The sequence below is a fragment of the Littorina saxatilis genome, linkage group LG11 (assembly GCF_037325665.1).
Source record: "Littorina saxatilis isolate snail1 linkage group LG11, US_GU_Lsax_2.0, whole genome shotgun sequence".
In the NCBI taxonomy this organism is placed as follows: domain Eukaryota; kingdom Metazoa; phylum Mollusca; class Gastropoda; order Littorinimorpha; family Littorinidae; genus Littorina; species Littorina saxatilis.
In genome coordinates this window covers 12,740,238-12,812,326 of record NC_090255.1, presented here as the reverse complement: position 1 = coordinate 12,812,326, position 72,089 = coordinate 12,740,238, and the positions used below count along the sequence as shown (strand labels likewise).

Genomic DNA, 72,089 nt, shown 5'->3' with positions numbered 1-72,089 from the left:
ATGGCCAGGATGACCACGCGACGGGAGAACCTGCCGCTGACTCGTACGATGATTACGAGGATTACATCAATCGGTGGATTGAAGAAGGCGTCACGGAGTACAACCCTGGTTCTGTCAAGAGCAATCTCAAGTCTGGGCAGAAAAGTGTCGATGATTACGAAAAAGACATTGATCAACAGGTCGATGGTTGCGCCAAATACAACCCAGGTGCTGTTAAGAGCAAGCTCAAGTCTAGGCGGAAAAGTGTTGACGATTACGAAAAAGACATTGATCAACAGGTCGATGGTTGCGCCGAATACAACCCAGGTGCTAAACGTCCAGAAAACCTATCTTCCTCGGCTGCCAAACACAAGGCTTCCCGGAAAGAATTCAGCCAAAGTCCGGATGACTACAGTGACTTCATCGAGAAGGGAGTGAAAAAAGACTGTGCAGAATATAAACCAGGCTCCAAAAGATCACGCAAAGATGCTAAGGTGTCACAAAGAGAGCAAAGCCCCGACGATTACGGAGATTACATAGATCGTGGGGTGAAGAAGGAATGTACAGAGTATAAACCTAGTGCTCCCAAATCTGAGCGGAAAAATTTATCGCTCGATAAGCTCAAGTCCAGGAAAGACCATAGCCAAAGCCCAGATGATTATAGCCAGTACATTGAAGCAAAAGTGAAGACTGACTGCATTGAATACAACCCCAGCAGTATTAAACAAGAAAAGCAGTATGAAGCGTCAGAAGAAGGAGTTTCTGCGTCGGGCAGAGAAAAGTCTAGAGGCAGAGACTCTGATCACAGAGAAAAACATGGTCACAAACATCACAGCAAAGAAGGAGACGGGCACAGAAGTCGCGACAAATCAAACCATTCCTCTTCCAGGCACAAATCCTCTGAAAGCCACAAACTTGTTGACATGGACATTAAGAAGAGACCCGATGGTAAGCTCTTTCAGGAACCGAGGGAAAGCGCTGAGCTCAAGAGCAAACGTAGCAAGCATGACATGTCTCCAGAGTATTCCGAGAACCGCTCGCCTAGTCCTGCTAGTGACGATTCTGACCGGCAGCAAACGGATACAGTCGTAAAAAGCAGTCAAAAGTCACAGTCTGCGGCTTCATCTGTACATAAAAGTAGCCCCCAACCCTCAGGAGAAAAGTCCCAAAAGTCGAGTTCTTCTACAAAGAAAATTTCCAAACGCCCCGCCTTTATAGACGAAAGAGCCTTGATCGAAGGCAGTCTGTTTGCGACACCTGACGACTATAGCGTCAAAGTCCCCGCGAAGAAAGCCCACAGACCCTCGGAGAGCAGAAAACCTGAGAAACTCTCCTCAGACTCTCACACCTCAACGTCTGGAAGCAGAAAAACTGAGAAAGACTCTTCAAGCTCTCAAAACTCGGGAAGTAAAAACGCTGAGAAGGACTCAAACTCTGGAAGTATAAAAGCTGAGAAGGACTCAAAATCAGAAAGGTCATTAACACCATCATCCAGGGATCACAAATCTTCAGACCGTGGCTCAAGTAAAGAGCGCTCAGAGAGGGAAGGCAGCGCTCACAAATCATCTGACCATCGCTCAAGTAAAGAGTGCTCGGAAAGGGAAGGCAGCGCTCACAAATCATCTGACCATCGCTCAAGTAAAGAGCGCTCGGAGAGGGAAAGCAGCGCTCACAAATCATCTGACCATCGCTCAAGTAGAGAGCGCTCGGAGAGGGAAGGAAGCGCTCACAAATTGTCAGACCATGGCTCAAGTAAAGAGCGCTCGGACGGGGAAGGCAGCGCTCACAGATCCTCACACAAATCTTCCAGCAGCTCCGACAAAGGGGACGCCAGACCCAAAGAGAAGAGCGGAAAACAATCCAAATCTAGTTCAGGTAGTGGTACTGGTAGCCGCAGGCCGCGCGAGCCATCCCCAGACGAGTCGGAGTCCATGGCATCGTTTGAGGACTTTCTGAATTACGATGAGACCAAGGCCGCAAAGAGGAAGAAAGTAGAGAGACCTCTGGTGATATCAGGACCTAGCACGTTTGGAACATCGGCTCCAAAACAGGTGACGTTTTGATTGTTTTGGGGTAAGGGGGGTTGGGGTGTGTGTGTGTGGGGGGGGGGGGGGGGGGGGGGGTGTGTGTGTGTGTGATTTTGTTTCAAGTTAAAACCTAAGCATACCTAAGCATAACAAATATTTGACATTTGATGTGTTCCGATCAACTTGTGTTTGTTCTGAAACTGACAGCTGGTTTTGAGAACCAAGCGTTCTTACTAATATTTGTGTCAGGAATTGTCAGTTTGTCAGTTTCATTGTGATTGATTATCTTTTTTACTTGGCATTTGTTGGCCTCTGATTAATTTCTGAGTGTATCTTTTTGACTCACATGCGAAGCAAAAGTGAGTCTATGTACTCACCCGAGTCGTCCGTCCGTCCGTCCGTCCGTCCGTCCGGAAAACTTTAACGTTGGATATTTCTTGGACACTATTCAGTCTATCAGTACCAAATTTGGCAAGATGGTGTATGATGACAAGGCCCCAAAAAACATACATAGCATCTTGACCTTGCTTCAAGGTCAAGGTCGCAGGGGCCATAAATGTTGCCTAAAAAACAGCTATTTTTCACATTTTTCCCATTTTCTCTGAAGTTTTTGAGATTGAATACCTCACCTATATATGATATATAGGGCAAAGTAAGCCCCATCTTTTGATACCAGTTTGGTTTACCTTGCTTCAAGGTCAAGGTCACAGGAGCTCTTCAAAGTTGGATTGTATACATATTTTGAAGTGACCTTGACCCTGAACTATGGAAGATAACTGTTTCAAACTTAAAAATTATGTGGGGCACATGTTATGCTTTCATCATGAGACACATTTGGTCACATATGATCAAGGTCAAGGTCACTTTGACCCTTATGAAATGTGACCAAAATAAGGTAGTGAACCACTAAAAGTGACCATATCTCATGGTAGAAAGAGCCAATAAGCACCATTGTACTTCCTATGTCTTGAATTAACAGCTTTGTGTTGCATGACCTTGGATGACCTTGACCTTGGGTCAAGGTCACATGTATTTTGGTAGGAAAAATGTGTAAAGCATGTGAGTCGTATGGGCTTTGCCCTTCTTGTTTTAATGTGTGTGTGTGTGTGTGTGTGTGTGTGTGTGTGTGTGTGTGTGTGTGTGTGTGTGTGTGTGTGTAACTGCAAGAAAGTCACTAGCCCGCTGGTCCAGTACATAGCAAAGTTGCTGCATCTGACTTGAAACTCGATATTACAACCAAAAGTGTTGCATTTGACCAACATTTTCACTAGTCAGCCGGGCGAGTTGCCGGGCGGTTTCTACTAGCCCGGCGGATGTTTTACTCGCCCCTGGCGATCGGGCAGGCGATTTGGCCACCCCTGACAACTGTGAACTTTTTCCTTGCGTGCAGTTGAAGCTGACGGAGTCGGACATCTTGGCCTCGTTAGGAGACACCAGTGTCAATTACAGACCCAGGCGTTTCCTGCCCATAGAGGAAGGGAGACACACAGAGAAAGGTCGGTACAATGGGCAATTAAATAAACAACAGTTGTAGGTTATTGGAATGCAGGCCTGAAAGTGGCGAGTATTTTACTCGCCATGCCGAGTAGAAACATGTAAATGACGAGTAGAAATGTTAATCAACTCGCCAAATGCGAGTAAAGTTGCTGAAACAAATGGTTGGTTTGGCGAGTATAAAAAATAAAATTTGCTCTCTGGCTCGTAAATTATAAAAAGTACTAGCCAAAGGCCAGTGCCCCATTTCGTGGACTTTCAGCGCTGGAATGTTTCATTTATGACGAAACAAAACGTTACATTTACCTGAAGCAAAAAACAGGGATGGTAGGTTATTACTATTAGAACGATGAACTGGTGACAAAACAAATTGTTACATTTACCAGAATAAAAACAACAGGGATGGTACATTATTTGAACTTTTAATTTATCACAAAACAAAACGTTACATTCACTGTATGTAACTGTATGTACGTGTGTAAGTGAATATAACGTTTTGTTTTGCCTGGACGGACACGGGTCAACTTTATGTGCAGACCCAGAGACGGAAGCCATGTCCCAACCCCATGTCACCACAATGGCACATAAAAGACCTCGGTCATTCTGCCATAAGTGCAGATGGCTGATACCACCTAAACACCCATACACTTGTGAATCTCATCAAAAGCCGTGAGGGCGTAAAACTCGAATTATCATATAACCCATATCTTGTCCTCAAGAGGTGAAATATTCAGCCTGTAGGACAGTAAGCATTCTCTCTCTTCCCCTGGAGCGATGAACTCATTTGTTATGCTTGAGACTTTGCAAGGGTTGACAGGACTGCAGCAGAATGCGGATGTTTTCTTGCCGGTCCCACATGGGCAGGGCTCAGTATGGCCGATGCAGATTTTTGTGTTGAGGTGAAGGTTGACATTGTTAATGTGTCTGTCTGTTTCATCAGGTTTTAGTGTGGACCCCATGAAGATCGGAACAAAGCAGACGACTCGCACTCAGGTGTACTCTGGGCGACGCCACGGCCTGACAGGTGAGAAATGATGGGAAGGCCGATTGGTGTCAAAGTCTCCTCCGAACAAGGAGTATGGCTGCCTTAAGGGTGGGGTAGAAGACAGTCTGTGGCTGTGTTTTATGACATTGACTGCCTTGTCAACAGCTGCATGACGGCTTTGATAAAAAGCTTGGAACCTGCTATAAATGTTGATTTATTAGCTTTTCCACGCAATTTTATACTGTTATTCGTCAGGTAAATGCACACTGTTTTGCTGTTGTCAAAACGCATTTTGTTCTATGAAATCTATCTGAACTACTGTGTGTGATGATTGTATTTGTAGTTTGTGTGTGTGTGTGTGTGTGTGTGTGTGTGTGTGTATGCTTCTATATATATATATATAAATATATATATATTATATATATACGACTTGTGTCTGTCTGTCTGTGTGTGTGTGTGTGTGTGTGTGTGTGTGTGTGTGTGTGTGTGTGTGTGTTTTCGCGATGTACGGCCAAAGTTCTTGATGGATCTGCTTCAAATTTGGTGGGCATATTCAGGTAGACCCTGGACACAACCTGGTCGATGAGAATTTTCAACACGTGCTGTCAGCGCGCAGCGCTGTACCGATTTTGGTTTTTCTGTTCATCTTCCCAGATCCATTCCCAGTAACTCTTCCTTATCTTCTCCAGTGTTTTGCGTTTATCTCCCTTCCTTCGTGTGGCATCAATCCATATTCCCGTTACTATTTTTAGAAGGTCACTGTCCACAACGCTCAATCCATATTCCCGTTACTATTTTTAGAAGTTCTCCTTCGTGTGGCGTCAATCGCGTACGGTGCGCCACTGACCCGGCGAAGCCGGCATACGGTGCGCCACTCACCCGGCGAAGCCGGGTATTCGGCTCTACTTCTTCCCGGCGAAGCTGGCTACCCGGCGAAGCGGGTATTCATCTAGTAGAGTATATGTCAAGTATTCATGATTGATTTGTGTGGATTTTATTTTCAGAGGTGAAGTCCCTGTTTGACCTCTGTACCCAAGTCCTGATCGAACACATTGATGGTGAGTTCTTACAATAGTACACAGGAACATTCATCAAAGTTAAGTGCTGTTCACACGGGAGAATTACAACCAACTTTCCAACAACTTCCAAGTGAGTTTTGTTCAAACCAAGTCGGCTGAAATGTCGCTGCCCATGTGAACAGTGCCAATGCTCACACAAGATTTAAGTCATAGTTCTCAGCTGATTTGCACATTTGAGCACATTTGTTGTTATCTGGCTAGAGCTTTACCAATCAGAAAGCGTAATAATAAATATCTGCTCCAAGTAAAAAAAAAAAAAAATTTTTTTAAATTTTTGTTTTAATTTAAAAACAAAAAATTTGCTCCAAGTAAATTGCTACGGAGTTGAGCAGTGCACAACTGAATTTTCAAGTCGATGCGTAATTGAAACTAAATGGAAACTAAATTGTCTGTACCCTTTCCATGGCAGACTTTTTCGCAGACTTGGTCTCAGTGACTCGAGAGCGACTTCAAATAAAACCCTAACTATTTTCACAGAAAGAACTGTGCCTTTAAAATATGACACAGATATGAGCTTCTGAAATATTGACGCTGGCTGTATGCTTCTGTGGACAGATATCGACTACGTTGGTGGCATTCCCTACGATGTGCTGAGGCCTGTGGTGGACAGAGCCAACCCTTCACAGCTCTACAACCTGGAGGACCACAACCCCGTGAGTGGACAGTCTTGACCCTATGACCCCCAGAGCAGGGACGGCAAATCGTCTGCCTGATCGCTAGGGGCCAGTAAAAATTTTGCTGGACCAGTAACAATTTCGTCGGGCTAGTAGAAACCATCTGGCAGCTCGCCCGGTTCGCCCAGTTGGCCAGTGAAAATTCTGAACACAGCCCGGTTGTCTATCGTATCACCGCTATTTTGTGTTTCAGAGTCTCCATTTTAGTGTGTAGCATGTTCCGGGCTAGTGAAATGTATGGTGGGCCAGTGAATTTCTTGAAGTTATTTGCCCAGCTGGCGAGTTACATTTTTGAGATTTGGCCTTCCCTGCAGAGGGCACTCCAGGATGTCTCCCCAGACAAGATATTTAACTTTTTTAACCTTCACTGGATCACGCTTTGGACTGCACAGTCCTGATGATGTGGACAGAGTACAACCCATACATTCGAAAGAAAGATTCACTGTATATGTAAAAGGAATGGGTTGCACACGACCCACGCCATCCGTACAAGTATAAAGGTTTTACCACCTCTTTGCAGAGTATGGGTTGTAGTGGACCCAAGTCGTATAAAAAGGAATAAACACTGTAAAATTCCTTGTTATATTCTATATATGGGTCGTCCACGACATGATCCGGAATGTGTAGTTTGAACAACATCATTACTTATTTGTTTGTTTTCAAAGATAACCCTTTACAAAGGTCGATGGGAAGGTCCTTACATAAAGTCTCTATCAAAAACTCCCCGTAGTTTCAGAGGTAGAGTGAAAGACCCCCCAATTTAAGACTCCCTCCCTTTTAAGACCCTGTTTTCTCAGACTTTTTGTTCATAACCCCTGTAAGTTTACCCCCATTTTAAGACTCCCTCCTTTTTGACTCACATGCGAAGCAAAAGTGAGTCTATGTACTCACCCGAGTCGTCCGGACGTCCGGAAAACTTTAACGTTGGATATTTCTTGGACACTATTCAGTCTATCAGTACCAAATTTGACAAGATGGTGTATGATGACAAGGCCCCAAAAAACATACATAGCATCTTGACCTTGCTTCAAGGTCAAGGTCGCAGGGGCCATATATGTTGCCTAAAAAACAGCTATTTTTTACATTTTTCCCATTTTCTCTGAAGTTTTTGAGATTGAATACCTCACCTACATATGATATATAGGGCAAAGTAAGCCCCATCTTTTGATACCAGTTTGGTTTACCTTGCTTCAAGGTCAAGGTCACAGGAGCTCTTCAAAGTTGGATTGTATACATATTTTGAAGTGACCTTGACCCTGAACTATGGAAGATAACTGTTTCAAACTTAAAAATTATGTGGGGCACATGTTATGCTTTCATCATGAGACATATTTGGTCACATATGATCAAGGTCAAGGTCACTTTGACCCTTATGAAATGTGACCAAAATAAGGTAGTGAACCAGTAAAAGTGACCATATCTCATGGTAGAAAGAGCCAATAAGCACCATTGTACTTCCTATGTCTTGAATTAACAGCTTTGTGTTGCATGACCTTGGATGACCTTGACCTTGGGTCAAGGTCACATGTATTTTGGTAGGAAAAATGTGTAAAGCAGTTCTTAGTGTATGATGTCATTGCTAGGTTTAGTTACCCTAAAGGTCGAGGTCAAGCATGTGAGTCGTATGGGCTTTGCCCTTCTTGTTAAGACCTGATTTTCTCGAATTTTTGGAGGTCTTAAAAGGGGGGTTCCAATGTACAGAAACTTTTGTGAGGCTCAGGGTTGTCCATGACCTAATAAGCACAGTGAAGGTTCACCTGGTGCCTCCTGGAGAGCACAATATCGTCGTTGTCCTTAAAATGTTATTTTGGCGTAATTCGGTTCTTGATGATTTGGATGTTTTTGTGCTTTAGACTAAGTTAACCGTTCTCAATGAGAAACATTCTCTAGAATATGATGGACAATACATGTTTCAACATTCTCTAGAATACGATGGACAATACATGATTCAACATTCTCTAGAATATGATGGACAATACATGATTTAACATTCTCTAGAATATGATGGACAATACATGATGGACAATACATGATGGACAATACATGATGGACAATACATGATGGACAATACATGATTCAACATTCTTGTATCTTTCTATCCATACCAGGTATATATATATATAAACACTATTTCATAATCAAAATAATCAGTTTTCGCCTTCTGCTGAAAAGCTGTTTGAATTGAGTTACGCCAAATCCCATGACAACGTTGATATCTCCTGCTAGAGAACCCACATGCAGATCCCAAAATGCTGACCATACACTGTGCTACCGACGTTCACTCTTGTTTTTGTATTATCTACAATGCAATCTGATGCATATTTGTTTTGTTTCTACCCGCTTCCTATGAGGTTAAGCATGTTTGCTGTTTTATCAAATCTGCTGTGGTTGCTAATTAAGCGATAATTTTCTTGACTGTTCATAGAGCTACAGCAACGGATTATGTGTTTCTTATTTATGTTACGCATAGCGAGGGTGAGTTGCGTAAGCATTTGCTTTTTTTGTAAGTTTGAAATTGGCGGAGTTACCTCCCATGTCATGGGAATTCTGTGTGAGAGGCAGATAATAATAATAACATTTATATAGCGCTAAATCAAAAACTTTCGTTAAAAAGGCTTGCTCTAAGCGCTTGACATCTAAACTAAAACGTCATTCACACTCTTTGCAATGATGTACAAGAACTTCATGTCACACTCTTTCATTCAGTATAGCACCATTCACACAGTTGTTATTCTGTACAAGGCAGAGTTAAAACATACTTGATCATTTTGAGGACTCTTCAGATTTGAGAAATTACTGATGGCTTTTTTTTCTTCTTTTCTTTAACAGTAGTGTATATACACTGTATATGTACATAAGATGTAACCTACATTATTTCTACAGGGATGGCCAAATCTCAACATTTTAACTGGCCAGCCGGGCGAGTAACTTCAAGAAAGTCACTAGTCTGGCAGACATTTTGCAGGCACTTGATCTGCAGTGTTTATATGGCTTAAAACCCCAATATTACAACCAAAAGGGTCGCATTTGACCAGAATTTTCATTGGCCAGGCGGTTTCTACTAGCCCGGCGGATTTTTTATTCACCCCTGGCGACCGGGGAGACAATTTGGCCATCCCTGTACCAGATAACAGCGTACTTTAGTTTGAACTTTTGCTTTCAAATCTTGTCATTTCTGACCTTGCAGTCTTTTGTTGTTCTGACAGAATTTTCTTGAAGACACTGACCACCTGTGGAAGATCCACTGCCAGAAAGATTTCCGTGGCTGTGATCCCGACGAAATGGAAACGTGGAGAGAACTCTACCTGGTAGGCCTTCACAGTTCTTCTTTCCATCTTTCTCTTGTTGTTTTGTCACCTTGTTGTCACTATAATGTCAGCGTTTTCCCTGCCGTCTTCAGAGGCCGGTCACATACAATGATTTGCCCGGTCACACGGGCCGATCTGTAACAGGTCTGTAACCGGCTTCTCCAAAAATTGTCGGCTCTTGCACAGTGCATTTGCCGTGTGACCGGTTGTAGCTTGCAGTCAGTCAGTGATTGTCTCATAATGAACAAATCCTACGATTGAATCGTTACTTGTTTTCGTCTTTCTGCTTTTTTGTGTGAATCAGTGTTTTGTTTTGATAGAAAATACGGTTATGTCAACTTGCCAATTGGGCCCAGAAGTGTTTTGTGCATGTTAACCGTTTGTCGTTTTGTGAGTTCGTATTTTTTCTTTTTTTCTTGGTGGTGTTGTTGTATTGTTATACATGTACTTAAAAATAATTAAAAACATGTTAAAAGAGAAAAAAAGTGTTGAACAATTGAATTGTTTATTTATTTATTTTATTTAACGTTTCAATACTTTCATTTCTTAACTTATCGTTTGTTTTATCTTGAAGCTTGCTATTGTTTTACCCTTGTTTTTTTCATCGCAGCGTAAATACGATGAGCGCGAGGAGAAGTACCGGAAGCTTCGGGACAACATGACCAAGACTATGACCAAGGGACAGACAGGTCAGTTTGTGTGCTGCAGTGGAACTCCTTTTTATCACCACCGAAAATCTGAAAAAAACACGCCTTGAAGCTGAAGAATACTGATAAAACTATTTGCAACAGGGAATGGCGAAATCTCAAAATTTAAACTCGCCAGCTGGGCGAGTAATTTCAGGAAAGTCACTAGCCCGCCAGAAATTTCGCTTGTCCGGTACATACCACAGTTACTGCATCAGTAGTGTTTATACCACTTTGTAACTAGATAGTTCAACCAGAATTGTTGCATTTGACCAGAATTTTCACTAGCCAGCTGGAAAAGTTACCAGGCAGTTTCTACTAGCCCTGCGGAATTTTTACTCGCCCATGGCGACCGGGGGTACGATTTGGCTATCCCTGTTGCAATGTAATTGGCTTTTAAAAAAAAGGGGGGGGGGGGGGGATGGGGGCCCAAAATGCAGCTCCTGTCCATCTTTGACTGCCCTGTCCCCTGATGTGCATGTGCAGAGCTGCCAACTGCTTTGAGCGTAGCATGCTACATTTAAGAGCGATTGCTACGCCAAACGAAAAATGGCTACGTTTAAACAAATAATCTCGAGCATGCAACAGTTCCCTCTTTTTTTTGTAAGCCCTGGTACTCATTTCTGCTTCCCAGTCCAGGTCACGTGAGTACAGCTATATAAAAAAAAGAAGTGCTTAACGAATATGTCCAGTGATCAGCAAGCCATCGCTGGCGATTTGTGGCTCCGATGTATATATTTTTTTCCGAAAAAAGTGGTATCCTATTTAGCGCAGTTGCTGCATAAAATACAAATCAGACTTAGTTGTTCCTCCCGATCGTAGGATAAATTCGATCGGAAGCGAAGAACATGCTCCACCTCGTTTTGAAAAGCTTGGCCAAGGTACTGGGGCTCTTACTCTACCAGACCGCTGAAAATCCTGACTGAGGTTTTTTTCTGGAAAATGTCTCTGTGAGGTGTGCAAATACTAAGAGCTTACCATAAACACTGACAGATTTTGTATACGCTTCTGAGAGGGGATATTTGGGATTGGCACCTCAGTATATACCATAACAGTTTCCTTTTTTTGTCCCAGGTCGCAAGGTACGCATGGCTTTCATGGACACAGTGGCTAAGCCGCCGCGAGAGGTGAGGCGCCAACAGCAGCGGCACGGAACGGCCGGCATCGTGAGAAGCGGAGTGTCGACCTCATCGTCGTACTCTGCCTCCTCGTCCCTCAAGCACAAAGCCTACATCCCCATGAAGCCGCAGGGAAACTACGAGCCTGTGGAACAGCCCAGCAGACGTGAGTCGTTTGCTTATTTTTCTTGTCTTTTTACATTTAATCAAATTTTTAATGTTTTCAGATATACTGGGAATTTAGACAAGGGTGGTGATGGTGTGTGTGTGTGTGTGTGTGTGTGTGTGTGAGTGTGAGTGTGTGTGTGAGTGTGTGTGTGTGTTTTCATGCTATGATTTACTAGTATTTGTGAAAAAAATGTGGTACATGTACGCTCATTTTCATTCTGTAAGGCCCACATACATTGACATTGTATTAATTTCTCTAAAGGGAGGGGGCTAGGGGGGGATTTGTTGCCTTCAGCAAAAGTAAAGAATGGTTTGTTGATTGCTCTTGAGACGGGCGCAGTGGCATGGTGGTAAGACGTCGGCCTCCTAATCGGGAGGTCGTGAGTTCGAATCCCGGTCGCTGCCGCCTGGTGGGTTGAGAGTGGAGATTTTTCCGATCTCCCAGGTCAACTTATGTGCAGACCTGCTAGTGACCTAACCCCCTTTGTGTGTACACGCAAGCACATGACCAAGTGCGCACGGAAAATATCCTGTAATCCATGTCAGAGTTCGGTGGGTTATAGAAACATGAAAATACCCAGCATGCCTCCCACGAAATCGGCGTATGCTGCCTAAATGGCAGGGTGAAAACGGTCATACACGTAAAAATCCACTCGTGCTAAAAACATGAGTGAACGTGTGAGTCTAAGCCCATGTACGAAGAAGAAGAAGAGATTGGTCTTGCTCTCTATCTCTCACTGTTTGCCTGTATCTCTTTTAATTTCTTTCCATTACTCCAAGTTTACGGTTTCTATTTCTCCAAGTTTACTTGTGACTGTCATTGTAATACTAAACTGAAAGTATGACCAATCTATATCCTCTCCTTTTTTCTCCCCCGAGACAGCGTTCATCCGGCCAGCTCCCTTGATGCAGAAGACACTGAAGATGCTGAAGAAAGTCCGACACTGAAGTCTCACAGCGTACATACCGCTCCTAGCCATGTTGCACGAGTGAGAAGCTATCCTGAAGTGTGGGAACTCTGAGATGATAGGCCAAGTTCCAGAGGTCGTACTGTGGTACATGCAATGTGGGGAACTTTTGATGAGAGGACATCTCCCATGAAAGGACACCTGTAATTGTCCCTTCGCCTATTTTGACTAAAATACAAGTCATAACAGGACACCTGCATTGTGGGGACACTTTTGGCTGGTCCCAAGGGTGTCCTTTCATCACAGGTACCACGTTTGTCTGTGTCAGATGGCACATGATCGGAAAGTTTTTTTAGAGAGATAGACAAGAGTGTCATCTGAGTCAGATTATATATCATCAGAAAGTTTTTCAGAAAGAAAGACGTCAGTGACAGAGAGTTGTCTTCTGAGTCAGACTACATGATCAGGAAGTTTTTTCAGAAAGACAGAGACTATCGTCTGAGTCAGATTACATGATCAGGAAGTTTTTCAGATGATGAGAAAATAGTGCCTGAATACTGATCTCCATTTTTGACTGTGTTTACTGTATCAGATAATGCCATGCATTAGGCCACAGGGCATAGCAGGTAGTGAGTAAGGAAGTAAGTACTGTATCAGATGTCATGCATTAGGCCACAGGGCATAGCAGGTAGTGAGTAAGGAAGTAAGTACTGTATCAGATAATGTCATGCATTAGGCCACAGGGCATACCGGGTAGTGAGTAAGGAAGTAAGTACTGTATCAGATAATGTCATGCATTAGGCCACAGGGCATAGCAGGTAGTGAGTAAGGAAGTAAGTACTGTATCAGATAATGTCATGCATTAGGCCACAGGGCATAGCAGGTAGTGAGTAAGGAAGTAAGTACTGTATCAGATAATGCCATGCATTAGGCCACAGGGCACAGCAGGTAGTGAGTAAGGAAGTAAGTACTGTAAATGCCATGCATTAGGCCACAGGGCATAGCAGGTACTGTTTCAGATAATGCCATGCATTAGGCCACAGGGCATAGCAGGTAGTGAGTAAGGAAGTAAGTACTGTATCAGATAATGCCATGCATTAGGCCACAGGGCATACCGGGTAGTGAGTAAGGAAGTAAGTACTGTATGAATGATAGGACTGGGTCCAGGAAGAAGAAGAAAAGTTCTTTGCTTTTCATGGTGATCGACTGATGCATACAGGGTATGGGTTTTATGAAGGCTAAATCATCAGTACGAGATTGGAATATTTTTAAGTGCCTAGCTTGATGTTTACCATTTTGATGATGATTTTTGTTGGAAGATACTTTTATTGTACTGGCTACAGTGTTTTTTCTATGCTACTAGGAGTACAGAGAGTATATTCTCTGTGCTACTATAATACTAGGAGTTTATTCTCTGTGAGAATTAGCATGATAGGAGGTACGTACAACTGTGGGTTTACAATGTGTGCTGTGAAATGACTTGTACATATTTTATGTTATTGTGTTTAAGCATAAGTGTCAATTGTTTGTGTACAAGGATGACATTGTAGTCTAACTGTGAAAGTTCAAAATGTACACAAATGACAAGCTTCTGAAGCTTTTTGCCATACACAGGGCACACATACTTTTTGCCTTTCCGGTTCTCGTCGGAAATCCGTTTTTTTTAAAACTTTTAAAACCGGAAAATCCGGTTTCTTAAAGTAAAACTTTGTTCTTTGTCCCTACAAGATAATAAATAAAAAAGCCTCAGCTTCTGGGGGGCGCCGCCGTGGACCCTGGCCTTTCAGGTTTTTCACCTTTTGTGTGTGTTAGCCCTGCATACACCCCCCGCGGGTTAGGGGGAAGAATTTACCCAATGCTCCCCAGCATGTCGTAAGAGGCGACTAACGGATTCTGTTTCTCCTTTTACCCTTGTTAAGTGTTTCTTGTATAGAATATAGTCAATGTTTGTAAAGATTTTAGTCAAGCAGTATGTAAGAAATGTTAAGTCCTTTGTACTGGAAACATGCATTCTCCCAGTAAGGTAATACATTGTACTACGTTGCAAGCCCCTGGAGCAAATTTTTGATTAAATTACATATTCTTACTCCGAATCACATAAAAGCATTGACGCAGTCTTAACATGCTAAGGTCTGAAAAGGCTACCCGTCTTAAAGAATTTTAAAGGGAAGCAACCCAACACAAAAAGTGTAAACATAGGCAGGGTAATGACCATCTACCCAGGGAGTTACCTCCCATCTCGGGTTACGTGACGTCACTTCCCCTGTAAACACCACGTGTCTTCATACGACATTTCAGCCTACAACTGGGAAGGTCGTCGAAATTTTTTGGCTCCGTGAGTGACTGCTTGCAGGTGTTCTTTGGGCACCCAACGGTCACCTAACCCGTCTTACTGGCTTGCCACTACGTTTTTGGTGAGCTCTTTCCAATTTTGTCTTGTTTGTGACAGGAATTTCATTGTTATTGACAAATTTTCGTCCTTGTTGGGACTTGTTAAATTTTTTGCTCAGTAACTTTGTGTTGTGTGCTGTGTTTTTTGCGCGTTGGTCATTATGGCTGATAGCGATAAGAAACGCGGTAAGGGAGATGCCAAGGGCCGGATTAAGGCAAAGTCTTCTTCAGATAAACCTCTGCCTAAAAGTTCTCCGCTCGTTTTGGTTTCTGACAAAGATAGAAACGTACTCTTGTCGGTTCCCATTTCTGCCCCCGTTAGCCTTAATGCTGGGGGGCAGCCTAGCATTCCCGTGACAACTGTGTCTGTGTCAGCTCACCCGGTCGCAGTTTCGAGCGCGGGGCAGGCTGACATGGTTTCGTCGATTTTGAGTTCGCTGGTTCCAGAAATTCGAAGCCTGGTGCGTGACGAATTACAGCGAGCCACGCCGGCTCTCAGCTCTCCGCTTTCATCGGCAGTGGGTGGCGTTCACTCCTTGGCATCTTTTGTGTGCCTGTCGGAGACGCCCGCCCGTGATGTTTGTTCTCTCTCGTCGTCTACTGCTCTTGCCTGGAGCACAGACGGTAAGTCGAACTGCTCCGCCGGCTCTAGCGAAGCCACCGGACGCTCTCTTTTGGGCAACAGTTCTTGGTCGCAGGCTCGCTACCTGCAAACTTCCTGCCAGTCAGGATATGCTGCTCGTCCTAGTTCCGACCGTATAACGAGTAGGGCTGGGACTGAGCAAGGGCGGCTTCCGCTTGCGGAAGTCGCGTTTCCGGGTTTTCCCGGAAACGAAGGTCAATCTGGCACACCCACGAAGGTCCCTGCTGGTGTCGACTGTGGACTGGCCTTTCGGCCACCGGGCTTCCGGCCCCAGTCCTCGCAGCAGACGTTTCCGCTGTACGCGGTTCCGTCGGCAGCGTTTCCGGCCTCGCCCGGTTTTCCTAGTCTCTCGCACACTGCTCCTACACGGATGTCAGTGGGTGAGAGACCGGGTACGTCCTTTGAACTTCCGGGACAGTCTTCGACGCACTTGCCTAGTGCTACGTCGACTACCGGTTCAGTTCCGGCGGCGATGGTGGCAGCGTCTTCCGGCTCTGTGTTTCCTGTCGATCAGGATATGAGCCAGGATGCTTTCCGGCTTACCGGTTCTCCGGTTTCCGATTTGCCTGCACAACATCATGCGGCCGGTTCAGTGGACTACGATCGGGCTGCTTCGCTTGACTATGCAGACACGCAGTCTGTAGTCAGTGAAGCTTCTCGTTCTGGATTTCCGTCTCAGCTTCGACTGGCGCTCGAAGATGCGGCTGAAGTTACATCCAGATATTTTGCGGAGGGGGCAGTGGCTTTGCCTACGTCGGCTTCTGCCGCCCCCTCCGCGATGGCGGATTTTCGGTATGAGAAGGATGATGCTTCCCGCTTCCGTTTTGCCGAATCCCCATCAGTTGCCTACCAGCTTTCTCAGGTGCTGGCGCGGCCTTCTCCTGCGGGACGGTCGCAGCCGGGCATCTCTGTTCCTTTGCTGGTACCTTACGGACCGGCACCGGAACTTGCTCGGGCCTGGCTGGCTTCGGATACCCAGGCTTCTTCTTTTGTGCCCACACATCACAAGAAGTTTACTCTGCCGAAGACAGGTCGCTCTTGGCTTGCTCCTTTTGCGCTTCCGCGTGCACCTCTTCAGGTCACGCCGGAGTTGGCTTCTTTGCTGGCAAAGCCTATCAAGAGCGATTCGGGGGTCGTGCTTCCTGACCATACCCTCATGGCATCGGAGGAGATTAGTCGTCAGCTTTTAGAGCTGGCTTCGATCTCCGAGACGCTCCTGCGGTCCCTTACCAGGGCTATGACCGAGACGCTGGACCCTTTTGTCCTCGCGGTCGAGCAGGACGCTGACGACATCTCAACTCTTCTTTCGGCTCTGGCGAGAGTCAACGAAGAGCAAATGAAGTTGTCAGCGATGCAGTACGCACATTCGGTCATGAGCCGGAGAGATCTTTTTCTGGGTCACTCTCAGTTCACGGACCAGACTACTCGTGACACACTGCGGGCGTCTCCCTTGACAGAAGGCTCTCTGTTTGGCCGTCTGGCGTTTGACGCCAGGAAGACGGAGATACAGATGAACAGAGATTCTCAGTTCTCTGACTTCTCTCTGCAGGCGTTCAAGCAGGCCAAGCCTTCTCAGGCTCAGCCCGCTCCGCCTAAACAGCCTCAGGCCTCTGGCTCTGCCAAGCCTGCCGGACAGAAGCGGGGCAGATTTCCTTCTCGTGGTTCGAGAAAAAGATCGGCGCCCAGCAGGGGGCGGGGCGGCTCTGGAAGCAAGCCTCACCCCCAATGAAGTGTTCCCGGTCCCACCACCCCCCCGCCCTCCACTCTGGTGATGGCGGGGGGCCCTTCAAGGGCACTTTCTCACTGGGCGGCCCTAGTGCACAGCCAGTGGATCGTGGGCGTCGTGGGATCGGGCTTTCGTCTGCTTTGGGGCGAAAGAAAGGCACCTCTGTCGCGGCGTCTGCCGGGCTTCAAGCCTCCCTCCTCACCAGAAGCAAGGTCCGTCCTTCAGGCGGAAATCGTTGCTCTGGTGCAGAAGGGCGCGGTGGAGAGGGTCATAGACCACACGTCCCTCGGCTTTTACGGGCGGCTGTTCGCCGTCCCCAAGGCCTCGGGGGCGTGGCGTCCCGTCCTGGACCTGTCGCTTCTCAATACTTACCTGAGAACGATTCGGTTCAAGATGGAGACGCCCGCGTCGGTCAGAGACTCTCTTCGCCCGGGAGACTGGGCGACCTCCATAGACCTGACGGATGCATACTTCCATATTCTGGTGCATCCGTCCGACCGGAAATGGCTCCGTTTCCGGTGGGACAGTCAGGTCTACCAGTTTCGCGCTCTGCCTTTCGGGCTGTCTCTCGCACCTTGGGTCTTCACCATGGTCGTGAGGCAGTTATGCGCACTGGTGAGGTCGCAGGGTATACGGCTGAGAGCATACCTGGACGATTGGCTGGTTCTGAACCAAAGCCAGTCTGGGTGCTCCAGTCATACCCAGGCGGTTCTTCGTCAAGCCCACCAGCTGGGTTTTTCGATCAACCGGACAAAGTCGGAGTTGGTGCCGTCACAGACGTTCACTTATCTGGGGATGTCTTTCTGCACGGTTACATGGACGGTCCAGCCTTCTCAGAGGAGGGTGGACAAGCTCCAAGCCATCATCCGCGCCACTTTGTCTCTCCCGAGGGCTTCCCTCCGGACGCTGGCCTCCATCTTGGGACAGATGGAGTCCATGGCTCTCTTGGTGCCTCTGGGCAGGGTCCACAAACGTCCGCTTCAGCTTGCCCTGAAACCGTATGTGGACTCTGCCTGCGTGGACTGGGACGTCCTCATCCCTTTGCAGGGATGGTTCCAGTCAGCGACCCTTCCGTGGTTGGACACGGCATGGGTCTGCAGGGGTGTGCCGATTGTCCTGCCCCCCCCAGACACGGACCTCTTTACAGATGCGTCTCTGATGGGTTGGGGTACACACACAGACCGACAGACTGCGTCGGGCCTGTGGTCGGCAGAGCAGAGCCATTGGCATATAAACTTGCTGGAGCTAGAGGCTGTGGCCCTGGCTCTGGCGGAGTTTCGGCCCTCCCTTCACGCCAAGCATGTTCGTCTGTTTACAGACAACACGACTGTGGCAGCTTATCTGAACAAGCAGGGAGGGTCGCGGTCCCCGTCTCTCTCGGGCAGGACCTGCGAGATTCTGACCTGGTGCTGGCAACACCAGATCACTCTCTCGGCCAGGTACCTCCCGGGGAGTTTGAACACTCTGGCGGACGCGCTCAGTCGCTCCGACAGAGTGCTTCAATCAGAGTGGACGATCACTCACGGGGCACTGCTTCGTCTCTGGGCCCTCGTCCCAAAGCCTCTGGTGGACCTCTTTGCCACCCGCTTTTCGAAGAGGCTGCCGATCTTCGTCTCGCCATTCCCGGATCCCGAGGCTTGGCAGACGGATGCATTGGCCTTTCCGTGGACAGGGCTCCAGGCCTACGCCTTTCCTCCCTTCCAGTTACTCGGCCGAGTAATCCGGAAGGCGGAAATGGAGGGTCCGGATCTTCTCCTGGTTGCGCCCCTGTGGCCCTCACAGGCGTGGTTCCCGGACCTTCTGAGGCTCGCTCAGGGCCCGCCCATCCCTCTCGCTCTCGCAAGAGGAGAGTTGGTTCAGCCTCGCACCGGCATTCCACACGAGGACCCCTCATTCCTCAAACTTCACGTGTGGAAGTTGTCCGGTCTTCTCTGAGGCGTTCCGGCGCTTCTGAGCAAACATTGGACCTGGTGGAACGCTCTCATAGGGCTTCCACTTCGTCGGTGTACGCTTCTCACTGGAAGTCCTGGGCGACCTGGTGTCAGGCCCGTGGTTTGGACGCGCTGGCTCCTCGTTCCATGCATGTCGCAAACCACCTTGCCTTTCTTTCCTCTCAAGGAGCGTCTGCTTCCTCCTTGAGGGTGCGAAGATCCGCCATTGCAGTTACACTACGGCAACTGGGTCGCACGATCGATGTCACTGGCGTCATCTCAAGGGTGATCAAGGGCGCTGCTCTCAAAGAGTCCGCTACTCGTTCTTCCCTCCCGAAGTGGGATCTCTTTCTGGTACTCGAATTTCTTCGTTCCGCAGAATTTGAACCATTGGCCGCGGCTAGTTTCGCTAGTCTTACGCGCAAAACGCTTTTTCTCCTGCTTGTAGCTACGGCTCGCAGGGGAAGTGAGATTCACGCCCTGTCGGGGGACCCGGCGGACATCTCTCACGAGCCTGACGGCTCTATTACGTTGCGGTTCCGGCCTAACTTCCTGGCAAAGAATCAGGCCCCTGACCAGGCCTCTCCGCTAGTCTGCGTCAAGCCTTTGACTTCCATTCTGGCTCCCGGAGACCCGGACGCGGTTAATTGCCCGGTCCGAGCTCTTGGCATCTACCTGGCCCGCGCGCAGCCGCTTAGGTCCAAATTTCAAAAGCTTCTGTTCATCTCTATGAACACGTTAAGAAATAGGGATATTGCCAAAACCACAATGGCTCGTTGGGTGTCCATGCTCATCAAGCAAGCGTACGTGTGGAGCCTGGCAAACAAAGGGGGGGGACTGCCTGTCTTCCCCATGGACTCTGCCCGGGCCCATGAAACCAGGGCTTGGGCGTCCTCTTTGGCTGTCCTTCGGTCTCACAAGCTGGACGAAGTCCTACGCACGGCGTACTGGCGTTCCGAGGACGTGTTTCTCAACTATTACCTCAGGGACGTCTCCTCTGTGAGGCAAGATGGCTCTAGAACTTTCCCCGCGCTCATAGCAGGCGGTCAGTTCCTTGCAAGGGTTTGAGGTGAGTTTGGATTTTTTCATTCCCACCGCCTTGTTGAAGCTATCTGCTTTTATGTGATTCGGAGTAAGAATATGTAATTTAATCGAAAATTTTTAAGTAAATTTTCATTTCATTAATATACTTACCCGAATCACATACCGTATTCCCTCCCGCCAACCCCGCATATGAGTTTTTAGTCTATTAAGTCGTATGAAGACACGTGGTGTTTACAGGGGAAGTGACGTCACGTAACCCGAGATGGGAGGTAACTCCCTGGGTAGATGGTCATTACCCTGCCTATGTTTACACTTTTTGTGTTGGGTTGCTTCCCTTTAAAATTCTTTAAGACGGGTAGCCTTTTCAGACCTTAGCATGTTAAGACTGCGTCAATGCTTTTATGTGATTCGGGTAAGTATATTAATGAAATGAAAATTTACTTAAAAATTTTCGATTAGTGCTTTTGTGAACAAGAAACAATTGACAAGTGGCTCTATCCCATCTTCCCCCTTTCCCCGTCGCGATATAACCTTCGTGGTTGAAAACGACGTTAAACACCAAATAAAGAAAAGAAAAGAAAGAAAGATCTGTTGGTAATTTTGTTTAGTATTTTTGTTCGAAGGGGGTGGTGTCGGAGGGTTAGTTGTTGCTTTTTTCATTGTGTGCACTTTTTGTCCATATTTATGAACATTTATTAACTGTTGCATGTTTTAGTGATATAGATTGATTGGTATATGAAACGATTGTTTGCACATATTGCTGTGGATTGAATTTTTGCTAATTTATTAAGTTAAAAAGGTAGTCGAAACCCTGAGAAAGCAATGCATTATTTAAATAAAATGTGTCAAATAAATGGTGTAATTTATTACAATGAGAGGTGACTACACCTAAGCTTTGTACCTTGAAAGTCAATGTAGATTTCTTGACCTTTTTGTGTGCTGTTTCATTTTGATGCATATCGTCGTCGTCCTGGTTATTTTGGCGCAACTAGATTCTTGGCGATTTTAATGTTTTTGTGCTTTAGACTAAGTAAATTATTCTCAATGAGAAATATTCTCTGTAATATGATGGACAAATGTTAAGTCCTTTGTACTGGAAACTTGCATTCTCCCAGTAAGGTAATATATTGTACTACGTTGCAAGCCCCTGGAGCAAATTTTTGATTAGTGCTTTTGTGAACAAGAAACAATTGACAAGTGGCTCTATCCCATCTCCCCCCTTTCCCCGTCGCGATATAACTTGCATGGTTGAAAATGACGTTAAACACCAAATAAATAAAGAAAGAATATGATGGACAATACCTGATTTAACATTTTTGTAATCTTTCTATCCATACTAGGTACACATTTAAACACTATTTCACACAAAAATAATCAGTTTTGGCCTTGTGCTGAAAAGCCGTCTAAAATGAGTAACGCCAAACTCCATGACGACGTCAATATCATGTTCTTTTAGTGTGTGTGACTGGATAAACTTCACTGTACACATGCCCTGATTGAAGTTGGGGGGGGGGGGGGGGGGGGGAGAGATATGGTGGAAATGGTTTTGAGAGGAATGAATAAATGGCTATCAAATGAGTCTTCTTTTTCTTCTTCTTCCTTGTTTGCTTAATCAAGTCAAGTCAAGTCAATATTTATTTTTTGTAAAAACTAAGGTTACATGAATTCTAAAAATAAAAAAAAATTGCAATAAACACGACAAAAAAGATATGTAATAATGAGAAACAACAGTTAAAAAAACCGCGACAGGACAACGATAACATGTGTACCGTGAGTCGAATAGCATGGTGTGCCATGTAATTGTTCATAGTCAGATTGTTTGGCAACAGGTTTTTTCCCCCCGATATCTTTCCACGAAAGCACAGCACAATCAGACGTCCACTCGAGAGGACAGCACGTTTCGCCCTGCAGCCCGGACTGACGATCTAACAGCGAACGACAAGAAGAACAAGAAGACGACGTCCACTCCTGTGGAGCGTAGGAAACTTGCTGTCCTCTTCAGAGCCTCCAGGAGAGGTATTCACGTCATCCTTTTTGGCGGCACTTGACCGCATGGTGGCACTGTTTGAGCTGTAAGTCGCCCTAAATGCCATTCCTGAAATCCAGTTTCTACCCGCCAAGGTCACGTGATGGCAGCCTCGCTGACCATGCAACTCTTCATGTTTGTATGTCGAATGGTCTGAATTTTGTGCTCTTTCAACAACAGAATCCAAATTCAGGGAGGTTTGCCATTGAGCAATAACCACACTACCCCCCGCGGGTTAGGAGGAAGAATTTACCCGATGCTCCCCAGCATGTCGTACGAGGCGACTAACGGATTCTGTTTCTCCTTTTACCCTTGTTAAGTGTTTCTTGTATAGAATATAGTCAAGATTTTAGTCAAGCAGTATGTAAGAAATTTTAAGTCCTTTGTACTGGAAACTTGCATTCTCCCAGTAAGGTAATATTAATTTAGATTTACCAAGCACAATGTTATTTTGCATATAGCCCCTTAACTACCGAAAGAAAACGAAAGTGAAACTAGAGTTATACCCCAGAGTGACCGCCCTTTGCAGGTGGCGCCAGCAGTGCTTGGCGCCAAGCGCTGTCAGCTGGAATGCGGCACAGGCAACGCGGGCGCGCCACTTATCACTTCACCTCTTTTCGCCGACGTGTACACATCGGCAGTGACTTACGGTCTAGTTTCCTGGATCTCTACCGGTGGTGTTTTTCGTTAGTGATTCTACGGCTTATTCTTCTTGGAAGAAAATACATAAAGAAGATTAAGCCTCCTTGTGTCTGTGCACGGTGTTTTTTCCCTACGCTTCTGGTGTGAATACCGTTGGTTTTCTTGTGATCTTCACACGCGACCGGTGTCTTCTTGTTCAGGGAAGTGAAAAATTTTTCTATTTTTGATTCAGCTATCGTCTGCTTGCTAGCTTTATCTTCTTCCTAGTTCATTCACTTTATAATTATGTCTGGTTCTGATCAGAGCCGGGATAGCACGGGACGTTGGGCCCCCAGCCCGTCCCCTACTCCTAACGCTCTGCGTAAACGTCGTTCCAAGCAAAGAAAGTTGGATCTCCTCCAACAAAGGTTGTTGAGTGCGCCGATTTCTGGCCGCTCGACCCCGGAGCCCCCTTCTCCTTTGAGTGGGGGCTCCGAGGTTCAACCTTCCCTCTCTCACCCGCCTTTACGGAGTGAGACCCCCTCTGGTCTACTAGTTGGTTCCGGGGGGCAGGCGGGTGGTCCGGTTTTGACTGACTACCCCCCTCCCCCTGGTCTTCAGGGTCAAGGTCCGGACCAACTGCGGGGTCAAGTCACGGAGGCTTTGGAGGCGGTCTCAGCGCTCCCCTCCACTGCCTCCCAGCTACCTGCAGCGTCCTCCGCAGCTCTCTCTGCGGCCTGTCAGGTCTTACGGGACGCTGGCTTCCTGGGGATTTCATCTGTCCAGTCACTCGCAGCCCCTTGCGTGATATCGGACTTAGATGGCCTGGTCATGTCTGTCGACCGTTCCTCTCCCAATCACGGGGACGCCGACCGGACCACGAGCCTGGACAAGGCCCGGTCAATAGGCCTGGGCGAGTCCGCGGCCCGGGCCCCGTGTTCTCGCGGGGCCGGGGCCGGGGCCCGGGCCGCTGGCCTGGACGGGGCCCGGGCCCCGTGCTTTGACGGGGCCTGGGCCCGGTGCTCCGACGGGGCCGGGGCCCGGGCCGCTGGCCTGGACGGGGCCCGGGCCGCTGGCCTGGACGGGGCCCGGGCCCCGTGCTTTGACGGGGCCGGGGCCCGGGCCGCTGGCCTGGACGGGGCCCGGGCCGCGGGCCTGGACGGGGCCCGGGCCGCGGTCCTGGACGGGGCCCGGGCCGCTAGCCTGGACGGGGCCCGGGCCGCGGGCCTGGGCGGGGCCCGGGCCGCTGGCCTGGTCGGGGCCCGGGCCCCGTGCTCTGGCGGGGCCCGTGCCCCGGGCCCGGTGTGGGCCCCGGCCCGGGCTCCGTGCCCCGACGGGGCCGGGGCCCGGGCCGCTGCTCTGAACGGGGCCACGTTTTGGGACAGCTCCCTTGCCGCTCCTCCTAACGGGCCCGCGGCCCGGGACGGTTCTGATGTGGCCCCCCCTCATGGGGGACATACCTCACAGGCAGTGACCTCCTCGGTTCTGGCGGGCTCTGGTTTTGACCACCCCCAGGACTTTGATTTAGGCCTGCCTTCCGCCTTTCGGGAGTTCGACGACATCTCGTCCGAGGACGATCTGTATCCCGATCTTCAGCCTCCTAAGGTTGCTGACACATCTTCAAACAGTCTTCTTTCGATGATGTCCTCATTCAAGGAGGAACTCTTTTCTCTGAGGCGCTCCGTCCAGGGTCAGCTTGACTCTCTCTCCTCTGCAGTCCGGGGAGGAGGTTCCGGTTCTATACCGTCAACCACACACTCTGAGAACCCCTCGGCTCCCCCGGCTCCACGCCATGGGTGTCCTCCTTCTCCTCCGCTGGCTCTCTTTGAGTCAGAGGAAATTTCCCCTGAGGACCCGTCTGCCGACAGGTCCACGGTGACAACCACATTCCTCAACCTGTTGGCGGACAAGTTGGGAGACGGGGCGTTTTCCGAAGGCCAGTCCTCTAAGGCTAACGCTCGGGCGGCCTTCGACTCCATGCAGGGGGGTCCCCTGAGTGACAGGCGTTCGCGCCTACGACTGACCTGTCACCCTAACCTTCGGTTGGCGTGGGACCTCGTGCTCCAGTCTTTCCGGTCTAATGATTCGGACAAGACTGGCAGCACTGTCCCCCCAGAGGCCCAGGACACTGCTCCCTCTTTCCCCAATCCTAGGGATCCTTTTTCTTTCCCTAGGATGACTTGTAAAAGCGGGGGTCAGTTCGCGTTCGACGCTAGCACCCTCCCTTTTCAACACACCAGTAAGGCGGTGGGTGCCGATAACGAACCTTTTCGGGGCTCTGCCCCTGCAGTGTCCTCCTTCGCTTTGACCCCGTTGGCTTTTTCGCATTTGGAGGGAGTTGTCAGCGACTCTCTTCAATGTCTCTCCAATGCATGGCATTGGTCAGACGCTGCCATCAACTCGACGGGTACGGTGGCCTCCGGTTCCAACCTCCGGTCTGGTTTCACGCCCCTCGCCCAGGTGGACGGTAACCAGGCCGGACACGCCTTTTCTGCCCTTAGGGCCGCTATGACCTCTCAGACGGAACTTCTCCTCCGTCTCAGAGCACAGCTGCTCGCGCTGTTCCGGGACGCACACCTTAAGTCGTCCTATCTCTCACCTGAGGAACGGCGTTCTTTGCGGAACACCCTGACCACGCCGTCTGCACTGTTTAATCCCGGTACTGTCAAGGCCGTGGTGGAACAGTCGCACAAGCGGCGTCAGTCAGATTTCTTGGTAGGGTCGCGGACGTGTTCTGCCCCTCCTCCCAAGCGTCACAAGGGCAACCCACCCAAGGATTTCCGCCCCCCTGCCACTCAAACTTCTTCTTTTCAACCGGTGCGGCCCACTCGGCAACCGGAATCTCAGAATTTTCGCCGCCCTCAGCCCGTCGGGCAGAAGCGGCAGAAGGCCCGGAAACCAGGGCAAAAGGGCCCCCAGAAGCGGCAGTTCTTCGGGTCCCTTTTGACTCGCCCCGCCCACCCTCCCAACACCCCGCCCCTCTCCTGTCCTCCGTGGGCTCTCTTCGACGTGCTCTCCCGGCTTGGGAAAAACACGTTCGAAATCAGTATGTGTTGAGAGTGGTACGGACGGGGTACTCCTTCCCTCTGGTTTCCCCCCCTCCTCTCACGGGCGTCCCGATTGCGTTCCCAGAACCAAGCGATCCCTCTCGGGCTCGTGCTCTGGAGGCAGAGGTCCGGGACCTGTTGACAAAAGGCGCCATCTTCCCGGTGTCCAACCCCGGCCCGGGATTTTACGCCCGTCTCTTCACGGTCCCCAAAAAGAACGGCGAGTTCAGGCCGATTCTCGACCTCTCTGCTCTAAACGAGCACATTCAAAAGTCCCCTTTCAAGATGGAGACTCCCCCCTCTATCAGACTTGCCATCCGGCCGGGGGACTGGGCCACGTCTCTCGATCTATCGGACGCTTATTTTCACATCCTGGTCCACGAGAACGTTCAACACCTCCTCCGGTTCGTCTGGTCAGGGGTGGTCTACCAGTTTCGGGCCCTCCCCTTCGGTCTGTCTCTGGCCCCCCTCATTTTCACCAAGGTCACCAGAGAACTGGCTGCCTTGGTCCGGGCGGAGGGAGTTCGCCTGAAGCTCTACCTGGACGATTGGCTGACCCTGGCGGCAACCCAGTCCCTTTGTCGGACTCACTCGCGCCTGGTCATGGACTGGACTTCAGAGTTGGGCTTTCTGATCAACCACTCCAAGTCCGACCTCCACCCGTCCCAATCTTTTGTCTATTTGGGCATGTCTTTCGACACGGTGGCCTACACGGTGGCTCCCACCTCAGCCCGTCTCGACGCCCTGACGTCACGGATTGCGCGACTCAGTGCTCGCCGCACCGCGACCCTTCGTCACCTTTGCCAACTCTTGGGTACGATGGAATCTCTTTCCCCCCTCCTTCCCCTGGGGAGGGTGTTCAAGCGTCCCCTCCAACGAGAAGTCGCTCTCCGGTCCTCGAAACCACCTGTCTACTCGCAAGTGATCACTCTGGGCCCGTGGTTTCTGGCCGCTGTCTCTCAGTGGTTAGACCCGGTGTGGCTGAGGACCCCGGTACCCATCCAGCCCCCAGCCCCTCAGGTGTTTCTTTTCACGGACGCCTCCAAGACCGGCTGGGGCGCTCACCTCGATCTTCTCGAGACCTCCGGCCTCTGGAGCCCTCAGGAGTCTCTACTCCACATCAATCTCCTCGAGATGGAGGCAGTTCGCCTCTCTCTCCTTCAGTTTGCTCCTACCCTTCGGGGAAAGTCTGTTCTCCTTCACGGGGACAACACAGTCTGCCTAGCTTACCTGAAAAACCAGGGGGGCACACACTCAACGTCCCTCTCGTTGAAGGCCGAGCAGATCTTGCTTTGGTGTTTCCAGCAGAACATCCTCCTCTCAGTACAGTTCATCCCGGGGAAACTGAACTCCCTCGCGGATCTCCTCAGTCGCCGAGATCAGATCTTGCCGACCGAGTGGACCATTTCCCACAAGGCCCTTCTTCCTCTGTGGTCCCACTGGTTCACTCCGTTAGTGGATCTCTTTGCCACTCGGTACAGCAAGCGACTCCCTCTGTACGTGAGTCCGTTTCACGACCCCATGGCCTTCGGAAAGGACGCATTCGCTCTGCCATGGTCGGGTCTCCAAGCCTACGCCTATCCCCCGACGGCTCTGGTAACCCGAGTCCTAGCCAAGTACGCTCAGGAGAGGCCCACACTGCTTTTGGTCGCGCCCTTTTGGCCCACGGCAGCTTGGTTCCCCGAACTGGTCGCGCTCTCCCACGTTCCCCCGTTCGACCTCAATCTCGACTCGCTCAGTCTCCTGCAACCTCGATCGGGCATACCACACCCCGCGCCCGACTCCCTCCGCCTGACCGCCTGGCTTTTGTGCGGTCAAAACTGCGAACATTAGGACTTTCGTCACACGCTGTTTCCTTGTCTCTTGACGCTCGGCGTCCCTCTACTAACAACCTTTACTCCCTACGCTGGTCCACTTGGGTTTCCTTCGCTGCCGGAAAGAAATTTGACCCATTACAGCCTTCTCCAACCCAGCTGGCTAATTTCCTTTCCTCCCTTCATCTACAGAAAGGTTTCAAAGCTTGTACCCTCTTAGGGTACAAATCGTCGGTCACCAGTACCATCGCGGCTGCCACGGGGGTTAGGCCTCTCCATCTCATTCATTCTTCCCTCATCACCAATCTGATCGACGGAATTAAGAATCGTTCTGTGCGCAAAACAGTCACCTTTCCCAAATGGGACGTTTTCCTCGTGCTTAACGCCTTGAGGTCTCCTCCGTTCGAACCTCTGAGCTCTGCCTCCCTTCGGGACCTCACTCTCAAGACCGTTTTTCTTGTTTCGCTCGCAACTGCTCGCAGAGTCAGTGGTATCCACGCCATTAGTGGTCTCCCACACGATGTCGAATTTGCACCTGACCTTGCGTCCATGACTCTTTCCTTTTTGCCTGAGTTCAGAGCAAAAACCAACTGGCTGATGTGTTTTCAGCCCCCATCGTCATTCCCTCTCTCACTCGGGACCTTGACCCTGATGATCCGGATAGGTTTTTATGTCCCGTTCGGGCCATAAAGGCCTATCTTGACCGTACTGCTTCTCATAGGGCCACTAAACGAGCCTTGTTTATCTCCCTTCTGCCTAACATGGAACGAGATATCTCCAAGCAGACGATTGCTCGCTGGTTAGTTTTTCTGATCAAACAAATTTACAAAAACGCTAACCTGACACGAACGACTCCGGTTCGTGCACATGAGATCCGGGCCATCAGTTCCTCACTCAGTTTCGTTCGGGGGGTGCCGTTGACTCAAGTCATGCACGCAGCCTACTGGAGGTCTGTGTCTACCTTCACAGACTTCTACCTCCGCACGTTCTCGGCTAGACGGGGAGACGAGACCTACGGCATCAAGAAAGCTGTTCTCTCACAATCTCTGGTCTCTCTCTAGGTGAGTGTTGTCTCTTACCATAGATATGTGGATATTTTCAAATCCTTGGTTCATTCAGACAGGGGCCAGGTCCTTAGGTGTTCACTGTGCGTGCACCTCTGCCTTCCCCCTGCTCTGCCAACCTTCATTTGGGAGTGATAAGGCATGGGATCCCAACCTCCTCGGTGGTATTCTATGCAAAATAACATTGTGCTTGGTAAATCTAAATTAATCATGAAAATTTATATTAATTTTCTTATTTATTTATACTTACCAACACAATGTTATTCTTATTGCTCCCTCCCTCCTCCCCTCTTCACATGCCTATTCGGTTTTATAGGTGAAGTGATAAGTGGCGCGCCCGCGTTGCCTGTGCCGCATTCCAGCTGACAGCGCTTGGCGCCAAGCACTGCTGGCGCCACCTGCAAAGGGCGGTCACTCTGGGGTATAACTCTAGTTTCACTTTCGTTTTCTTTCGGTAGTTAAGGGGCTATATGCAAAATAACATTGTGTTGGTAAGTATAAATAAATAAGAAAATTAATATAAATTTTCATGATATATTGTACTACGTTGCAAGCCCCTGGAGCAATTTTTTGATTAGTGCTTTTGTGAACAAGAAACAATTGACAAGTGGCTCTATCCCATCTCCCCCCCTTTCCCCATCGCGATATAACCTTCGTGGTTGAAAACGACGTTAAACACCAAATAAAGAAAGAAATAACCACACTCATCCAACTTAAACCCTTCAGATAATCTGAAATTGATTTCTTCAGGTCACCAATAATATGGTTTTTGTGTGTGTGTTTAATTGGACCTTCAGATATTCCAAAAGGTAATTGTCTGGAAGGATTAAATCGGGTGGAAGCGGGTACTACTCAATTAAGAACCTCCTACTATTGAGTTAGTCCATCCCCGAATTTGGAATTTTTTTTTTACGAAAGAGCTCAACAGTCAGACCAATTGACCAACACATTTGACACTTGGTGATATGATCACGCATAAGCTGAAGCAAATGTACACCAAACATGGAGTAATTCGCTCAATAACCCTATTAGCTTTTTTATGGGTGGCATTTTTAGGGGGGTTGCCCTGTAATTAGAGCTCTAATAGCACACAATCATTTTCTTCTGAATCCACTAGTACTAGTTCAGCAAACATTTTCAGTCATACATTTTATTTTTCCCTTTGTTGCAAGACAGTATTGTCTGTATGTTGGTAGTTCTTGCATAATAATGATTATAGATACCTGAAACGCAGTAATGCATGGTTTGATATTTAAAGGCATACCGCTCACCTTCCCAGATCTGGCCAGGCGTTTACATGGGATGTGACCATCCCTCCACTTGGTCACATACCAAAAAATACAGCCTTGCAGGTGCATGCTCTCTGTGCACAGGGGATGATTTGGATAAATTGTTTTATAACACAAATTTCAACTCTCCAGAACAAGCAGCAAGGGGTGTGATTTTTGGTATGTGACCAAGTGGAGTGATGGTGGCACCCCATGTACAAGTCTAACCAGATCTGTGACAACTGAAGCCAACTGCTTTTGCGAGAAGGGGTGTGCTTTTGAGTTATTTCAAGAGCTGTGCAGTGTCCTGTTCAGTAGTTACTGAAAAGTGAAGGATATCTGGGCCTGTGACTGTTTTAAAACAAGTGTCTTTCTCAGTGGTTTAATGTCTGTGTTATACACAATCATACAAGGTGAAATAAACTGCTGCAGGAAGCAAAGTCGGATGAGACGAAAAACCGAGGTCCCTTCGTGTACACTACATTGGGGTGTGCACGTTAAAGATCCCACGATTGACAAAAGGGTCTTTCCTGGCAAAATTGTATAGGCATAGATAAAAATGTCCATCAAATACCCGTGTGACTTGGAATAAAGGCAGTGAAAGGTGAATGCTCGCCCTAATAGGCTTGAGGTTTGCTGGTCGATGTGAATGCGAAATATATTGTGTAAAAAATTCCATCTCACACGGCATTCTAGTTATTGTAAAGCGCATTGAGCATATATATGATTATGCGCTATAGCAAATGTCCATTATTATTATTATTAAAGTCTGTATCTGTTTCCCGTTGCTGCCCAGTTTGGAGTAGAACATTTGTCAAATCAGAGCTAGTGTAAGAATTATATAAATTCAACCAATGGGAGGAGAGAATTGTACCAAATCAACCAATGAGAGTGAGAGATTTATACCCAATCAACCAATAAGAGTGAGAAAACTGTACCAAATCAACCAACCAGAGAGAGAGATCTGTACCAAATCAACCAATGAGAGTCTGAGTGGGAGAACTGTTCCAATTCAACCAATAAGAGTGAGAGAAATGTATTAATTCAAGCCGTAAGAGTGAGAGAACTGTATCAAATCAGTCAATGAGAGTGAGAGAACTGCACCTAACAGAATTGGTTCAAACTGGTTTATTTCTCATTCGGTGGTGATTTTTGTTGTTGCTTATTTGTTGTTGTTGTTGTTGTTGTTGTTGTTGTTGTTGTTGTTGTTGTTGTTGTTGTTGTTGTTGTTGTTGTTGTTGTTGTTGTTGTTGTTGTCGTTGTTGTTCAAAGCTTTGGAATATTGCATACAACAAAAGAACACAACAAACTTGTAAAGTTATGTGCTCTCAGAGTGAAGAGTCCGATCAGCCAATGAGGGTGAGGCTGGGTTTGTCACCTCTGTGCCGAGTCTCTGAGGAGAAGGAGAGGGTCATGTTGGGCTGATGGAGGGCGTAGTTCTTCACGAACTCGTTGGCCGTCGTCTCCCACTTCTGAACCTTGGCCTTCTCAGCGTCGTTGTTGTTGTCGTAGTTGACGACGAAGGTGATGACAAGGGCGGTGGCGTTCTGGTAGTTATAACCTGCATCGGAGCAATGACGATGACATTATAGACCCTATCGTGATGGGCGCAGTGGCCTAGACATAGTGGATAAGACATCGGCGTCGTGGGTTCGAATCCCGGCCGCGCCTGGTGGGTTATGGGCGGAGATTTTTCCGATCTCCCAGGTCAACTTATGAGCAGACCTGCCAGTGCCAGTGCCTTATCCCCCTTCGACCTTCATGTGTACACGCAAACACAAGACCAATTGCACACGGCGGCAAAGATCTTGTAATCCATGTCAGAGTTCGGTGGGTTATAGAAACACGAAATTACCCAGCATGCTTCCCCCGAAAGCGGCGTATGGCTGCCTGGTTAAAGAAACACTTCAGCAGTCTGACCGTGTTGGATGCCGGAGTGTCAGGACATATTTAAAGAATCTTGGTTATCCACTGAACCTTATCTTGGAACACACGGCACGATTTGCTCGCCGGAAAACTGTCGCACCGTAAATGTGCCAATTAATTAAATCAAAGGGAGTGAATGAGCTTCTAGGCACTAGACAGAAGTAAAAATAGTCCACAGGCGTCGCCTGGCGGCTAAACGGGTAGAGAAATAACATAAAATAAAAACCACACAGACATAATTTATACAGACAGAGTGAAACCTAGTGAACCCTGTGTGAAAGTGGTGTAACAAGGCGAAATTACTACATTTAGTCAAGCTGTGGAACTCACAGAATGAAACTGAACGCACTGCATTTTTTTTCACAATGACCGTAGTCCGCCGCTCGTGCAAAACGCAGTGAAATTAACGAGCCTGTTTCATTTTTTTTTTCATTTTCATTTTTCATTACTTTATTGTCCCATCGCTGGGAAATTCGGGTCGCTTCCTCCCAGTGGAAAGCTAGCAGCAACGGAGTCGCGCTACCCAGGTGTCTGCGTGTTTAGGTGTATTCAGCCACCTGCACTTATGGCAGAATGACCAAGATCTTTAACGTGCCATTGTGGTGACACGGGGGTGGGAGATGGATACCGTCTCTGGGTCTGCACATAAAGTTGACCCGTGTCCGTCCCGGCCCGGATTCGAACCAGCGACCTCTCGATCACAAGTCCAGTGCTCTACCACCTGAGCTACCCGGTAGTAGTTGCGCTGTGCTGCATAGCACGCTTTTCTGTACCTCTCTTCGTTTTAACGTTCTGAGCGTGTTTATAATCCAAACATATCATATCTATATGTTTTTGGAATCAGGAACCGACAAGGAATAAGAGGAACTAGCTTTTAAATCGATTTCGGAAATTTTATTTTAATCAGAATTTTTATATTTTTAATTTTCAGAGCTTGTTTTTAATCCGAATATAACATATTTATATGTTTTTGGAATTAGAAAATGATGAAGAATAAGATGAACGTAATTTTGGATCATTTTATAAAAAAATAATTTTAATTACAATTTTAAGATTTTTAATGACCAAAGTCATCAATTCTTCTTCTTCTACGTTCGTGGGCTGAAACTCCCACGTACACTCGTGTTTTTGCACGAGTGGAATTTTACGTGCATGACCGTTTTTACCCCGCCATTTAGGCAGCCATACGCCGCTTTCGGAGGAAGCATGCTGGGTATTTTCGTGTTTCTATAACCCACCGAATTCTGACAAGGATTACAGGATTTTTTTCGTGCGCACTTGGTCTTGTGCTTGCGTGTACACACGGGGGTGTTTGGACACCGAGGAGAGTCTGCACACAAAGTTGACTCTGAGAAATAAATCTCTCGCCGAACGTGGGGACAAACTCACGCTGACAGCCTGGATACAAATCCAGCGCGTTACCGACTGAGCTGCATCCCCGCCCCAGTCATTAATTAATTTGTAAGCCTCCAAGCTGAAATGCAATACCAAAGTCCGGCCTTCGTCGAAGATTGCTTGGCCAAAATTTCAATCAATTTTATTGAAAAACGAGGGTGTGACAGTTTCTTTCTTTCTTTCTTTATTTGGTGTTTAACGTCGTTTTCAACCATTCAAGGTTAGGTGTGACAGTGCCGCCTCAACTTTTACAAAAAGCCGGATATGACGTCATCAAAGACATTTATCGAAAAAATGACAAACGTTTCTGGGGATATCATACCCAGGAACTCTCATGTAAAATTTCATAAAGATCGGTCCAGTAGTTTACTCTGCATCGCTCTACACACACACACACACACACACACACACACACACACACACACACCACGACCCTCGTCTCGATTCCCCCTCTATGTTAAAACATTTAGTCAAAACTTGACTAAATGTAATAAAAACTTGACCATCAACAGAAAACCTACCATCAAAGCCTTGAAATGCGGTCCAGGGATAAGTGGGGCCTCCGTCGGTGCCAAGACACGATTCATGCAAAGCCGTGGTGTCAATTTTAGACTCGGGTACCCTGAACACATCAAGTTTCAGTCAAACTCTCGCTCTCATTTCTGCAATCACATCAGTACACACACCACACACTCACGCTGGCTCGCTAGCAGACAAACAGCTAGGCATGCACGCCGGCACTATCCATAACCCATCAACTCAAACACACGTGACACACACACGCGTGCGCGTGCACACATACACACACACACAAACACTGACACGCGCACAAACACACACAGTCGCTCACACACACACACAGGCACACACAATCGCATACACACACACACACACACACACATACACACACACAGGCGCTCACACACACACACACACAGACATACGCACACATACACACACACACGCGCGCGCGCACTCACACACACGTGCACACACACACTCACCCTCACACTCACACACACTCACCCTCACACTCACACACACACACGCACACGCACACACACACTCATACTTACATCCCCCCACACACACACACACTTACACCCCCCCCACACACACACACATACCATGTGCAGTACTTCAGGTGGTCCAAGTAATCAGCCAGCGTGAAGAAGCCAAACGGCTGGTCCCTGACCACGCGGTCTATTCTGGTGCCGTTGTTCTGGAAGTAGTTGAGCACGCTGAGGATGGTGCAGTCCGTGTGGTGGAGACGGAAACAGATGTCTGTCAGGGACACGGTGTTGTCGTTGTGGTTGTCGTAGGGGGCTCGCAGGGCGTACACCTTGTCTTGAAGGTCCAGCACCTGGTGTGTCAATGGACTTGAATTGACATTAATTTTTCGAAGGTGACAGAAGAAGTAATGCTGACATACTTTTTTTTCCATCCGGCCCTCGCTCATTGAGTAGGAATAACCAACTGTTTTTTCAAAATCTTTATGCATTGATTTATAAAAAAAATCTGCACTCTAAAACAATCTTTTTGAAGTTGAAATTCATTCAAATAAAGAGGAATTATGGCCGCTGTGTATTTTTACATTTAGTCAAGTTTTGACTAAATGTTTTAACATCGAGTCCGATCTTCATGAAACTTTACATGAGAGTTCCTGGGAATGATATTCCCAGACTTTCTTTCATTTTTTCGATAAATGTCTTTGATGACGTCATTGTAAAAGTTAAGGCGGCACTGTCACACCCTCATTTTTCAATGAAATTGATTGAAACCCAGTTTGGTCAAGTAATCTTCGACAAAGTCCGGACTTTGGTATTGCATTTCAGCATGAAGGCTTAGACATGAATTAATGAGTTATGGTCATTAAAAACTGAAAATTGTAATCCCAGCGAAGCTGGAGGTATCCCACATACTGTAATCGACTTGAGAAATGTTCACACCGATAATACATGATAAAGAAGGATTCTTTGTGCCCGGCTACGTGCTACAGTTGGAGATGGAAGTTCACCAAAAATTGGGACCATACTAACAAAAATACGGTGGGTGCAATAGTCGCCCCCATTTTTTCAGCAAACGCCACCCAAGGCCGCTTTGGACGGGTAGAAATTCTGTACTTTCCAAGTCTATTTGTGTGTGGTTGTTCAAGACTATGGATAAAGCTCGCGTGAGAAGATTACGTCACGGTCAAAAGTCTTTGACGTCAATTATTGCATCATGACGTCATAACTCCCTGTAGTCTTTCTCTCTCGCGCAGTGTGCGTGTTTGTGTTCATTTGGGCACATGTGTTAGTGTTACTGTGTGTGTGTGTGTGTGTGTGTGTGTGTGTCTGTGTGTGTGTGTGTGTGTGTGCGTGCACACGCGTGCATGAGTCTGTACTCGTATGTGTGTGGTGTGTGTGTGTGTGTGTGCGCGCGCACGCGTGCATGAGTCTGTACTAGTGTGTGTGTGAGTGTGTGTGTGGGCATAAGTGTATGTCTGTGCGTGTATGTGTGTTTGTTTGTAAAGGTGTGTATGTCCGTCTGTCCATATGTGCGTATGGGTGTGTGTTTTGTGTGTATGAAGTTTTTGTGAGAGAGTGAGTGAGTGCGTATGAGTGAGTGTGTATGTGTGTGTGTGTGACTTGGGGTGTGTATGTGTGTGTGTGTGCGTGTGTGTTCGTGTGTGTGTGTGTTTGAGAGAGAGAAAGAGAGTGTGTGTGTGTGTGTGTGTGTGTGTGTGTGTGAATGTGTTTGTGTGTATGTTTTTGTGTGTATGAGTGTGTATATGGTGTTTGTTTGTAAAGGTGTGTGTGTTCGACTGTCTATGTGCGTATTTGTTTGTTTGTTTGCTTAACGCCCAGCCGACCACGAAGGGCCATATCAGGGCGGTGCTGCTTTGACATATAACGTGCGCCACACACAAGACAGAAGTCGCAGCACAGGCTTCATGTCTCACCCAGTCACAGTATTCTGACACCGGACCAACCAGTCCCAGCACTAACCCCATAATGCCAGACGCCAGGCGGAGCAGCCACTAGATTGCCAATTTTAAAGTCTTAGGTATGACCCGGCCGGGGTTCGAACCCACGACCTCCCGATCACGGGGCGGACGCCTTACCACTAGGCCAACCGTGCCGGTCTATGTGCGTATGAGTGTGTGTTTTGTGTGTATGAGATTTGTGTGAGTCAATGTGTGTGTGTGTGTGTGTGTGTGTGTGTGTGTGTGTGTGTGTGTGTTCGTGCGTATGTACAGTGTGTGGGTGTGTGTCTGTTTGTATAAGAGAGAAAGAGAGAGAAAGAGAGAGAGTGGGTGGGTGTGTGTATGCGCGGGTGCGTAGGTGTATGTGTGTGTGTATGTGTGTTTGTTTGCAAAGGTACGTGTTTATGTCCGTCTGTCTATATGTGCGTATGGGGGTGTGTTTTGTGTGTATGAAGTGTGTGTGAGAGAGTGAGTGAGTGCGTGTGAGTGAGTGTGTATGTGTGTACGTGTGTAACTTGGGGGGGGGGGTGTGCGTGTGTGTGTGTGTGTGTTTTCGTGTGTGTGTGTGTGTGTGTGTGTTTGAGAGAGAGAAAGAGAGAGAGTAAGAGAGAAGTTTGTCTTTCGCTGGGGTATGCAGTGCCTTGGCGTTGCACATCTACTTAATTATTATTTTATTTTTATAAACCGATTCAAAAACAATTTCATCTGATTCTTCATCATTTTCTAATTCCAAAAACATATATGTATGCTATATTCGGATTAAAAACAAGCTCTGACAATTAAAAATATAAAAATTTTGATTAAAATTAAATTTTCAAAAATCGATTTAAAAACAATTTCATCTGATTTCTGTCCGTTCCTGATTCCAAAAACATATAGATATGATATATTTGAATTAAAAACAAGCTCAGAAAGTTAAAAAGAACAGAGATACAGAAAAGCGTGCTATCCTACTCAGCGTAACCTCTACTGCGCTATTCTGGCTAGTCTATGTCACTGCCTTTGCCACGAGCGGTGGACTGACGATGCTACAAGTATACGATCTTGGTTAAAAAAAGATGCAGTACGTTTTGTGTCATTCTGTGAGTACGACAGCTTGACTAAATGTTGTATTTTCGGCCTTACGCGACTTGTTTCTTTTTCTTCTGTAAACAGTGTTCGCTCAAAACAGGGGACACGCCTATTGCAAGAAAAATACGCACACTTAATGAAAGAAAGTTGTAAGGAAAGTTTCACACAATGCTTCGTGATCAGGAAATCAGTTTTGTGCACCAAATTTCTTTGAAAGTGTCTAGTTTTGTCGATTTATAATGTTGAAAATAATTATTGCTGAAAGTCACTGAAACAGACTATAGTCTTTGAAAAATAGGTTTATGAACAATTCTGTATGATAAGGGTTTTCCCGATCTAACGTATGAAAGAACCCATTGTTATTTAAGACATTTTTCCCAATTACAGTGGTTTCGATCGTTGGTTGTAAAATCAATTGAAGAACATTGTTGCAAACACAAATTCGAACATCTTTTGACGTCATGAGTTTACGTAACCATTTGATCGAAAAATAGATAGTGACCGAAATCGCGCAAAATGGCGCCGAAGTAGCGAGGTTGATGTGTTTCATCTGCATTTAAGAGTCTTTCGCACACTTTGGTGCTAATGCAAGTGATCAGGACGGTAAGAGTTAAGGAACTCGTATTTTCAGCAGGGCGCACTTTATTTTTCAAGTAGGGGAAGGGCTCCTAATATGGACCGGCTCCTAATATGGACCACCTCCAGTTCTGACAAACTAACGGCGCTAGAGCGCTCAAAACAATTTCATTCGCTGTATTCATCCTCTCTGGATAACTTGCACATGTCAAAACAGTTGCAAAAACACAAACCTCAAAACCGTTAGGCTTTTTCTTTTTTTTTCACTGTTGGCAGCGTTCACTCTAAATTTGCCGCGGACTCGTTTCTGTCCACAGCCAAAGCTTTTATCACACAAAACTTGCCATACATGACAGCTAAGACCGTATTAATGAGAGAGGGGGAGCTCAATAACTAGAAGAAATAAAAGAAGTAACGTTAACTACTGTTACAATTACATATTTAACTTGTTAAGCAAACAATAAGACATTTCAAGATGCATTATGAGGCATTAGCAATGATGGAAGATATGAACAAGTAATGTTTTGTTTGTATACACATTTTCTTAGTGCATTATGTAGAATCATGTGGTTCAATAAATTCAGAAATAACTGTTATTTCATCCGTTGCACAACAGTAGTGCTTACAAGTTTTGCAAGAGAAAACGTGAGAGTGAGTGTGAGAGTTTTGCCTGTGTTATATAGTGCTTAAAATAGCGAGGACATTTCTACGTTGAACACCCTGCTATGTCGATGTCTGCTTCTTTTTTCTAATCGGCGGCTGAGATTCGCATATATGTCAAAAGGCGTACACCTGCACATAACGTATTTCGAGGAAATTTACGTAAACTTATTTCGTCATTGCAAGAGAAAAAGTGAGAGTGAGTGTGAGAGTTTTGCCTGTGTTATATAGTGCTTAAAATAGCGAGAAAATGTCCACGACGAACACCCTGCTTTTCTGCTTTTTTATAATCGGCGGCTGAGATTCGCATGTGTCAAAGGGCGTAGTGCTTAAAATAGCAAGGACATTTCCACGACAAACACCCTGCTATGTTTGCTTTTTTTTTGCAATCGGCGGCTGAGATTCGCATGTTTCAAAGGGGGTACACTTCGGCGGAAGTGCAAATATTAGTCATGAAGTCCTTTGTTGCAGCTCACGAAGTCGGAAGGAGAAGAAAGGAGAAGAACAAGTTGTCGAACTTGGCCAACAGAACGCACCTGATGCAGAAAGTCCTTGTCGAAGATGGGGCTGAAGGTGGTGGTGGAGATGGCAGGGGGAGGGTCTTGGTGCTCAATCTTGGGGTGGTGCCCAGTTCGCCTGACGATCAGCTGCTCTGTGCGGTAAATGGGCCTGAAACCACCAACACTTTGTCACCCCGTAGAAGCAAACACTGGAAACACTGTTTCTATCACTTTCCTCAGGCTAGTCCTTAATAGGCTTTCACCTAGTGTGCCTGCAAGACTTTTTAGTAATCATTGCGTAGCAAACAGTGCTATCGAAAATTATATATAATCAACATGCGACCGCCGGATCATGTTGATATTCATTTTCAGATGTCGTTTATCACTTGCTACATCATTGTAGCAGTCAGCATATTAAAATAACTCATAATACGCACAACACGGGCGCCGAGAGGTTTGCCATTATGGTCAGAGAGAAAGAGAGAGAGAAAGAGAGAGAGATGATGATGATGATGGAACTTTATTTTTCAAGGATAGAGGTTTAAGGCAACGCCTTTTCTTACAACCGGTCCTTACTTCTAATATGAATGTCTAATAAATGATAAACAAGTAAAGCAACATGACAAATAAACAAACAATCGACAAGTAAGCACAAAAATGACAAAATAAGCAACATACAAATCAAAAGCGAAACATGCAACATGTTAATTGAGGTTACACATGTAAAGTGATCGACGGTAAAATTCACACAATACCAACGTTTACACTAATGCTTACAATGATTATATGGTGTAAATGATGATGATGAAGATGATGAAGATGATGCAGGGGCGTCACACGCTATGAAAAAGTGGTGGGGCTATCAAACAATATCAAGGAATATTTACTTTACACTTACTTGAGGCTTGAGTGCGGAGTCCCTCAGGGCTCAGTCCTTGGGCCTGTACTATTTACTCTCTACACTCAACCTCTTGACCACATCCTTGACCGACACAACGTTCTCCACCACTCTTTTGCCGACGACTCTCAACTTCACAACAGCTCTTCCCCTGACCAGTCTGAATTTCTTCTTTCCTCTATCTCTGACACTATCACTGACGTGCAGAATTGAATGACAGAAAACAAACTTCAGCTCAATAGCAACAAAACTGAAGCTATCCTAATAGGCACTACATCCATACTCTCCAAAGCCACCTCCGACTCTCTTCAACTCTCTGACTCTTCTGTCCCTCTGTCTTCTGCTGTCAAAAACCTCGGAGTCACTCTAGACAACACCCTTTCCATGAAACAACACATCTCTTCTGTCTCTCGCACCTGCTACTTCCAACTCCGCCGCATCGCCACTATCCGCAAGTACCTCACCACAGATGCTACCGCCAAACTGGTCACTTCCACCGTTCTCTCACGTCTTGACTATTGTAACTCTCTCTTGGCGGGTCTTCCCTCTTCTTCTATCTCTCGTCTCCAACGCATTCAAAATAGCTCTGCCCGTCTTGTTCTACGAAAGAAAAAGAGAGATCATATCACCCCCCTCCTAAATCAGCTCCACTGGTTGCCCGTTCCTGCCCGTATCACCTACAAAATCAACACTCTCACCTACAAATGCCTCCATGGTCTCGCCCCTGCCTATCTCTCCGACTCTCTTTCTCTCTATGTCCCTTCACGAACACTCAGATCATCTGCCGACTCCCTCCAGCTCAACATCCCCCACACCAAACTCAAAACAGCAGGTCAACGCTCATTTTCTTTCCAAGCACCTAGCCAATGGAACACACTACCTCTCCCCCTCCGTCAACAACAGTCCCTCGAATCATTCAAATCTGCACTCAAGACATTCCTTTTTTCCAAATAATCCATGCATTCTACACTGCCCACCCCATCCCACCCTGAATAACTGTACATATTATAATGGTTGATGGTGTGTGTGCTAGTGACTTTAAGTCTCCGTGTGTGTGAACGAGTGTATGTGCGCCTTGAGTCGCCTGAATGTGCGCGTTATAAATATTCGTATTATTATTATTAGTATTACTTGAACGTCAGTGAACGCACAGAAAGGCCCTGTCACGTTGTCCGGTGGGCAGTCACGCCTTTTCACTTTGTCTCAGTCAAACTTGACAGTTTGAGTGGCCTTGGTGGCCTGAAGAACGCTTGTCCCTGCCAAGTCTGATGTGGTGAACGTGCCAAAGATGTCACGACGATGGGGTGACGCTGCAAAGTTGTTGGCAACATGCACCAAGTCAATTCTGTCTGTGCGCTCCTTGTGCACATGAAGCAACATGAGATGGTTTAAACGTTCTTGCAGCATGTTGGCGCGAAGGTACATTTTCACCCTCCTCATGGCACTGAAAGAACGCTCGCTTGTAGCATTCGTGGCAGGCATCACCAGAACAAGTTTCAAAAGAACACCAACTTGAGACATCAGCGAAATGTGGCTCTTTTGCAGTCCCTGAACTACAGAGATAGAGAACCTGGCACTGTAAATAACCATGCTCAAGAACCTAGGTTGGGTTAGCTTAGAAGATCGAAGAAAAAACAACCGATTGGCCATGCTGTACAAGATCAACGCCGGCATGGTAGGCATTGAACCAACTGCCTTTTACAAGCGCTCTGACCCTAGATCTAGTAACACGAGGGCCAAATCGAATTAATCAAGAACAAGATTACCACCCACACATTCTTCCACAGAACCATATCATTATGACAAACTATGCACTGAATGTAGTGATGAACTAAAAAGATCTACAGTACTAAATCACAAACTTAACTACACACCTTAGGAAATACGATAGCACAATCTCGTGAAAAAGCAGCAGACACACCAAATCGGAACTTTCTGTATCTATTGCAAAAGAAGAGCGTTATCGAGTTCTTTCCCTTTGAGGCTCTCTCTCTCTCTCTCTCTCTCTCTCTCTCTCTCTCTCTCTCTCTCTCTCTCTCTCTCTCTCTCTCTCTCTCTCTCTCTCTCTCTCTCTCTCTCTCTCTCTCTCTCTCTCTCTCTCTCTCTCTCTTTTTTTTTTTTTTTTTTTTTTTTAGGGGGGAAAAAGTGGTGGGGCTCTAGCCCCATGGCCCCACCTGGATAAGACGCCCCTGTGATGATGATGATGATTTGATGATGATAATGATGATGTTGATGATGATGATGATGGAAAATCGCAACATAAATTTCACATAATACATGTAATAAAGAACATATTTGTGTAATTCATAAAGCTTTGCCAATTGTTGACAGCTACTTGCACGTGTTAAGACTAGTATAGCCATCTAGGCAGACATATAATGATTATGCAGAGCTTGTTTAAAACTCTTTAGTGAGGTTAATGATCTTATTACAGACGGAATGGAGTTCCACACCATAGAGCCAGAGAAGGCTTGACTAGTTTTGAACAAATCAATCCAGACCTTGATATTGTTGCATCACTCACAACTGGGTACGAAAAAAGTCGTCCGCTCCGTAGCCATTTTATTATGCTCACGTGACGAAGTTGATCATCACGTGACACTTTTGCCATATTTAGAGTTGTTTGCTCAGTAAATGCATTCGCGAAAGATAGCTCGTTTGAAAGTGTCTAACATAACAATTCCTTTCTAAATTTAAAATTTACACAACACCATGAAAAATCATTATCGACGATCTCGCATCTGCTTATATCAATAACACATTACGAAAAGCTCTAAATATGTAAAAAAAAAAAAAATAAATAAAAAAAATAAAAAAACCGATCTTCTCTCCAGAGAAGGAAAACAAAGGCATCCTGGCAGGGATAAATGAGACCCGAAGGGAAGTTACTCATTTTGACCTGAGTTCAGGATGACGCTGAACGGTGATACAATGTCATGTACGTACGGGAAATGTTTGTCAAACTGTGGCCTCTTTGTGGGTTGACCGCACGTGCATGGTAAAGCCCCCTGGGTGTGGGTGGGGGTACACGGGAGGGTGGGAGCATTCTGTGGGGTGACCAGGTGACCAGCCCGGTTGATGTAGGGCTTGTCAGTAATGTTGAAGTTGATCTGCACAACAATGAGATATTGTCCTCATCGTCTTGTACTCCTCACTCATCGTCGTCGCCGTCGTTAACGCCGTCGTCGTGGTCATCGTGTCATCTTAATTGTCGTCGTCGTCGTCATCATCATCAACACCACCACACCCACCACCACCACCACCACCGTCATCGTCACATTCGTCGTCGTCATTATCATCGTCGTCATCATAATCGTCGTCGTCGTCATTATCATCATCTTTATCATCGACGTCGTCGTATTTCTCATTTTCATTGTCGACGTAATTCGGATAAGTCTGAACTTACCTCAGGGAGAAATGGCTTCTTCTTTTCACTGACGCAATATCAGCTTCGTAATTCCCAAATTCGACACAACTACCCCCCCTCCCCCCCCCCCTCCTCAACACACAAATGAGGTGAGTGAGAGAGAGAAAGAGAGAGAGAGAGAGAGAGAGACAGAGAAAGAGAGACAGAGAGAGACAGAGAGAGAGTGGAGAGAGAGAGAGAGAGAGAGAGAGAGAGAGACACACACACACACACACACACACACACACACACACACACACACACACACACACATTCACAAACACACACACACACACACTACCTGAAAGGGTGTCTGTTGGTTACCAGTATTTCCCATATAGTCCAGCCAGTTTTTGGGCGTGCATTCATCCGCAGAGTGTCCACACAAGATGCCGATTGCTGGCTCCTTGGCACTGGGCCAGATAGGCAGCCGTACTGTGGCGCATGAGTTGAACATGCCCACGGCAAAGTCGTCAGTCACCGCATAGTTTACCTGTAATGTGGAGATGTTGAAAAAGAGCTTTAGGCTTGTCCTTAATTGGACGAAGTCGACTTTGCGTTGCTCACTTCGCGAAACTTCCGGAACGAGAATTCGTCCCTTAATTGAACTACTTTCAGCATAGCTTCGCGAAGTCCAAGAGAATGCACTCTGCTCTTTCGAGTGTGATTTCTACGTCCATCTTGAATCAAAAAGCACTCTTCTGACAAAAAGAACAACTTCGTCGCAGAGCTACGGCGTAGATTTGCATGTCAAAACTTGCAAAGCGAAGTAGGGGCTACAAAGTACTTCACCGTAGCTGCGGGTTTTCAGGATAGAGACTTCGCGAAGCTTCACCAGGTCGACTTCGTGCTAAATTAAGGACGGACTTTCGGATTCAAAGCATAGACCAGCAATCGCGTAATGGGCATTTTTTTTTTAAACCGGTACAGTGAAACAACCCTTAAGACCCCCAATTTGAGACCCTAGCTGTTTTCTCACTGTAAAAAAAAACAAAACCCTATCTTAAGACCCCTCCTTTTTAAGATCTGATTTTTTCCCCAGATTTTGGGGGGTCTGAAAATGGTGTTCAACTGTATACCTTGACAAATGGTGACAAATGGTGACAAATGCCAACTATTTTCTTTTTACATTTAGTCAAGACGGGGAATCGAGACAAGGGTTATGGTGTGTGTGTGTGTGTGTGTGTGTGTGTGTGTATAAAGTGATTCCGAGAAAAAATACTGGACCAATCTTCATCAGTACAACTTCACTTGAGAGTTCCTGGGTATAATATCCCCAGACGTTTGTTTCATTTTTGGGATGGATGTCTTTGATGACGTCATATCCGGGTTTTTGTGAAAGTTGAGGCAACACTCACTCCCTCATTTCTCAACCAAATTGATTGAAAGTTTGGTAAAACAATCTTCGACGAAGTCCGGACTACGGTATTGCATTTCAGCTCGAAATCTTACAAAGGAATTAATTAGTTTGTTCGTTAAAGTTGTCATTAAAATCGAAATTCTAGTAAAAGGTTAAACCATGACTGCATTGTAATCCTCATCTTCTCCTGAATTCAAAACTATATAGATATGTCATGTTCACCCCAACAATGTGCTCAGAATTACAGAAAATAGGTTCAGTAAGTATACGGTCGCATGCTTCGCGGAGACGAGCGTGATAGCCGAGACTAACTAAATGTATCTCGTAGTCTTGGCGATGACTGGTTTGTGGTGTTGATCTTTTAGTTCAATACCGAGTGACTAAATAGAGAATACTACATGGCTTGCTGTGACGTACCAGAATTACACGAGTTGGTTTTTTTAAATATTGAACTGCGAGCGAAAGCGAGCTGTTCACTATTTGAAAAAGCAACGAGTGTAAATCTGGTACGACACAGCAAGCCATGTAGTATTCTGTTTATCCTACATACTGTACTTACGTGTATTTTACTGAAAATGTCTTGCAGACGAGGCAGCTAAATTGAAGACGCTTGTTTTGGAACCTCGATCTCTCCTTAAGCCTCGTGCAATCTATTACGTCAAAGCAAAGAAACGTCACTCTGAAAGTGTGGCGTGACGTGTTAGTTCCAAAGATTCATCGAGGGTAATTAGCGAGCGCAATTTTTGTTTCTATAATGACGTTTGTCTCGGTGACTTTGGCATCATAAGCATTGGAAAAACAGGTCCCTGCCAGACTTGCTTGACATGACCTCATTTACATGATACACACACGTGTGATTTGAACGATTATTATCTCACGGGTGTCTCTCTCACGTATGTAGGATAAATGTTTTTATATCGCTTCACGCGACTATTTCCTTTCTGTGTGCGCCTTTTTGCGTTGATGAAATACGCGGTATCGCCTTGTAGGCAGTAAATATGGTATGTGTATGTGTCTGTGTTGGGATCTGTGTGACTTTATTTTTGTCTTTGTCTATCTATCTGTCTGTCTGCCCCCCCCCCCCCTTTTTCCCCTCTCTCTCTCTCTCTCTCTCTCTCTCTCTCTCTCTCTCTCTCTCTCTCTCTCTCTCTCTCTCTCAATATTGTATTACATTGTTCGATTGTTTGCTTATTTGTCCGTTAGTTCTACTAATGGTCTATCTTGTATGTATTAGAATTTCTATTTGTACATGTATTAGTTGTAAGAAAAGGTGTAGCCTTAAACTTCTATCCTTCTAAAATAAAGTTTCATCATCATCATCATCATCATCATCATCATCATCATCATCATCATCATCTCTCTGGTTTGTTTCGCCGCCTTTCCTTTTTCTTATCCAAATGATATTTCTTTTTTGCTCGTTTAATCTGTTTGCGATCATACTCCATCAATTTGTATTGTCATACACACATACATGTATAACAACATCTTTTGAAATTACAACAACAACAACAACAAAAAAAAAGAGAAAAAAAGAGAAACATAACACGGCAGATTGGCATACGCATGCATAACAACATCTTTTGAAATTACAACAAAAAAGAAGGGACAAAAAGAACAATGGCACGGCTGATTGGCATACACACATACATAACAACATCTTTTCAAAAAAAGGTTTAAAAAAATGTCTGATTGGCAGCTGACCTCATTGACTTGCAGGTCTTTCTGTCCTGTCTTGGGGTCAACGTATGGCGTGGTTCTATCCACAGTGACAAATTGACTGTGGTCGGGGGCGCAGGTCATGTAGCAGTAGATGTTCAAAAAGTTGTGCAGGCAGGACGGGCAGTGGCCTAAAAGCTGAAGAATATACATAGAGAATACTACATGTCGTACCAGATTTACACGAGTTGCTTTTTCTTCTTCTCTTTCTTCTTTGTTAATGGGCTGAAACTCCCACGTTCACTCACGTTTTTGCACGAGTGGATTTTTACGTGTATGACCGTTTTTACCCCGCCATTCAAGCTGCATACGCCGATTTCCGGGGGGGGGGGACATGCTGGGTATTTTCGTGTTTCCATAGCCCACCGAACTCAGACATGGATTACAGGATCTTTTCCGTGCGCACTTGGTCTTGTGCTTGCGTGTACTAACGAAGGGGAATAAGGCACTAGCAGGTCTGCACATAAGTTGACCTGGGTGATCGAAACAATCTCCACCCTTATCCCACCAGTCGGCCGCGGCCGGGATTTGAACTCATGAGCTTCCGATCAGGAAGCCGATGTTTTATCCACTAGGCCTTTTCAAATATTGAACTGCGAGCGGAAGCAGCGAGCTTTTCAATATTTGATAAAACAACGAGTGTAAATCTCGTACGGCACAGCAAGCCATGTAGTATTCTGTTTATCCTACATAGTTACTGTACTTACATGGATTTGACTAAAAACGTCCCGCAGTCGAGGCGTCCAAATTGAAGAACCTGCTTCCTTTGAAACCTCGATATCTTCTAAAGCCTCGTGCAATCTTCAACGTTTTTGACGTTAAACCAAAGAAACGTCACTCTAGAAACTGTAGCGTGACGAATTAGTTCCTAACGTTCTCCCAGGGGAAACAGTGTTTCCATAATGACGTGTGTCTCGGTGACTTGGCATCATAAGCAGTGGAAAAACAGGTCATTGCAAGATTTGTTTGACACGACCTCATTTACATGATATACACACGTATGGTTTAATGATATTGTTATCTCATGAGTAGTCTGTCTGACGTATGTAGGATAAAAGACGTTATTGCCCAAGGCTGGCCAAAGACGAACTCTGGAGAAATAACTCGGGTGTGCATGGGTTGTGAAAGAGTGATTACTCTTGCTTTTATTGGGGCAAACTTTCCACACGTGCTCCCTGTTTACGTATTTGTGGAGCATATCGTCTTCTGTTTCATCTTGATTGACCAAGGCCGAAGGCCGAGGTTGACAAAGATTAAACAGAAGGCAATATGCTCCCCTCGGACAAACCAAAAAATGCTGGTCTGGCAACAAGCCACCAAACATCGTTTTTGTCATCATCATTTTGGAAGAACAAAAGTACGCACAACAATTACCGGGGATTCCTCTTCTGAACGCAACTTTTAGAATGCAATTCAGGGCCCGAAAACACGTCAGAAGTTCGAGATAACACGTAATACCTTTGGCAGTGTTACTTCAAACGTAACCTAGTCGCCGCTTTTCTTCCAGTATACAAATGTACAGAGCTGACAATCCACGTTTCACCTGAAAGCAGCTGAGACAGGCTGAACTTCTTTAACCCAGTGTGGGACTTTCAGTGGGGCGACCACCCCCAACCCAGCGCGTCCCCAGGTGGCGGATAGGGGAACGGACTTCAGATATGAAGACCAGCCGCTTGCGGCCGCGGACCAAACTGGCGGTGTTTCCTACCAGGATGGAGTGGGGAAGCAGGCGGCACTGCTACTCTCTTCGAAATGCTCCATCGCCCTTCGACGGGACTCATCTAATGCGACTATGGGCGCATTAAAACCCTAGCTCCGGGTGGGATCCCGGCAAATCCTCCCCCCTGTGCTCTCAGGGTAGGACGTACGGGCCATGAGCTAAGGGTGAGGCAACCCCGACAGAAACCTCGAGTGCTGAAGACGGAGGTACTGGGCTGCACGGCGCACTCTAATAAACCATGGTACCACGCATCAACGCCAACCATGACACCATCAGATAGAAGCGACACTCATGGCGCTCGCCCACTGAGGTCCCTCCGGGGTGAGGCAGTGCCGGTCTCCAAGCCTCAAAGGAGTCCAACCTCAGCTACTGGAGGTCCCTCTCGTCCGTCTTGCTGCGCCAAGGGACGGAGGAGGAATGCGACTGGTAGCACAACAACCACTTCAACATCCAAGAAGCGTCAACCTTTTAAGGTGATGCATTGGAATGCAAAAGGAGTCATGAACAAGAAGACAGAGCTAGAACATATCTTGCATGAAAGGAGCATCAACGTCTGCTGCATTCAAGAAACCCACCTGCAGATGGGAAAAACCTTCAAGGTCAGAGGCTACCAGTGCTTCAGATAGGACAGAGCTGACAGACGCAAAGGCGGAGTCCTGACACTAGTTAGGAACAACATCCAAGCCTGCGAAACAGCCGTCCACATGGAGGGAGCAGAGTACCAGATGATTCGGGCCAAACTGAATGACACAGAGTTGCAGATCCTGAACTTTTACTGCCCCAACGACCGTCCACTATCCCTTGACACCATCGAAGTCCCAGACTCGAGCTTTCTCGCAGTAGGGGATTTCAACTCTCACTCCCAGAGTTGGGGTTACAGTCAGATGGATCGCCGGGGTGAAGAAGTGGAAGACTGGCAAGATGGACACCATCTCATCCTCATAAACTCCCCAAATGATACCCCAACCTTCTACTCCAGACAATGGCGCACTACCTCCACTCCAGATCTTGCTCTCTGCACCGAAGATGTCCACCGAGACGTCACCAGGGAGGTGGGAGAGCAGTTAGGAGGAAGTGACCACAGGCCAGTGTTCCTCTCCATCAACAGGAACACTATGAACTACCCTGTCCACCCTCGCTGGAACTACAAGAAGGCTAAATGGAGTCTTTTCAGACACCGAACAAACACTCTTACCAAGGACCTCCATGTCCAAGGTAGAGACATCAGTAACTTTGTCAGAGACCTGAACGCCTGCATCCTGCAAGCAGCCCACGAGTCTATCCCACGAGGTGCTCGCACAGAGTACAAGCCATACTGGACCAACCAGCTACAAGAACTGCAGGATGAAGCTAGGATTCCATTCTTACGGCTGCGGTGCGGCTCCGGCGACGGCAGCGGCGACGGCAATTTGAAAAACATTGATGAAAGAAGGGATGACCCCATTCACACGGGTGCGGTACGGCGACGGCGACGGCGACGGCCCGGCGTGCGTGCGTTTTTTCAAGAAAGCTCCATGTGGCTTTCTGGACTGCCGTCGCCGGACGCCGTCTGGTATTTTGTGGGCGTGTCTCTTTTCCCGCGTTTTTCTCAGAGCCTTTCCGAGCACAAAGAGACGAAAATACTGCTGAAACCTTTCGCCATCGAGTTGCAGTTCTTGAACAAGATGGTGATAGGTTCCATACTGCCGTCTTTTCTCCAAAATGGCATGCACCCACCAGCGATGTCGTCTCTTTTGGCGTTTTTTCATTTGGCGGTACGCTAATAATATTAACATAAATTGTTCTTCATTATGAATGACAGTTTGCATGAGACGAGACCAATGTGGAGCCATGGCGGCATTGGCGGGAAGAGAACATATCCGGACGACGTCGCCGTTATATACGGTTCACGACGATGCGTTTTTCTCGCCAGAGCCGGATGCCGTTGCCGTCGCCGGAGCCGGAGCCGCACCGCAGCCGTAAGAATGGAATCCTAGCTTAAGATGGAATCTGCTAGACAGGCAGCAGAAAGTAGCCCATCAGATGAGAACCACCTACGGCTCCAGCAGACAAAGGCTGAATTTCTCAAGGCCAGACGCAAAAGCTGGAGAGAAAAAACCGCTGCGCTGAATCTTGAGAGAGGCGGAACGAAGCTGTGGAGAGTCGTAGGACAGCTCAATGATGAAGAAAACAGAAGCCAGAATGTGACACTGGAAGAGAACGGAGAGATGCTGACAGGGAGACGAGCAGCTAACCGTCTTGCTGACAACTATGCAGACGAGAGCAATGTACCTGTCAGTCCTGTCCAACAAAGAGAAGCAAGAAGAGAACAGAGAGAGCGTCCACAACACCACACAGATGTGGAACCCATGAAGCAACCCTTCACTCTTCATGAGCTACAAATTGCCTTGAGGAAACTAAAAACCAGGAAATCCCCAGGGCCAGATGGGATCACGAACGAGATGCTGAAGCACCTAGGCAACACAGCTGTCCTGAAACTACTGGAGGTCTTCAATCTCAGCTGGGACACAGGCAAACTGGCACAAGTTTGGCGAGAGGCCATCATGATTCCTATCCATAAGAAAGGAAAGGACAAGAAGAAGCCTGCTAGTTACAGACCAATCAGCTTGACCAGCTGCACTGTGAAGACCCTAGAGAGGATGGTCAACCAGCGCCTGCTTTGGTATCTAGAGACTGAGAACATCCTGGCTCCTGAACAGGCAGGCTTCAGACAGTTTCACAGCACAGAAGACCAGGCAACCTATCTCTCCCAAGAAATAGAAGATGCATTCCAGGAACAGAAGGTCCTCTTCGCCACCTGGATTGATCTATAGAAAGCCTTTGACAAGGTCTGGACTGATGGTCTCCTCGTGAAACTGCAGAGATGTGGAAGCGCAAGCAACATGCTGCGATGGATTAGATGCTATCTTCACAACCGCAGAGCAAGAATCTCAGTCAACGGTCGAGTCGGCAAGAAAATACTACTGCGACATGGTGTCCCACAAGGAGGAGTCCTCTCTCCTACACTCTTCTTGGTCTTCATCAACGACCTTGTACAAATTCTTCCCAAAGGTATCCACGCTGCATTATATGCTGATGATTTGGTGATGTGGTGCAAGGAGGAATACGCCACAACTGCCACTTACAGGATGCAACTGGCTGCTGACCGGCTGGCGGCATGGGCAGATGAATGGTGTGTTGCCATCAACAAGGAAAAGTCCTCCACAACACTCTTCACCCTATCCTCAAAACAAAAGACCGGAACCATCAAGCTTGGTGACAACCCCCTGAGAAGTGATGACGAGGCAACATATCTTGGTGTCACTTTTGACAAGAAACAGACCTGGAAACCCCACATCCACAATGCTGAAGCAAAGGCCAGGCGCAAGCTTGCCATCATGCGGAAGCTAGCCGGAACCAGCTGGGGAGCAAACGAAGAGATACTCAAGCGAGTCTACCAGGGAGCAGTCAGGCCCCATCTTGAGTATGGCTCCACAGCTTGGTCTACAGCAGCGAAGACCCACCAGCAGACACTGGACAGGGTCCAAAACCAAGCCCTCAGGATCATTACTGGATCGATGAGATCCACACCAATAAAGGCCATGGAAGAAGTTGCTGCCATTCAACCCCTCAGTCAGAGAAGAGACGCCAAGGTCATGGTTCAGACAGAGAAATTCAAGTGCCTGCCTGCACATCCGATGAAGAAGAGGATGGATAACCTGACAAAGAACCGTCTCAAGCGCAGCAGCTTCTTACATGAAAGCAAGAGACTTGCCAGAGAGCACCAAGCCTCTGTACCTCCATCAGCACTACCAATCAGCTTCTCAGATCTGCCGCAGCCATGGAATGAAGACTACAAGAATCTTCACATCTCCACCACAGTCCCCTACGTTACCTCAAGAGATTCCCAGAACGACACTGCCAGGCGCACCCTAACACTCGCCATGATTGCTGAACGGTACCCTGAAGACGCCTGGATCCACGCGTATACAGACGGTTCAGCAACAAACGCCGTGGCCAATGGAGGAGCAGGTGTACTTGTCAGATCTCCTGAGGGGCACACTTCTACAGCAGGGATACCAACAGGAAAGTACTGCTCAAACTATGCAGCAGAAGTTCAGGCCATCATGCAAGCAGCCTCCATGATTCATGACTCGGAAAGCGAATGCCCCCAAGTTGTTTTCCTCTTCGATGCACTGTCTGCCTTGGAAGCCCTTGCAGGAAACAAACTTCCTCGTCTGATGTAGAAACTCCAGGAGCTTGCCAAGACTCGACGAGTAGTCCTGCAATGGGTTCCAGCACACTGCGGAATTCCAGGCAATGAAACAGCTGATGAGCTCGCCAAACTCGGAGCCAGGGAGGAACAACGAGACAACCCAGTCAGCTTCGCTGAAAAGAAAACCCTCGTGAAGGCAGCAATGCGACCACAATCTACGAGAGACGCATATCATCTCCTAGAACGATGGCAGCAAGTAGTGATCATGCGACTACGAACTGGTCACTGTCGCCTCAACGCCCACATGTTCAGGAAGCTGAAGCTGACCCCATCACCAACCTGTCCCTGTGGTCTGGAAGACCAGACTCCAGAACATGTCTTAATGACATGCCCCCAACTCAAACCAATCAGAGACAAAGTGTGGCCAGCATCAGTCCCTCTCCGCACCAAACTCTATGGGAGCAGACAAGACCTGGAAGCCACGACGTCATTTGTCTCGCAGACTAAACTGATGGTGTGACGGCGAACGCAGGAAGAAGAAGAAGAACCTGAAAGCTCACCCATATTCACCACCTCGATTTGTCACATAAATTATGACATTTGTTTGTGTTTTATCTCCCAGCTGGTCGCTATGAATGAAAACTCGTGAGAATGACGTCAAAAGATCGGCGTTTGTTACCTTTATCAACCTTCGGCCTTGGTCGATACAGATGAAACAGTACCCAATATTGACGGACTGTGTGATGATATCTTCTGCTATGGTCTGTTGAGACAGTAATATCAAAATCGAGACCGGAGGTCGAGATTTTGATATCACTGTCGAAACAGACCAATAGCAGAAGATATCATCACACAGTCAGTCAATGTTAGATATATTGCTAATTCTCTGGACATTTTGTATTAACTGTAAAGAAATTACAAAAGTATTTGTCTCAGTTTTGGCTGTTCCATATCCCTCCCTCTGATTATTATTTCTTTTTGTTCACTCTTTTCTTGTACTTTTCAGTAATTTAAAATGTCTTTCCTTTCAAAAAGTCTTTAGTCACTTGCTCAACTAAATTCTGGGATAATTACATTTTCATATATATTTATTTGTTTTTAAATTTAGGTGTTTTTGTTTTTGAAGTGGGGAAGCAATAAAGAGGTTGTCGATATCAAAACTGATATCGACGGAAATGTCGTCGATATCACTTTTGCACTGAGCTCAGTTTTGCCCAATTGACCAATGGAAATCCATGTAACATATGAAATAGCAATATAAGATGATATGCTCCCTGCAGATCGACCAAAAGTTGGTATGACGAGAATTAAGCCATTAAACATCTTGTGTTACCTGTACGGGGACGGCAATGTTGTCGACTAGTGTTTTTAGCTGTTCGTCAGAGCAACAGGTTCTGGTACCATCACCTGGCAAATTAATAAACGCAGAAATTACAAAATAAAAACAACAACAAATAAGTACATAAAAAAGATGATTCTTTTTTTAATTTGAAAGTTCGTTAGACAAACGTATAAAGTACCAAGCTAAGGTCATTAATGATATCAACATCTTAACGCGCCTTCTGTCTCTCTGTCTCTCTCTCTGTCTCTCTCTCTATATGCCTCTGTCTGTCTGTCTGTCTGTCTGTCTGTCTGTCTGTCTGTCTGTCTGTCTCTCTATCTTTGTCTCTCTATATGCCTCTGTCTGTCTGTCTGTCTCTCTCTCTCTTTCTCTCTCTCTCTCTCTCTCTCTCTCTCTCTCTCTCTCACACATACACACTCACTCACACTCACTCACCGTACACACACACACACACACACACACACACACACACACACACACACACACACACACACGTACCACCTCCACCACCACCATCACCACCACCAACAACAACAACACCAGCGACAACAGACACAATCAAGCAAACAACATTGAAACATGCTCACCTTGGTACAAGTCAGGGCAGTACTGTTTGAGAAGGCTGACAGCGTGGGGGGTCTGGAGGGGTTTGGCCGGTCCGTTGTACGCACAGTTGACCGGTTTCTTGGTGGCCGGGTCAAACCCGCACTGTCCGTACCACACGCACTGACCACTGTCCCCCTGTACAGAAAGACGGTCACATTCTGTTGTTTATTTATTTAGAACGTCAGTCGCGCGCAAGGTGATGTCATAATATCTCGCAGTTCAATATGACGTCATGTGCGAAAAATGTTTCAAGCAAATACTCTCAAAAATGTACGTCAGTTTTTGGCTCACGTAAGTGTAGCCTATGCGATCGTAACTTTGTCTGTCTGTGCGTGCGTTTGTGTGTGCGTGTGTGCGTGTGTGTGTATGTCTGTGGTAGAAACTTTAACATTTCCGAGTCTATGTGTGAGTGGTTATCCAAGACTATGGATAAAGCTCGCATAAGATTACGTCACGGTCAAAAGTGTTTGACGTCAATTAATGCATCATGACGGCATGCCTCCCTGTAGTCTTTCTCTCTCGCGTGGTGTGTGTGGTCTCGGTCATTGTTATTTTGAGCGGGCCGAGACTATTTGGCAGTCGTGTCCCTGTAAGTAGGCTATGTACATGCAGACAGACAGATCTAGATCTAGTGTCTCTCTTTCTTGCACAGTGTCACCTAAGCTTACTGTGTGTGTGGGTGTGTATGTGTGACGGAGTGATTGAGTTTGTGTTACTGTTTGTCTATTTCTTACGTGAGCCTTGAAGGCTTCGCCTCTTGTTGAGAAATGCTTTTCACAGACAGACACACACACACACACACACGCACACACACACACACACGCACACACACACACGCACACACACACACTCACGCACACACACACACACACACACACACACACACACACACGCACACACACACGCACACACACCGGCACACACACACACACACACACACACACACACGCGCGCGGAACATGGGTATACCGTCTTTGAGTCTGCACATTAGTAAAGTTGACCCGTGAGCTACCGGGCCACCCCGTAATGATAAACAAATGGAAGTATAGTGAATTTGGGGACGAATTTCAGTTTGCTATGACAGTTCGAGACAGTTGTTGTATTGGAACTAGTGCTTCATGAGTCCCTCGTTTCGAATTCTAATAGATGCAAGATATTTTCAAGCCTTTAATGCGTACAATTTTGCCTTCAAATTTCCCAAAATAAATAATGACACAAGTCGGCGGACTGTAATTACGTCACAGGCACATCCCTTCTTTGCACAATGGCGCGCTTTGTTTTGAACCCGTCGACCGGTTCGACGGCACTACAATTTGTCCTTTAATTTGGCTGGGACACCCACTTTACCACCCAGGCACCATGCAGTGAATGCAGACTAACACCAGCGCAGGTTATTTTGGGGGGAAATGAAGCGGTGAAGCCCAAACGGTAAGTAGATCTACACTCATTGCTCAATCATCGTTTCGATAGCTTTACCTTGACCGTGTGTCGTCTGCTAGCGCATTACGTACTGATGTTTGCAAACATATACACGAAGAACACATACAGCAGTAATATATATGAATGTCACATGTTCATTAGAACAAAATGAACCCAATACAGTACTCTTAATTTACATTTGTAGCCTGTGTATGAGTAACAGTGTCGATTGTCTTGCCCTGTGGTACAAAATGTATGGCGGGCCAAATGAGTCAAAATGTCTAAGATACATGCATCATGTTGAACACGAACAAAAAACTTTTCGGGGGTAAGAAAGCAATCTACATCTAAATGACCAGTTGTAAGTGTTTGTTTTTCATAATTTTTAAGCTATTCCTTGGGTTGTTGTTGAAGTTTTTTGTTCTGATCTAAGACAATGTACAGCGCGGAGAGCATAGATTACTGTGGTTCGCGCTATATAAGCTGTCATTATAATTTTTATTATTATTATTATTATTAGTAGTAGTAGTAGTAGTAGTAGTATTAATATCATTATAAGTATTATCATTATTATTGATGTTGTAAGGAACACTGTACAAAGAGGTTTTTTTTATATGTTCCAACATAGCAAAAAATATTTACCCCAAATCGAGAAAAGTACACACAAAGTAAATGGTTTTTTTTCAAAGATTCTTAAGGCGAAAGTGTTTTGTTACAAGTGTTACAGTGTATAATATTAATAATTCTTTCTCACTTTACAGAAACCACAAACAGAGCTTTTGCAGCTTGAACTGAACGTACTGCAGTTTGTCTACGCTATTCGGACTGCAAACTTTGATGAGTTTGTCCAAGCACTGGCGGTTCTGATTCCATGGTTTTTCGCACTGGACCACATACACTATGCGCGGTGGCTTTCTGTGCAGTCTGCGTGACATGTGTCAGCTGTTGACAAGGATTCTATCCGTGTATCAAGCCTTCTATCTGGGTGCATTTGTCGTCAACAAAACTCGGCGGCCATTCTCTTCCATTGCACTTGACCACGCACATGAGCAGTGCAATGCCTTGGCTAAAGGGGATAGAGGTGCGATTGGACTAACAACGAATCCAGTGGCACTGCGAAGGTGGATGGTGGCTGGACCAGAGATTGCACGAATTGTGCAGAGCTTTGAGCAGCAATTACCTTCACATGCGTCTCCTAAGCTGGAACATCATGAGCCATCTGTTGCATTTCAAAAGACTTTCAAGATGAATGTTGAAAAGCGTATTGCAGCTTTTAAAGAAGTCGGCAATCCTTTTGAAGACGACAGTGAGGTTCTGTATGCTATGGACACGATAGTTGTGGACGAAAACTGTGATGTGAAAGCAGTCCAGAGTGTGATCGAAGTCGGACAGCAGCAATACAACGACTTTGTAAAAGAAAGACTCATGGAAAGACCAACACCAGTAACATCTCCATTGCACCGAAACCACCTGAAAGTCTTTGCAAGAAGACACCACAGAAGACTGCAGTTACCATGCTGCGCAATGACTGCTCACTGTTTTCAAGACTGTTCATAGCCTGCCAAACAAGAAAAGGCAATCTGCCCGAGTTTTTCCGCCATGAAAATCAACCAGTACCCCCGGCACTCAGCAAGAATGGAGAAATGAGGACAGGCCAAAAGTCGGACCTTCTCCACTGCCTTGAATGTGTGGTTGGCTGTGATTCTTCTTTGGTTTACGAGCCTAGGGGAGAGAAGTTTGATGATGAGCTGCCCACTACTGATGATACAGGCTTCATGGAAGTGCCTGACCTTCGAACTGAGGATATCCTTCATGGACTGGAAAAAGCTTCTTGTCTTGAAAATCCAGAGCTGAAGGAAGACCTGCTGTTAGCGTGCTCACTAAGCTCCACACACGTTACAAAAACGTCTGCTCGACCAAAGAATGCATTTGCAGAAGTTGATGCCAGGATACTTGATGGTGCTTTCATTGTTCAGCGTCTATCTCCAAAGACATCACGCACGTTTCAGGAGTAGGCAGATTTCGTCTTTATACCATACGTGCTTTCTCAGCTGGAAAAGGTGTCAAGAGTGGATGTTGTCTGGGATATCTACCTTCCTGACAGCTTGAAATCCTCTACACGGCGGAAACGTTGCCATGGGCAGCGACGGAAAGTGACTCCAACTTCACCAATTCCATCGAACTGGATGAGCTTCCTTCGAAACGATGGCAACAAAGAAGATTTGTTCCAGTTTCTCGCAAGAGAACTGATCCGCCAGAAGGTCACGGACAAAGTTGTCATTGCTACATGTGGAGAAAAAGTCATCTGCTCTCCCCCTGATGTTATCCTGTCCACCATTGATAGTTGCAATCAAGAAGAAGCGGACACACGCATGTTTCTTCATGCTGCACACTGTATTGCACAAGGACACAGAAGAATCGCAATACGAACTGCTGACACTGATGTTGTTGTCCTTGCCATTTATTTTGCTGAAAAGTGGCATGGCAATGAGCTGTGGGTATCATTTGGTTCGGGAAAGCATTTTCACCACATTGCTGCACACAAGATTGCTGGTAGTCTTCCGCCTGGAAATGTCAGTGACCTGCCAGTTTTTCATGCATTAACAGGATTTTTTATTTTTATTATTATTCTCTTTATTTATATAGCGCCTTATCCGAAGTTCAAAGCACTTTATGTGAACGGATGTGACACCGTGTACTTTTTCTCGTCAAAAGGCAAGACAACAGCATGGACATCTTGGGCAGCTTTTCCAGAAGCAATTTCAGCTTTCCTTGAACTTGCTGCAATGAGAAAACCTTTCAGCGATTGCATCAGCAAGATTGAACAGTTTGTTGTCTTGATGTATGAGAACAGCACATCGTCAACAGTCCATGAAGCAAGGCAACGCTTGTTCTCTCAGAAGTGCTGTTCCATTGAGAACATTCCTCCCACCTTCGATGCTCTGCATCAGCATGTTCTCCGCGCTGCCTACTGAGCAGAGTTTGTATAGGGGCAATCTCTGCAGAATGCTCCCTCTTTACCTTCTCCAAAGGACTGGGGTTGGACCAAAGAAGAAAAAGAGGGGTGGAAGCCCTTGTGGACCACTTTGCTCCAGGCTGAAGATTCCTGTTACGAACTGATTCGCTGTGGGTGCAAAAAAGGCTGCAAGGCAAGGTGCAAATGTGGAGCTGCAGGTCTTCAGTGCACCGCCCTTTGCAACTGTGGCGGGGACTGTCGGGAACAGTAACAAATCCTGGCGTCACCTGCAAGTTCTGTGAGTTGACAAACATTCCTTTGGTACACTGACGATTCAAATAGTGCTATGTTCAAGTGTTTGTTGGAAAACTGTGTTTTGTTTATTCTTTTTGACACTAACAAAATACATTAATTCATGATTTTGTTTATGTTGGATGTTGATCGGGATTTTAAAAAAAAACTGGTTTTGCATACATGTACTCATAAAAAGAGACTTTTTCTTTTGTGTGTGCTTATGGAAATAGATTTTCACACACACACACACACACACACACACACACACACACACACACACACACACACACACACACACACACACACAGAAAAATGTGATGTGGATTTTGAAATGTACTTGTAAAGTTTTGCTTAGCTTTAACCATCTTTACATTTGTACTTGTGAAGGACGAAATGAGTGGAAAGCATGTAGATTAATATATTTCATTAGAGTGATACAAGTGTTTTGTGTCTGTGCATACATGTAGATATTTTGTTGTAAGATAGTTCTTTGGAGGCAAACGTCTTTCGCTCCCGGTAGTGATGACCTATATTCCAGCAAAAAATAGGTCATATGAGATAGATGAACTTGTCAAAGATAATCAAAAGGTCACAGACTATAGATGAACTTGTCAAAGATAATCAAAAGGTCACAGACTATTGACGGAATTTATTTGGTTAACTGTTATAGATATTACCTCGTGACAACAAAAAAAGCATTTATTGATCCCTGTGACTGTGACAGAATGGTTGGAGACTGTCGAGGGCACACCGTGTGACCTACTTTTGAAAGGTCGCTCCCTGTGTCTGTCAATGAATACGCTTACCTCTAATGAAATATATCAATCTACATGCTTTCCACTCTTTTGTTTGAAAATGCACGCTTTAAATTAATTTTCAAACGCCACACAACGCTACAATGGGGTTCCGGGCAGCTATGACCTATTTTTAATCTAATGTAGGTCATCACACATATGAATCGATCAAGTGTTTTGAAAAACTTGTAGATTAATGCAGGACATTATGTGATCAACTGTTTTAAATTATATCCCTGTAACAAAAATGCATTTATTGATCCCTGTAAACGTTTTCACCGAGTGTCTGGAGACTGTCGAGGGCATACCGTGTGACCTACTTTTGAAGCGTCGGTACCCAGTGTCTGTCAACACAAACGCTTGCCTCTATTAAAAATATTCATCTACATGCTTTTCCTCACACGTGTGTAAAAAAGGCATGCTTCGAACTCGATTTGCATTCTAATGGGGGTGTCTGTTGCCCAACATGCTCACTAGTAAGCGCTCTAAATAATAGAGTGATAGAATAAGTGAGAGTCATGAGGAATTGGAACCATTCTCCCGGCATCTGAGAGAATAAAGTGCCGTACACAAGGCAGACTTCCAAGCAACTTTTCCCCATCTTTTGTTGATTTAAAATCGCTCCCGAGATGTTGGTGCTAGACCGGCGAAAAGTGTGCCATGTGAACGGCCCCAGCGATTTAGCTACGATTTAGGCCAGATCAGTTAGCAGCCAACTCTTAGAGCATTTGGAGGAAGTCTGGCGAGAATCGCCGCTTGAAACTATTTTGAGCGTTTTCGCTGTTCACAAGGGCAGCGATCTTGATTTGACTTGGCGCCGACTAAAATCGTTTGAACGTTGAAAGTTGGTACAAAGTCCACCATGTGAACACCACTTTAGGACAGATTAAGCCGCGACTCAAAATTTCAGTTGACTCGGCAGTGACTTTGCGCAGACTTTTCTTATCGCGCTCACCGATTGGTTAGCTCTGGTCAAACTGCTTTTCCCGCACAACCAGCATTGAAATGAATAAGCGACTTTCACCCTCTGCTGACTTTTGGTAAATGTCAGTGTCATGAAATAACTCTGTCGGGTTTGTATGGGTCGTAACAGAATAAACAAAAAGAAAATAAACAAACTATCCCCACATGCTCCTTGTTCACGTGTTTCAGACACACGCTTCGGCCTGTAATGTCACGTGTTGCAGACACACCCTTCGGCCTGTAATGTCACGTGTTTCAGACACATACTTTGGCCTGTAATGTCACGTGTTTCAGACACATACTTCGGCCTGTAATGTCACGTGTTTCAGACACACCCTTCGGCCTGTAATGTCACGTGTTTCTGACATATACTTTGGCCTGTAATGTCACGTGTTTCAGACACACACTTCGGCCTGTAATGTCACGTGTTTCAGACACACGACTTCGGCCTGTAATGACATTTAGAAAGGTTTGTCAGTCTCGATAAAGCCTCAATCTTGAATGTTGTTATGCCTGTATTCTGAATGATTGGTTTAATCCTACTCAGCGTGTTTCGGTGCAAGAGTATTCACTCTTTTGCAACCCATACAAACCCGACAGAGTTATTTCCCTGTCTCGTCTATTAACTCTGACTGACAACAGTGGTTAGATTATGTCATTTGAACATGCACAGATAGCTTACTGAACGCATCGAGTTTCAAAGATTATCGCTTTTTACTAGGATTTTGACTAAGTTTCAACAGGAAGAAATCCAAGTTTAACACCCAGACGGCAAAGCCACAAGGGGCATGTTCTGTGTTTACCCCGACTTTGGATGAGATACACAACAAGTGCATGCGTGTTTAGGTGGTATCAGCCGGCATCTGCACTTATGGCAGAATGACCGAGGTCGTTTACGTGCCACTGTGGTGACACGGGGGTGGGACACTGCTGGATATCGTCTCTGGGTCAGCACATAGAGTTGACCCGTGTCCGTCTCGGCGGCCCGGATTCGAACCCGGTGTAGGATCCGGTCCGGTCCCCCCTCTGAAGTAGTCCCCCGGGGGACCAATTCGTGGCAAAAACTGCTCTATAATGGTCCCCCCTTAGACATCCAGCCTCGTTTTTCTTAGGCATTCAAGCCATTTTCAATCTATATCTTCGTCCGGTATTCACGACTTGTTTCCGTGACCTTTCGAATTTCATGGGGGCTGCCATTTTGGTTTTGATGCGCTTCCTTTTCCGGTTTACGTATTTTCCGGTTTAACATAGCATTTGCGTTTTTTTGTCAGAAGAGTGATATTTGGTTATGAAGGAAGTCAAGTCCGCCATTACCTGCCACCTCAGTTGAGTGTTTACTTTGAACTTATACTTGAACCGTAACAGTGGGTAGCCAGTTCACAAGACCTGTTCATCATCCTACCAGTTCCAACTGTTGTTATCGATGGGTCGCGCAGCTGGAGGAAGTGTTTATTTCCATTCGGAGCCCAACTTCAGTTCAAAACCAGTCAAAAACTGGCCTTGACATTCCCACATTACGATACCCTTGAATGACATTAGATCTACGGCGTTTCCGCTTGCCCAAATCCCACATGTTGCATGTCTGCTCTTCGAGTTGTTTGGAACTTAGTTCGAATATTTTCTCGAACGTAACTTTTGACCCAGCTGTCAGGTAGTCATCATGAATTAGACGTACACTGGCAGTTATAAATCATGTTGTGCAAAAGACTCTGCAGAAGTAGAACATTGTGGAAAATCGGGAATGCTTTCTCAGTTTGTGCACCCTGGCAACATTCAGCAGGGGAAAAAAACTGCATTGCCTTCCTCTGCAAAACTGTCGCGCGAAGAATGCTGAACGGGCAGCGACGACTAGCTGTTCTTCTTCAAAGTAATAAACTACCCTTCAAACCCTGCAAGTTTGTGCGATTTACTTTGTGGACATGAAGTCAGCAGAGGACTCAGGAATGCCCACTTAATTCTTTGATTGTACTTCCGTCACAAGAACTAAAAGAACATTCAATGTTCGTTAAATCTGTGGATCAAGTGACTCACGAAGCGGAGGAAAAGAAAATCACCAGCAGATCTGTACAAGATGTTGAATTCTGCCAGGGAAACGAAGCCGCCCTCACGGCAGAGAAGTCTCCGCCTACGAAAATCAGTAGATCTAGAGCAAGGTAAACATACGTTTTTCAAAGCTTGTTCACAAACACACACACACACACACACACACACGTACACAAACACACACACGCTCACACCATCACACACACACACACACACATGAAAGAGATGGAATAGCTGATCGAGTGATGACAATGTTGATTGATAAGTATTTTTTGGTGCGGTGAACTTGAGGCTATATTGTTCTATCAATCCATCGATATATTTTACACTTTCACCCCAGAAATGAAGCACGTGTACACATATTGAACACAAGAATCATTTTAAGCTTTCATTGGCATTGTTTCCTTTTTTTGCAGACATGTTGGCAGGAAGTGAGTGTTTCAGTTTCACCCCACTCTTGTAAGGTAGGTTGATCACTGATGACAAGTTCTGATTGTTTTTCCTTTTTAATATTAAACGGATGACAATCCGTACTCTGCAGATGGATCTAACCGAGATGGATCTAACCGATACACGGAAGCAACATTGGGAACACACTGTTATTCAGTCTGTGAATAGTTCATGTGTGAGGGGTATTACTGCAAGTACGTTCACTAATGTAGAGAAATAATTTTGGACTCAAACTTCAAGTTAAATTGTTTCTGCTGTCAGAGCCATCTTTCTGAAGGAACAATATTTTACATGCCACTGGATTGTTGTATATTCCTTATTTTGCAATGACAGGCTCAGCTTTCATTTGATTGTAATGTGTTTCTTATTTGAAGCTTTGTATCATAAAAGCTCTGTAGAAGTGTTGCACATGTTATGCAGACTGCATTAGGCGTGGTAGCTATTGCACCTCCACCCCCCCCCCCCCCCGCCTATTTATCTAACACACCCACCCACACACATACACATGGTGCTGACAAAGGATTTTTTCCATTCTCCTTCAGGCCATCGCTTAATTTCTTGCAGACTGAGGAGCAGAGGACGTTTGAGCCGCTCCTAAACATGGGGCACACAAGCCACAAGGTAAATAAGGTATCAGTTTATAAACAAATGTTTTCACTTTGATTTTTATCGCATCATTTTTTCATTAAACTCTGTAAATTGTGGCAATTACACATTATGCCAATAACATTATTATGAAGAATGAAGATTTTCAACTTATCATTGAAGAAATGAAATCAAGCATTTTTGTTCATTCTGTATTTGATTATTATTTTCCAGTCTTTGGGTTGGCATAGTGGGTGAAATAAGGGTGAGGAGTGTCGGTTGGTGTTATTTTTTCGGTCTTGGTGATGTAATATTTTTCCCACGGTATTCATGGTTATGTTTGACTTTAGTGCAGATTCCAGAACAGCCTCTTAAACTGAAAAGCTACAAGGTCAACACTATAAACAGGTTACTGGTGTCTCAGGCATTGATGTTTTTAAAAAGATTTGCACAGCAATTTATGTGTTTGTAAACAGATAATGAAAATAAAGCATAACAACTTTTATATTTTGTAAGTGGAATTAAATGTTTTCATTTTTTATTTTGAAGTGTTTTTGTATTCAGGGATGGGTGGGGGGTGGTTTTGGTGGTTCTGATTTTTTATGATGTAAGGATTTTTTTCCTTAATTAGTTATTTAATTAGTTTATGAAGGGGGGGCCGAGGGGGGGGGGGGGGGGATTTAAAGTGTATTTCTGGTTTTCGGAGAGGTGCTAAATCTGTTAAAATGGAAATGAAATAAAACAATTGGTGGTGAGGGTTATTACAAAAAAAGTAAGGATTATTTCTCATACCTTTTGATTTTTTACCCAAAAATTATGTTATTTACAATATCATTTGACAGTCCGACACTGAAGACTGCAGACTTCATGGCAGCCACTGACCTGACGATATGACAGCCATGAATTGAATATCGAACGCAGAAGAAGAAAAAGAAGAAGACAGTCTAACAGGAAAATAATTCTGGTATGCTCATAATTTCTATGCCAGTTTGAAAAAAGTCATGAATTGAAGTTTACCCAGGTTAGACATTAGCATGTCGTAATTGTGACAATGAATGTATCCGTAAACGCACCAAGAGACTTACTTTGAAAAATTGAAGTCATGCATCGTCAATATGAAGGGGAAATCATGTTAATTTGGTGGTTTGGATCATCAGCTGTTGCTCATTCGCTATAATGGTCTACTTGACAAAGCCCGTCTTCATGTGCTTCTTTGTTTCTTTATACCTAGTGTAGACAACATGTAGGCGTTTGCAGACTGTTTATTGTATTGCTGTTGTTTGTTTGTGAGTAAAACTATGGTGTGACCTCAATTGTGTGAAATTTGTTGTGTATGTTCTACTTTGTGTAAGGTGTTTCTCCATGCCCCCAGAAGAACCGACATTATATTAAAACCTTCATACCCTGAAAATACTTGCATACTAGATGTTGTTTCTTATTGTAATGATTGGGGACAGGCAAGCTCTTAAATTGTGCAAGCCTTCAGAAAACTGTCAAGTCTGATTTGCTAGAACAAGCGATATTAACACGTTATTAAGATACATATTTGATTAAATATGTGCAGGAACTACTTCAGCAGATTCATATGGCCAGTCTCACAATGCAAGGAAGGTGAGTAAATTGAATTATGTCTCTCCCACCTGTTCTGTGTTTAGTGTCAGCCGTGATTGCCTGATGAGAATTTGAAAACATGTTGCTAACTAACATGAACCCAACCATGAAACGTGATGTAGGTGAGTAGCCCATCTAGAAAAACGAACCTGTTCTAATTCCGAATTAGAACAGGTTCTTTTTTTCTAGATGGGCTACTCACCTACATCACGTTTTATGGTTGGGTTCATGTTAGTTTGCAACATGTTTTCACATAGAAAATCGTGGGCACCTGAACAAATATCTGCACATTACAATGAAGTCTTACTTTGTAATCTGATGGTTTAATAACAACCCCCCCACCCCCCACCCCCACCCCCTACCCCCACCCCCCCCCCCCCCCCCCAGGATCAGGATTCAGCAGTGCTAGGTCGTTGGGGGGGATAGCTATCACTAGGCACTCAGCAATGAATAGTTGAGGTTTTCACGGACATTAACAAAATCCGGTAACCTACGGACAGTAAATTTCAGGGAAGGGAACAAGAACGTCAAAAATGGAAAAGTATGTTTTTTCTTTCAAACCATTGATAGAGCTCTGAAGCTTCACACAAGTTTTGCAGAGAGAGCACTCGGCCTCTTCATTTTTGGCACTAAAACATGCGCACACACAAAAAGAAAGTTTTTAAAAAGTGGCGCCGATGTATTCTCTCACTCACAGCCTTAGAATATTGCAGTTTGTATGTTACCAAATTGAGGCATGATTTTACTCCATCTAATTACCTGACCAAATCTGCGACAGTCGGGCAAACTTCTTACAAGTCGGATTGGGCCTTCAATCAAATACTCAGAAACCAGCAGCTACTTTAAGTAATACTAGTTTTGTTGTTATTTTTTACAGCTTGTACTGAATGTGTTTTCTTTTATCTCCTCAGAATCAAGTCAGCCAGAGAATGACCATTGAGAGGGAGAGCGCACAGTAAAGCATATATGGCATGCACTTCGGTGGACCAGTGCCATCATCTTCATAACAAGAGATGCAGATCATATTTTCTTATGTTTAAGTATAGCTGTTAGCAAAAGTATTTGACGATTCTTGGGTACGACTTTCGTGTTTAATCCTATCAGCTTGTGCACAGCCCCAAAATCTGTTTTATTTTGATTTATCATTTATAGTTTGATTTTTTTTTTAATGGAATTAATCCAAATGTAAATACATCTAAGGTTGCAATATTGTTTTCTTGTATATATACCCTTAAAACTACCTCTTCGTGTAAACAAAATTTAATTGTAAAAAGAAGTGTTTGTTCAAGGGAGATAATTTGAAGCGAATTTTTTTTAAATCAGTGAAACTGCGTAGTGACATCCTCAGTTAAATAAAAAGAATAAGGAATAAAGGTATACACACAGGTTGTACCCATTTTCTTGATTGCACTGCTTTTAAGTAGAAAGCTTTTTTTCTCAGAATTATTTTACAAATAAAATTCAAGGGAGGCAATTGATATGATAAAAAGGAAACATTTTTCTTTTCTTAGAATACTGTACACATTTAGTAAAGTATCATTTACAAGACAAAACACAGGGTTTTTTGGTTTTTTTTCTGTGCCTACTACTTGACAAGAGAACCACGAGATTTGTGCAGATTATTTCAAATTTTCTGTACAGTATATTTTACAAAGACAGATCCATACAATATATATAATTTTGTAATGGATGTTTACAATTTGTAGGTATGGTTTTTTAAATCAACAGTTCGGATAGCCACAACAAGTGTGTATGTCTTGTGATTTGAGAGCTTTAGCACTGGATGCTTAGAATCCTCTTGATCATTTACTTCAGTGGGTTAAGCCACCTTCTCCAAAATCTTCTCTCCTATTCTGTGCTTACTACAGTGGGTTTGACAAGAGAACCACGAGATTTGTTTTTGTACATATCTTGCTTTTATTCTGTACACTTTAATATTTTAATCATAATTATGTGCACATTTTTTTTTAACTGTGTTTTTGTTTTTGTTTTCCTGTATTCAAAGTGTGTATGGAAACCACAACCTGTCACAGCAGTATTATTAATCTGGATCTCCCTGCTAAGAACGTAATTAACAGAACGTGTGCATGTAGCTAAAGAACTTAAAAAGAATTTCTGCTACTTCACTCAAAATACGTCCATCCTCACACTCATATTTTCTTGAAATAATATTTGTTCATACAAACATGTTTGCGAATTATTCAATTTTGCGTAAAATATTCAATTACGATTTCTTTGTGTGTTGCAAAATTATGTAATAAAATTATGCAAGATCAAATTCAAAACAGCAATAAAGCTGCTGACGGCAGAATACCTCTGTTGACTTCTCTATCTGTTGGGTCAAACTATGCCACAGACATGTTTCTTCTAGTAGCTCAATATTACGTGATACAGTCTCAAAGACAGAACAACGCAATAACCTTTTTTTGTGTAGATTCGATTGACTTTTTCCTGAAATAAAATATTCATGAAGCCGGTTCTGACTGAGTTAATATATTTCTGGAAAGCTGAACAACGCAATGCGTCTGTGACTGGTGAAGAAGCAGAGCTGGAGCTTTTTGTATTGTTTGTCGTTGGTTTTATTACACACGCACTTACATACGGTCAACAAAATGTTGCATGTTCCTGCTTGACAAACAAATGCCTGTATACATGCGTGCACGTACGAACATTCATACCTGTGCAAACAATCTGCCACTTCAAGTTCAACACCCAAACCCCACACATTCCTCCAAAAGGAGTCTGAAGTATAATACTGGCATTTGTGGTATTGAACGAGGACCCCAACTTCCATTGTCTAGTGCATGTGGGTCTCATGTTGTACGTGTGAAACCACTTACTTAAAAAAGAAAAAATCTTGTAAGCTTATCAACAAAAAACGAACAATTATATTCTTAAACAAACTGGTTAGAATAACAGATTTAGGAGAATGCAATGCAAGGAACATCATTATCTAATTCGGTCGATGCTTAGATCTAGAAAAGCACCCACTTATTCCAGTATAATAGAGAGAAAAAATCCAATTGAAAAAGTTCCAGATCTAGACAAGGCAGCACTAGCAGCAATTTTAGCTAGCAAACTCGAACTTGCCCTGCATTCATGCAAGGTCGAACCACTTTCCCTGCCTAGTGGAGGTTTGGCGGGTAGAGGGCCGGTGCTGGCACACTCGGGGTGAAACGACATGTCACCTACTTCGATAGCTTCTCAGGATTTACGTGTACAAACAGCGTCCGGGTTTACCGCTTCGATTCTAAACCCTAGTTTCTCATGTTGGTAACAAACTGGCTATTTGTTTATCAGATGTGTCGTTGTTCCACATTAAATGATGCTATAATGCAAGATCGCAATCATTTGGTTATCAAACCAGGTTGTGTTCTTTTTTTCATCACCTTTTTCCGCGCAAACAGTTTTGCGCCATTTCTTTTGCGCAGACTGGGCGGGACAGGAAGCGGAAGCGCATCAAAATTTCTGATTGGACAATGATGCCGACGCCCACTTGACCCCCACTACAATGTCAAGGTCGGAAAGTCGTGAAATGTAGTGCACAGACAGCAATCTCTTTGTTTGACTATATTTTGCAGAAAATAAAATAGATCTGATTTATAATGCCGTTCAAAAGAAAAATGACATGAAATAAAATGAATAATAAATAAATACTGATAAGAAGAAATGAAACCAGTCTCTGATTCTTTCCTTTCTTTTCTCTAAAATTGCTGGTAACATTACTAACATTGTAACAAGAAAAACGAGGCTGGATGTCTAAGGGGGGACCATTATAGAGCAGTTTTTGCCACGAATTGGTCCCCCGGGGGACTACTTCAGAGGGGGGACCGGACCGGATCCTACACCGGGACCCCGGATCACAAATCCAGTGCTCTACCACCTGAGCTACCCGGGCCCCCTCACTGAGTTTCAACAGAACATAATTTAAGGCTTGACGTCCTCACAGGGAATGTCCTATAATTGACATCTATGTCACGTGATACCCCCGTGATACCCTCCTTTTAAAACTTCAATAACACTTATCTCATCCGGGTTCAAGGCCGTTCCCGGACGTCGTGTTTTGGTACATGCCACATGGGATTAGCATGTAACCTAAACTTGCAGTAAGTCTGATGGCCTAAAGCAAACAAGGTATGGCAAGCCGCAATGACCCTACCGTTTTATTTCAAAGTTACTCAACTTATCACGTCGAGGAGTCAAAACCTGCACATTTTTTGTAACGAATTTATGTTGGTGATATGCTAGAGCAAGTTTCAACAAGCTACTATTGTCATTATATATATATAGCTCAGTCGACGTCGGTAAAGCGGCGCCGATTTTTATTTTTATTTTTTTATTCTCTTTTTGTACAGTTTTGTTTTTACATGTATATGCTGTACATTACAGGACATCACCTGACCGAAAGGACAGAATCATATAACAGAAAAGCACACTTGGACAATTACAACATACATGGGGTGGGAGGATGGAATGGGGAGGGGGGAATGTTCAGTGGTTTGGTGGTCGCTGATTTTAAAACCAGTTGTCGCTATCGGCGTGGGCTCGATCCCAAGTTTGGCGAGGGATTTATTTTCCCCGAGTCAACTATGTGCAGACTCTTCTCGGTGTCGAACAGCCCCGTGTGCAAAAATGCGCACGATAAAGATCCCAAGCTCACAGCGAAAGTCTCAGGACGTGAAAACACAAATACAAGCATCATTCACGAAAAAAAAAAGAAAAAAAAAAAGGGTTGCGCCGTATTGTATGGCAGCTCGCTGTCCCAAGTAAGAAAGCAGCCCGAATTTCTGAGATATGAAATGTTATCCTTATCGTTACCTTATAGTATCCTTTTCTCTTATACTGTACATACCGTTATTTGCCTTTCAGCTTCTTTTATTTTGGAAACTTCTTCAAGTTTACCCTCGACCAATGGCGCGGTCTTGGAGGAACCCTAACTGTCTTGATCTGTGTAAAATGTCATATTTTGGTCAAAAATGCAAATAACGTATAAACATTTTGGAGGGACGTTCCAAACCAACAATCAACCAACCAAAACCGAAACAAAACAACAACAACAACAACAACTACAACAACAACAACAACAACAACAACAAACACCAACAAACACCAACAAACAACAACAACAACCAACAAACAACAACACCCAACAACAACAACAACAACAACAACAACAACACCCAACAAACAACAACAACAACAACAACAACAACAAACAAACAAACAAAAACTTACGAGACTGACTGTCCATGTGAAACACACGAAGCAGACGAGAATACGCCAAGTGTGGAAACACTCCATTCTCAAAAAGGCAAAACACAGAAAGACTGCAGTCGGATGTTATTATGACAGTGTGCAGGCAAACGTCTACCAACATGTGAGTGGCCTCTTGTTATGCGTTCAGAGCAAGGAGTGTACTGTATCAGCTCCTTGGTTCAGAGTTAAAGCTGTGGTCTATTTATGACTTTCCGGGGCAACGAGGTTGAAAAATAGGGACGATCAACTTAATCACACGGGTTCACGATGGCTCAGGGGTAAGATAAACCACGCAAAAATAAATTCTTTGACAATTGCTCGCTCTTTACGGAGGGCACCTAGGATGTTCCCGTTTGGTGAGCGTTCAAATGGAAGGGTGTTTGTACTGTGAGTAAAAGCCTGACAGTATCTGTGAGGGTTTACGGGAGGCTTACTGTGCCTTTAATGTTGAGAATTCTACAGGCAGAAAAGCGTGGCCCTCGATCAGTGTTGTGTTAGTTGTTTGTTTGTTTACTTATTTGTCCGTTTGTTCTACTTGCTTATCATTTATTAGAAGGTTGTGTTAGATGTAAGGACAGCTAGGTTGTAAGAAAAGGCGTAGATAGCCTTACACCTATATCCTTGAAAAATTAAGTTTTATCATCATCACATCAGATCTCGCACGTGAACTAATTACATCAAAAGCCTACAGGGAAGGTTAATTATTATTCCCCATCAGTGAGAGGGAGAATTCTGTCTATTTTGGCCGGTACGTAAGAAAATTGTAAAAGATGGTATGTGTGTGTTGGGAAACGCTGCTGTTGCTGAACTTTGGTTCAGTTTTGTGTGTTGCATGTAGTTGACTTATTTGTACTTTGTGGGAAAGTACCGATATTATATTTTGTAAACACAATATTTATGTTTGGACGAGAATGCAGGTGAACTTTCTAGTCCTGTCAAAACAAGTTGTTTACCACGTTGTTTTGAGCCGTGGGTTCGTGGCGTTCGCTCGGATTAAGTGCGTCGGCGCTTTTGATCTCGTCACAAAGAATGTCGCTGATCTAGTCCATGCACGGCTCGTATAATGTAGTTGTATCATGTTCGGTCTGGAATATTTTCGAGATTGAGTATTTGCTATATAGACCAGCGCGATTTGTATGTAAAAAAGCTTCTACTTTGAGTTCTGCTACGATGTGCAGTAGTTGTATGTATGGAATGCTAAATAAATCCTCGAACTCAATTTGACGAGTTGTTTTCTGCTGCTGCGAAGACGGGCGACGTAGAATAAAAGAACACAACTATTAACTATATACGACGTTTGAGAACTTGTGGCAATCTCAAGTGTCGTGTAACAGTGTGTCCATTTGGGCATACTGCACACAGACTTGAGCCCCAGAAC

At 45.5% G+C, this 72,089-nt stretch overlaps 2 protein-coding genes and 1 long non-coding RNA gene across 3 annotated transcripts in view; 2 read left to right on the top strand and 1 right to left on the bottom strand.

Moving 5' to 3' along the window:
- LOC138979778 (dentin sialophosphoprotein-like) overlaps window positions 1-12,541 on the top strand; it is a 17,274-nt gene extending 4,733 nt beyond the window's left edge. The window contains exons 3-11 of the mRNA XM_070352515.1: window positions 1-2,030; window positions 3,397-3,502; window positions 4,441-4,524; window positions 5,490-5,543; window positions 6,120-6,217; window positions 9,445-9,546; window positions 10,157-10,235; window positions 11,307-11,516; window positions 12,402-12,541. The exon at window positions 1-2,030 is cut by the window's left edge and continues 1,900 nt beyond it. Of these exons, the coding sequence (XP_070208616.1) occupies window positions 1-2,030; window positions 3,397-3,502; window positions 4,441-4,524; window positions 5,490-5,543; window positions 6,120-6,217; window positions 9,445-9,546; window positions 10,157-10,235; window positions 11,307-11,516; window positions 12,402-12,466 (2,828 nt within the window). The 3' untranslated portion in view covers window positions 12,467-12,541. The remainder of the gene's footprint in view (window positions 2,031-3,396; window positions 3,503-4,440; window positions 4,525-5,489; window positions 5,544-6,119; window positions 6,218-9,444; window positions 9,547-10,156; window positions 10,236-11,306; window positions 11,517-12,401) is intronic.
- An 18,573-nt stretch (window positions 12,542-31,114) lies between these two features.
- On the bottom strand, window positions 31,115-70,859 carry LOC138979774 (NPC intracellular cholesterol transporter 1-like). The gene is made up of 10 exons (XM_070352513.1): window positions 70,691-70,859; window positions 54,322-54,475; window positions 53,726-53,799; window positions 46,463-46,615; window positions 43,703-43,894; window positions 42,942-43,105; window positions 39,134-39,266; window positions 34,450-34,685; window positions 33,844-33,944; window positions 31,115-31,562 (listed from the first exon to the last, which is right to left on the bottom strand). Exons 1-10 carry the CDS (start codon window positions 70,754-70,756, stop codon window positions 31,348-31,350), a joined length of 1,488 nt encoding a protein of 495 aa, XP_070208614.1. The 5' UTR covers window positions 70,757-70,859; the 3' UTR covers window positions 31,115-31,347.
- On the top strand, window positions 63,781-65,623 carry LOC138980761 (uncharacterized). The gene is made up of 3 exons (XR_011460436.1): window positions 63,781-63,880; window positions 64,687-64,808; window positions 65,409-65,623. It is a non-coding gene; the product is annotated as an uncharacterized lncRNA (long non-coding RNA).
- Window positions 70,860-72,089: the final 1,230 nt, after the last annotated feature.

Bases quoted from the DNA above. Each gene is read 5' to 3' on its own strand.
- LOC138979774 (XM_070352513.1), bottom strand. From the start codon at position 70,756: ATGGAGTGTTTCCACACTTGGCGTATTCTCGTCTGCTTCGTGTGTTTC. The intron at 54,476-70,690 runs GTAAGTTTTTGT...CTTTCTGTACAG, and splicing joins TCACATGGACAGTCAGTCTC to GGGGACAGTGGTCAGTGCGT. The intron at 43,895-46,462 runs GTCAGCTGCCAA...TCCACATTACAG, and splicing joins AAGACCTGCAAGTCAATGAG to GTAAACTATGCGGTGACTGA.